Source organism: Lacerta agilis, chromosome 2, assembly GCF_009819535.1.
Source record: "Lacerta agilis isolate rLacAgi1 chromosome 2, rLacAgi1.pri, whole genome shotgun sequence".
NCBI lineage: Eukaryota > Metazoa > Chordata > Lepidosauria > Squamata > Lacertidae > Lacerta > Lacerta agilis.
Genome location: NC_046313.1, coordinates 58811317 through 58871303, shown reverse-complemented (window position 1 = coordinate 58871303; position 59987 = coordinate 58811317). Strand labels below are relative to the sequence as shown.

General features: G+C 44.7%; 1 protein-coding gene across 3 annotated transcripts; it reads left to right on the top strand.

The window, feature by feature from the left end:
* The first annotated feature begins 21440 nt into the window (after nucleotides 1–21440).
* Nucleotides 21441–34276, top strand: LOC117041445 (zinc-binding protein A33-like). Of its 3 annotated transcripts, none has more exons than XM_033140281.1 (7): nucleotides 21441–21661; nucleotides 22850–23125; nucleotides 24270–24365; nucleotides 29279–29512; nucleotides 31365–31384; nucleotides 33192–33307; nucleotides 33471–34276. In XM_033140281.1, exons 1-7 carry the CDS (start codon nucleotides 21458–21460, stop codon nucleotides 34010–34012), a joined length of 1488 nt encoding a protein of 495 aa, XP_032996172.1. In that variant the 5' UTR covers nucleotides 21441–21457; the 3' UTR covers nucleotides 34013–34276. The 3 variants fall into 3 exon arrangements, with proteins under 3 accessions (XP_032996172.1, XP_032996173.1, XP_032996174.1); XM_033140283.1 differs by lacking the exon at nucleotides 21441–21661 and adding an exon at nucleotides 21846–21934 and having other exon boundaries at nucleotides 33471–34012; XM_033140282.1 differs by lacking the exon at nucleotides 24270–24365.
* The last annotated feature ends 25711 nt before the right edge of the window (nucleotides 34277–59987 follow it).

Genomic DNA, 59987 nt, shown 5'->3' with positions numbered 1-59987 from the left:
GCCGAGGGAGCCGGCATACAGCTTCCGGGTCATGTGGCCACTTCTGGTGAACCAGAGCAGCACACAGAAACGGTGTTTACCTTCCCGCCAGAGCAGTACCTATTTATCTACTTGCACTTTGTGCTTTCGAACTTCTAGGTTGGCAGGAGCAAGGACTGAGCAACAGGAGCTCACCCCGTTGCGGGGATTCGAACTGCAGACCTTCTGATCAGCAAGCCCTAGGCTCTGTGATTTAACCCACAGTGCCACCCGCACCCCAAGGTAAGCAGCACTAAAATTATAGGGGAGGTAAGAGCCCATAATGAAAAATGTAACCATGGGCCTCCATGGTTGTGGCAATCACCCTGTAGAAGCAACTATGCCAAGAAAAACACGTTTAAAATCAGCAAGTTGAAACATTTTAAGAAGAAGAAGAAGAGTTTGGATTTGATATCCCACTTTTCACTACGTGAAGGAGTCTCAAAGCGGCTAACATTCTCCTTTCCCTTCCTCCCCCACAACAAACACACTGTGAGGTGAGTGGGGCTGAGAGACTTCAAAGAAGTGTGACTAGCCCAAGGTCACCCAGCAGCTGCTTGTGGAGGAGTGGAGACACGAACCCAGTTCACCAGATTACGAGTCTACCACTCTTAACCACTACACCACACACTGTTTTAATTCAGGGAAAGTGAGTATTTACGGTACTTCCAGTGAAGTATTGCTGGAAAGCTATATGGTTTATTTTAAAATAGGTATTGTGTTGCTATTTGTTTTCAATTGCTAACAGTTTAAAATGTTTTTATCAACATATACTTTTAATTTTCTGTTTTATTGTCTGTCACTTTGGGTATTTAACAGAGAGGGAACTATCAAGCTCCATAATAAAATACAGGCTCATTTGGTGTTCTCTGGTTCCCATGACTACTGCAGCCATTCCCAGAGTTCATTAGTGTCTGAAGCCAAGTGCTAACATAGTGTTGGCACATCAGAGCCTTTAGATTTTTCTCCTCTGATACTGAACGCAAATGTCCCTCTAATCAGCGCACTTTCTAAGGTTTGTGCTCAGCTTGCACAATGCATTTGGCAGATGTGCTTCTCAGTGATTCTAATGTTAGTATATAGCATAATCCTTATTCAGAAGTAAGTCAAATTAAGATCACTGGGACTAACTCTCAGGTAAGTTTATATATGATTGCAGCCTTTAGTTGTATGTTTGGCACCTCCCAGCATGCTTCAGATGCCTAGTCCACTTATAAAGAAATTAAAAATTGCCACATAATTCTTTTGTGTTTGTTTGCCATTAATTTCTTTTTTAAACCATGCGATTGAATGTTTGTATAGTTTGTATAGTTTTTATTCTTCTTATGTCTTGTATGAAATTAAATGAATAAAGTTGTTTTTTAAACCCAAATCTATTTTAAGTTACCAAACCACTGCAGCAATTGGAGGTAGGGTTGGGACGCTTCAAGTGGAATCCAATTATTGCAGTGCACAGTTGACCTCTACTGGAAAGTGGCAGAGTTGGTTTTCATGGAGTTTAAACTTGGACAGAAAATTGTTCAGCATTCTGTATACAACAACACCTCCACAGAAGCTTAACCTCAAATAATGTTCATTTGTACCCACCATTAATGAGTGTTTTCTGCCCCAAATTTAGTTAAGGCAAACCTTGGGCTGAAATCTTGTATCATACAACCTTGACTCAATTGCCTTGAATTCAAATGAATTCAAAGGAGCATCTCTCTGATCATCAAAAGAATAACTGGACAAACTTGTATAAACTTGTTTTAATTTTCTATTGTTACTACAAAAGAAGGGAATCTAAAATTGTAGCTGAAACCTTCCTTGTGTTTGTTTTTTAGTTCTCATTCCATCTTATACTAAGATTTGTTGTTATGGTGATAATTCCAGTAGGGATCCATCACAGCAAAGTTCTGGAGATATGATTGTCATTGTTATTATAATTACTTTGCTGAAAGAGGATACCATTATCTTTGTTCTGTATTAGATGATGCCCCATTTCTGACCTTTCATTTCTTAACATTGTCTTCAACTTGTATTGGGGATGCTAGCAATATCTTTGCTGTGGTGCACAACCTTTAAAATTAAAAACACCTCATCAACATTTTAAAAAGTAATCATGGAGGCATTCAATCTATGTTTCCATGATGAGCAAGAAAGCCTTCTGAAAGTTTAGCTAAGCCATAGTTCAGAGCAAATTAGGGTTTCAGGTTGGTTTAGATTTGTAAAAAAAAATATGAGTCAGTGGGCTGGTCATGCATCCATATTATTCTCAATGATTGCAGCATCAAATAGCAACTTGCACATATGCATGAGCCTTCCACGGTTCCAGTTTTGCAGGTGGAAATTTTCTTATAATCTGTTCATCTCAAACACAGTAATTTCCAGTGCAATCAATTAGGACATTCTGTGGGTCATCAAATACTGAGAGATGAAATGGTGAAAAATCAAGAGGTGTGAACAATTGTTTCTATCTCACTTAGAGCTGGAGACAAGCAGAAAAATAGGTTTGCCTTCAACACGCACTGTTGTGGGATGGGGAGCACAAACAGATCAACAATGAGGCGCCAAACGGAGGGATATTATGTGGATCTAATTGATTCTGGTGGAACCCACAGTGTAATAAGAATAATAAACAAATAAAACCGCATGACTTCATCTCTTTATTCTGTCTGTTCTTGTACTTTAGAAGTTTCTCCACCTGCCTTGCTCTTCTCCCAATAATGATGTGGCCATTATAATAAAGGTACTTGCTAACTTGCCAAAAGGCAGGGGGGGATTAGTGGGTTCCCATTTGTATGTATAATTATTCAGTTAGCCCTTTTAGAATTGCCGCAGTTTACATTTCAGAACTGGTTTTTTAAAAGTCTGGGCAGGGAGGAGAACCCTAGGCTACACAGGAAGCAAATTGCTAGCAATCCTATTAACAGCTCTAGGGGTGCTGGGAGTTCAGTGCCTCATCTACAGGTTTCCCTGTTGGAGGCTGGCAGTGTTTGGCACACAGCATGTATGAAATGCCCATGCTTTGTCTAATGCCAGACAAATACATGCAAAATTTGGAACAAATTAAGCGAACAGCAGAGAGGTTATCTCATATCGTACTCCCAGAAACCATTGGCTTTGCAGCCAAGATCAAAGCAGCACTAGGATTACACATGGAATGCTCACATGGATTCCAAACTGTCCACAGAAGGGCTGGTATGGTAAATCTCTCTCATTAAAATGCCAGACTACATGACAGGCCAGCTTGTGATCTTTGCAGGAAGGAGGCCAAGCCAGGCAAAAGCTCTACATCAGTAAAGTGTACCTCTCTATAACTAAACACACAGAGCAGCACCAAGGGTGGCAAGGCACACTACGAACATCGCAGAAGCTGTCACCCCAAAGGGCAGCCCCTTGCCAGCAAGTTCCCTCCCCTGCCATCAGTGCAGCTTTGGAGAAGAGGGATTCTTTTCTAAGAAACAAAACAGATAACAGAATGCATCTCCAAAGATATATGCTTTATGTGTGTTAAACCGGGGGGAGGTTGAGGCAATTTGGTATGGGGCCATTGCACAACACAGAGAGAGGTGGTTAACCTTCCTCCCCACCTCAAAACACACACCTATTCCCCTCTCTTCAAAGCCAAACATACAGCCGCCTGTACTGTGTATATGTATGTTTTCACCTTAGTGGCTAATAGCAGGCACAAAGCTTACGCAGTAGTTAGACCATGCTATGGAGGCAGGAGGGCTTAAACCTCTTCCCTGTACCTGAACCCTGCTCCAAATCAACAGAAAGAGGGAGTTGGTTTTAGCAGCAGCACCAAGTGTCAAAAATGCAGTCCTGCCTACTGGCAAGATTGGTGGGAAGGGAGAGTCATTGTGTTACATTTCTTTTTCGCTTGTCATATATTCTTGAAAAACATTTATTTATTTATTTATTTATTTATTTATTTATTTATGAAATGCAGTCCTGCATCTCCACAGTTACATCTGGCCCTTTCGAAATAATTACATGTGTTTCCACATTAAAGGTTGTGGGGTTTGTGTGTAGGAAAGGACATTGTAATGATGGCCAGGCATGGGATAAATTGAACCAAACAAGGGGAGGAGGCATTTAAATATGAGGCTGCTCCCCATATCCACACCGTTCTGGTGAGATATGCCAGCATTTGAAATACTTGATGCCTGCCAGCTAGCAGTGATGATTGATGATGGAACTTTGGATCATTTTTGTTCTTTTATAGATTTTTGCAGGAAGTCCAGGATCCAAAGTTCCATCATCAATCATTATGGAAATAGGATTTGTTTCCCTTACAGGGTAGTCGTTGATTGTGTTTTCCCTCCCTGTTTCTTTTCTTTTTCTATTATTGTTATTTTTTAAAGCCTTGCTTTCATTTGATAATAAAAAAGCATATGTACCTATCTGTTTATGGGAAATTAAATTTAAAAAGTTAAACAAGGTGGGAGCTGGCGTTGAAAACATAATTTGCAATGTGTAATTTCATCATAAGGGAGTGGGGAGTCTACAGTGAAGAGCCACACAGCAGCTCATGTAGCCTGTTTCTATGCAGAAACAAATTTTAGGGATACTTTTTAAATAAGCAAATTGTCCTAATTTGAATTTTCTTACAACCAATTTGATTTATATCCCTTAATTCGATTATTAATGATCTTCCTGAAACTCAACAGTTAATGGCCACTCATTTCTTTAGAGTAAATTTCCAGATGAACTGAAATGAAGCTGCTCCATAGCCTGCACTACTCCTCCGGTACAATACCCTGCTACATATTGTTATGCGTTTGTGGGGTGCCTGGATTCCCCTTCTAATTCATGGACCCCACCCCTTCTAATTTAGCATGTTAAAATACAAGCCAGGAGCCAGCCTGGTAATGGCTTGTTAAAGAAGAGTCATTAGGGAGACAAAGGGATTGGTTCTGTGCCAACTCAGAATTAGAAGGACAAAAACATTTGAAGTAGTTTTTAGAGTTGCAAGGAGAGCAGCTGTTTTTAGGATTGTAGTTAGGGATGTTGTGGCCTGGAAGAAAAATAGTTGGAGTTGGTTAAATGCGGCGAGCTGGGCAGTGGGACAGAGGGCCATCGCTGATTTCTGCAGGCTCCAAGACTGTGGCTATGGGAGAAGCAAGACCCCCCTGGGGTGTAAATGCTGTGAGCCGCTCCATCACAGGCTCAGGTTGTACTGTATATGTGTGTGTAAATAAACCATAGACCATAAGGATACCACAGTATCACTGTGCCTCATTGTCCAAAAGGAAACACAAACCCCTGGGTGAGTGCTCGGAACCCCTGGAATCTTGCACCGCTCAGAGAGTGGGGTAGCATGCAACAACAATATATTGTGTGAGTTTTATTTGCAGGGAAAATCGTACTGGTATGCAGGCATAAAATTCTGTGTAATGAAAAATGTGGTGAGGGAGGTGTTTTCCTCTGCCCCCTCCCCTCTTATAACTGGAAAAGTCAGGGTCATCCAATGAAATGGATTGACAGTTGATTCAGAAAAGTGCTCCTTCTTGCAAAGCATAATTGATTTATGTGTTTCACTGCCACAAGGTTTGTTGATGTTCATTAGCTTAGATGGCTTTAAAAAGAGTTTAGACAAATTCACGGAGGATGGTCCTATGCCTCTGAATATTTGTTGCTGGTGGGCAACAACCTTAGAGGACTGTTGCCTTCACACCCAGCTTCCTGGAGGCACCTGACTGGCCACTGTGCGAGAGATTACATGAATGCTTTTTTCTGATCCAGCAGAGCTCTACGTTCGTTCTTACGAATTCCGTAGCAACTACACTTCCACATGCTGCCGCTTGCCCTAATACAGGTGTGCCACAGCTGGGTAGAACTGAGCAGCCAGGCAACAGTTATGAAAGAGGCCTCTTAACAAGGCTTTAATGTTTACTTTATTCTAAGTTATACAAAGGATAAAAGGCTTTAACTGTCCACAGTGCAGCTCTGACTTGGGAATGGTGGTGTTAGGGGAGCTAAGCAAATCCATCACTCAGTCATATGCTGCTATAATAACAACAGTTTATGGAAATGGGTTAGAATTACACTGGAGTCCTCCGCATTATATACTGGCATTGCTTATTTTTATAAGGCAAAAGCAGTTCTTTTTATATTCTATGGCCTCTGTGGAGTTGAATTCCACCGCTGCTATGAGACTGTTTACACCAAAGGGCAAACAATTCTAAAGGATATTGGATGAAGCCCATTAGCATTAAGCCAAATCCTTCTAGACTGAGGTTGACACTCCATCTCTCTGTTAAGACTGCTGCTGCCAAAGACATTAGTATTTTCGGACCTCGTTTTTCAGAATCCTCAGAACCCTTTGCCCATGAAGGAAGAAGAGTGATTTCATTTTGCACGAACCAACTGGTCTAACATGGATCTACTCTGAAATTGGGAACAGATTTTAAAGCTAATATAACAAAATGCCTTACAATATGCTGTCACCCTGACAGCAATCTTCTGCTCTGTCTGTAGGACAAACAGGTAAAAGGCTACATGAATCTGACACAAAAACTGGCAAAATTCAGAATCCCATGGGAGGACATTTCATTCTCTCGGGACACTCTGCTGACCTGAAAGCCATTATTCTTTGACAAATCAAAGGGAGAGTTCAACATGAAATTGCTGAACTAGAATTTATCACCAGGAGTTTTTAGGATTCATTTGGGATGAAGACCTTTTGTCCCACTGCTAGTGGTAAATTATAACAGAAAAACTTTATTATATAACAAGAATTTACTGATCCTGTGAAGTACTACTGCTGTTGTAAATGGTCTCTGTGCTTTTCTGTGCTTATACATTTTAGCTTTACATAGAATCACGACTGAATCACAAACAGTGCCTCTTGAATTTTGCATCCTTTTAGTTCCATTATTTATATCTCTTCCTTTACACCAGGGTATATGTTCATGTATTATCTGCTGAGGGTAATACTTAATATATCTAATGAAGCAGGCTGTAGCCCAGGCATAGGCAAACTTGGCCCTCCAGATGTTTTGGGACTGCAACTCCCATCATCCCTAGCTAACAGGACCAGTGGACAGGGATGATGTAGTCTCAAAACATCTGGAGAGCTGAGTTTGCCTATGCCTGCTGTAGCCCATGATAGCTTAGGCCATAATAAACCCATTAGTCTTTAATATGCCACAATCTTTCTGCTGGTTTTGTTCTTTGGAAAGTTTGAGAGTGGTGCTTGTTTGCGTTTTTGAGTTTTTAAAATTTAATGCTCCAGCTCTGTAATGGGACTTTTCCATCTTTGGAGGATTGTAACTGAGATGGTCACTTTGCAGTAAGTTATTTACAACCTCGGCAAAAATGTGATCAAATAAATGCCCTTGGAGTGCCAAGTGTTGAGATCTATGGTGGTTCTTAGTAATAAAGATCTCTTTGTTATGCAGTTTTGGACTCACTCCTAAATAAGCTATATTGTATGGTTTGCCAGCTCAGGAAGCAAAAAGTATGGATAGAAACTGAGGTTTGCAGCCAATTCACAAATGCATGTTTTTGCTAGACAACCACGGGGCTAGTACACAGAGACTTCTTAAACTTCTTAGAGTGGACCTTCTGTGTGCTTGCCTTCTCTAGGTGGGAAATTCTGTAACAAAGGAGATAATCCTTTCTACTTCCTCCTGCTTTTGAGGAGACTCTCTCCCCACCATGCTTCCAAACTGATCAGACATGTGTCTGGGGGCTCCAGACACCCACAGCCTATTTTGAAGCCATCTTTTGTATTTTGTGTTTATGAAGTTTTCTTACCTGTACTGTATTTTCTGCCTGCATTGAAATGTAAGTAAACTTTTTTTTTGTTTATTTCGCTAAAAACATGTGGTTCATTCTCTGCAGCGGGGTGAAGAGGCAGAGGTCAACAGACCACAAATAAAAAGGATTAAAATGTGTAATTGCCTTATTCCTAGGATTTGTTGTTGTTCAGTCGTTCAGTCGTGTCCGACTCTTCGTGACCCCATGGACCAGAGCACGCCAGGCACCCCTATCCTCCACTGCCTCCTGCAGTTTAGCCAAACTCATGCCAGTCGCTTCAAGAACACTGTCCAACCATCTCATCTTCTGTCGTCCCCTTCTCCTTGTGCCCTCCATCTTTCCCAACATCAGGGTCTTCTCTAGGGAGTCTTCTCTTCTCATGAGGTGGCCAAAGTACTGGAGCCTCAACTTCAGGATCAGTCCTTCCAGTGAGCACTCAGGGCTGATTTCTTTAAGGATGGATAAGTTTGATCTTTTTGCAGTCCATGGGACTCTCAAGAGTCCTAGGATTTAGTAAGCTGCAAAACGTACAAGTGTTTTACTCTGCTAAAAAGGCTTCACAGCCTGCTTACTTTTTGCATCTCTCCCGCATACATGGGATAGGAGGTTTAAATTTTAATCTGCAGATTTAACCATCAATCCATGTCCTACAAAAACAAACCTACATGTACAGCTGGTGCACACGCCTTGTGGTGGAAGGATTAGCCAGAGGGAGAGAAAGCAATGAGGAGACAGCCCATTAAAATCACTGTTCTAGATACATACTTTATTCCCACAGCATGCTGCTGACACAAACACAATGATGTTTAATGTGTCTAATGAGCTATATAGCATCTGATGGTTTCCCCCACAGTCAGTATTCTGAAGTGTGGGGAGGTTTTGAACTGAGAGTAAACTAGAAGTAATTGCAAAATTCCAGATATTCTTTAGAAATCTCAGTTTATAATAACTTGCCACAACATTGACAAATGCATGGCTCACAGTTTCTACTCTAGTACAGGCTTGGGCCATACTTTAAAATCCTACACCCTACATTTCCAGGGTTAAATCCCTGCCAGGCCTATCCATGAGGCAGACTGAGGCAGCTGCCTTAGGCGGAAGAATCCAAGGGGGCTGTGCCCCTGCAAGCAACCACCACCACCACCACCAGAGAAGAAAGGAGAAGCAACTGTGGTGGCAAGATCTCTTGTGAGATCTCACCAGAACCACACAGAAGCTGACACTACACCTACAGGATCCTGGTAAGCAAGGCTTCAGGGGAGGGTAGCACGGAGGCTGCACCTTCCCATTTCGCTTCAGGCAGCAAAATGGGATAGGCCACCCCTGCTTGTCACACGGACTGAGTATGTACCTGAGGTGAAGCAAGTAATCTGAAAGGGCAACTGCATCCCTGTGTCTCCTCCTTTTCCTTGAAAGCACTATTGAACCATCATATATAACTTTCCCCCCACAAGCCTGTGTTAAACCTACTTAACACAGTGCTGCAAGAAAGACTTGCTGTGGTCCCCTTTCCTCTTTTTGATTCTGAAAGGGTCACAACCTTTTTGGAACATAAGCTTTTCATGTACAGTACATGCTGAAAGCAGTCGCAGTGCACAAGGATACAGGGTGATGGTGGCACCTTTCTGACAACAGTGCTACACTCACCGGGACAGGGGTGGGATGGGGTGAGGCCAGGGGAGCTCTGAGTTGGTGGTAGAGGCTGGCCCATTAGGGTGAAGGAGGCAATGGTCCTCCAATCTCAACCTGCCCTCACCTGCCAACCTTCTTACCCACAACTACTCCAGGGGGTGGCAATGCCTACCAACTTCCTTCTTCGTTTCAGTGCTGCCCTTGTAGAACTCAGCAGGGAGGAAGGTAGGACAAAAGCTAAAATCAGTTGGCAACTTGGGCTCCACCTGTCATTGGCTCTGGCTCCACCTACTGGTGGGCTCCCTGTCTTCTGTCCTACTGGTCCCGATGGGCAGCAGTCACCACTGCCCACAGGTGTGCTTACCTGGCTGGAACAGGTCTTTGGAACTGTAATAATAATGCTTCTTCTTTGCCCGGGCAGAGGATGGAGAGGCTTGCATGTAGAAACCTGTGGTTTGTGTGTGGTTGGAATGTAGCATACGGTACAAAGATAAGTCATATCTGTTGCTCCATCCACTTGCTTGCCTCTGGTTGTTCTCAGCACTGGCGTGTGTTTCTAGAAGAAAGAAAGAAAGAAAGAAAGAAAGAAAGAAAGAAAGAAAGAAAGAAAGAAAGAAAGGTGACCCATTCCTGCAATAACATATCCTATAGAAACCATGAAACCCTGTTAATGTTTAAAAAAGAATGTCAGTATTTATTTTTAATCTGTCTGCAGACAGTTCTCTTGGACAGAACGCTAGAAGGCTTGTGCTATATTGCAGGAGGCTGAGATAAATAATGTCACACAAATCACGGGATTATTCAAAGATGCAATGAGCTGAGCTCGGCTGGCTCTTCGCTCTAAAGGTGTTTATTACTCCAGACATCTCAAGAGTGAAGCATAAACTATGATGACAAAGGCACCTGCTAGCAGAATAGAACTTGCATTATTGAACAATCAATTCATTTTAAAAAGTCATTCTGGACTTGACAGGTTAAGATCCATTTAAGATATGTCAGGGTTCCCATTATTCTTGTTATCACCGATTTCCAATGACCACGTACAGGTATAGCTCACAGACAAACTCTATTAAAATGAACAGTATTTTTGCTCAGAAGTGCTTGCACAGCTTTGCTACCACCATCTTTAGAGTGCTATGTGGGAATGCTCAGCTGGTGCAGCATGAGACCCTTAATCTCAGGGTCATGGGTTCGAGCCCCACTTTGGCATTGCAGGGGGTTTGGACTAGATGACTCTCATGGTCTCTTCTAACTGTATGATTCTATGCAGCTAGAGGTACAGGGTTCCTGTACCTTTAATAGTTCAAGAGAGGACATTTCAGCTGATGCAGTTTTTTTAATAGCCATCCTGCTATTAAAGGTACAGAAGCCCTGTCCTTTTTTACATATTATATCTGAAGTATGGTGAGCATAAGTTTGTCAAATATATGTAATGCATTGCTCCTGTACCTTTAACAGCTTATGAAAACAAAACAAACAAACAAAAGCAGCTGAAGCTTCTCACACCATGCAGATACAGAGATAGGAAAAGCTTACCCTGTTGGATTTCTGCATCTCATGCAGCTGATAAACGCAAAAAAGTGATTTGCTTCCCGCACAAGTCCCATAACACTACAGCATTGGCAACCCTATTTTAAAGTATTTCAAATTCAACATGGTGTCATGCTAGAGTTCAAATTACCAACAGTAATGGCATCTGCATTTAAGGTAACTGGAAAGATTTCTTTCTTCCTCACATCATTATTTAAGGCTCATTTTCTCTTAGTTTATCTATCCATGTTTTGGGGGAGAGCTTGGTGTAGCTGTCTTCTTTATAACTTCAATATCTTAAAAACCTGTAAACTGTAATCTTTTTACCTTTCATATATAACAACACTTTGGCATAAATACATTTTAAAAATAAATTGTTTACGGTATATCTGCCCTACAACAGAGTATGGTTGCCCATCCCAACAGACTCCAACACTGGTCAAACAGCAGACCTCTTTACAAATAAAAAGCACAATATCACCCATAAGCAAAATTATTAAATCTTTCTGTACAGGCAGAAATAATAAATAAAAAGTAGGCTTCATCCTTAACATGGGGCAGGATAGGACAAGGAGTTTTTATTTGCATTTTGAACAGATCAATAAGTCACCAGCCCCATTTCTTTCCCATCAGTGCACAGACCAGAGTAATGAGATGCCCCAATGCACATTTACTGCTGGTTCCTATCCTTTTTTCCTGCTGATCAAAAGCATGTATGATCAAGCTGTTTGTATGTGACTGCATGTGTGCTACTCAATTGCATCACTTTAATTAGAGTTGGTACATAGTGGCTTCTTTTCACACTTTAGCCTTTGAATTCTCCATTCTGTCTTTGCTTTTCTCCTTTATCTACTTCAGAATGTATTTTCTTAAAGATGGGATCTATTTTAGTTTTGTATGCTTCTCCACCGTGTATGATAATGGCACAAGAATAACAAACAGGGGATTAGACCCTGAAGCACAACCACAGTACTTCCCAGCAAGAATGCAGCCTAATGATAGAAAGCAGAAATAAATAAAATGAGAACACTTAGCCCACTCATGAGTTATACAAGATTATCAGTAGGTGCTGCATATTATGGTGCAAATAAGAGCGAGGAGAGACAAGCCATGTTTAATGTGGAACACAAGCAATGTTTTGCTCACAGAAATAATTGGATTGTTTTTATTCATGGCATTCTGAGAATCCCCCATGCAATGTCCATTCCCTCTACTGCTTCCCTATTTAAATCAGTAGTGCTACCACCTACCTAGCCCAGCGCATTTGGTAAAAATGTAACATCCACAGTTCATAGTTTGGTCCAAGACAAAAGGCATTCACCAACTTTGCTGAAGCTTAGCATTAAATGTGAAAGGCAAAATAAGTCATTTAGAAGCTGCAATTCAATATGAGCTTAATTTGGAGTAAGCCTCATGGATCGTATGAAGATGTTAGGTCTGTGCAAACAGGCAGAGGATTGGGCTCCGAGAAAATTCAAGTGGGTAGGCTAAACCTGAACCACATTGTAGAAAGTTAGCATTAATTGAAGGTTGGGGACATGTTGTTATAAGTTTGTGTGGGTGCCAGGCCCCTTTAATCCCTGGATCCAGCAAATGTTAGAATTTAATGAAAAGCTTGGGGTGTTAAGATGGGTGCCAGACAATTGGAATCCTTGGATCCAGCAAGTGTTAAAAACTAAATATGGGAAGAATTACGGGAAAAGAATTGGAAATTTACAGCCTGTGAAGCGCTAAGGGAAAATTTAATCAAGATGTTTTATAGATGGTACTTAACACCTGCCAAAATAGCTAAAATGTATAAAATGTAAACGGCCTTGGTCCAGTATATCTGAAGGAGCATCTCCACCCCCATAGATCTACCTGGACACTGAGGTCCAGTGCTGAGGGCCTTCTGGTGGTTCCCTCACTGCGAGAAGCCAAGTTACAAAGAACCAGGCAGAGGGCCTTCTCAGTAGTGGCACCTGCCCTGTGGAATGCCCTCCCACCAAATGTCAAAGAGAACAACTACCAGACTTTTAGAAGACATCTGAAAGCAGCCCTGTTTAGGGAAGCTTTTAATGTTTAATAAATTATTGTATTTTAACATTCTGTTGGAAGCTGCCCAGAGTGGCTGGGGAAACCCAGCCAGATGGGCGGGGTATAAATATATTATTATTATTATTATTATTATTATTATTATTATTATTATTATTATTATTATTATTCTTCAAAAGCAAACCTGTGTTGGAGATGTGGTAAAGCAGAAGGGAGACATATACATATCTGGTGGACCTATGAAAAAATCAAAAGCTTCTGGGATATAGTATATGATGAACTTAAAAAAATGTTTAAATATAACTTTGTGAAAAATACAGAAGCTTTCCTATTAGGAATAACAGACACAGGTATAGCAAAAGAAGATCAGAAAATACTGCTTTATGCCACAGGGGCAGCGAGGACCTTAATTGCCATAAATTGGAAAAAAGAATTTGTGCCAACAAAAAAGGAACGGCAGGATAAATTATTAGATTATACTGAACTAGCCAGGTTAAGAGAGACAATTAGGGCAGTGTTTTTCAACCTTTTTTGGGCAAAGGCACACTTGTTTCATGAAAAAAATCACGAGGCACACCACCATTAGAAAATGTTAAAAAATTTAACTCTGTGCCTATATTGACTATATATAAAGTAATTTTTCAATTTTTCCCACGGCACACCAGGCAACATCTCGCGGCACACTAGTGTGCCGCGGAACAGTGGTTGAAAAACACTGAATTAGGGGACAACCCAGACAAGAATTTCAAAAAGAATGGGGAAGATGCAGAGAATACTTTACCAAACAGGGCCCCAAAATATATACCTGGACTTGTTTCGATTAATTTCTACAGGAGACTTTGCGGTTTTTAAAGTCATAACTAGGAAAAATTGTAATAATCACATATAAAAGAAACAGCATACAAGAAGTAAATAAGTAAGGAGGCCATTTATAGGATAAAGGAATCTGAAGAAGATATGAAGAAGTGTGCATGCACACGAAAGCTCATACCAAGAACAAATTTAGTTGGTCTCTAAGGTGCTACTGGAAGGAATTTTTTTGTTTTTTTATTTGTTTTGACTACGGCAGACCAACACAGCTACCTACCTACCTACCTGTAACAGGATAAATGAAGTCTTTTATTTTTATGTTTGTTTTCTTTATGTAACGGGATTGGAGTTTAATTTTGATAATTAAATTGTCAGTGGTGGTGGGTTTGTTTGTATGTATGAGTTGTTGTGGACTATGTTGTAAATAAATTAATAATAATAATAAACTAAATAAGGCAGACTAGTTTCCTGTGTTCAGGTGATTGCCTAGGTGATGGGCCATTAAGAGAGTGAAGGGCTCTGTGCCATACAGCAAATGGGTGGGACCCCTTCTCCAGCCAGAGTTTAGAGTTGAAAGGGGTGTGTGATGTCACCTAGGGGGAAAAGAAAGCTAGAAAGCAGAGAGAGAGAGAGCGCCCCATGCTGGATCTTGGCTTGAATCTAAGGCTGTGGCTAGGGGAGAAGCAGGACCTCCTTGGTGTGTTGATACTGTTAATAGGTTCAGGTTGTATATGTGTGTAAATAAACCTTAAATCATAAAACACCACATTCTCCACTGCGTGTGCCTCATTTCCAAAAAGAAACATGAACCCTGGGTAAGCGCTTGGAACCTGAGGAATCTCGCACTGCTCAGACACTGGGGTGGCATGAGCCAATATTTAGGAAGTCAAAATTATACTTTCAGCTTTTGTTGGGCAGAGAACACATCTGCCTTGCCCTCTGCATACTTTTATACAAACCCACCATCAAACCTATCCATTCTTAAAGAAATCAGCCCTGAGTGCTCACTAGAAGGGCAGATCCTGAAGTTGAGGCTCCAGTACTTTGGCCACCTCATGAGAAGAGAAGACTCCCTGGAAAAGACCCTGATGTTGGGAAAGATGGAGGGCACAAGGAGAAGGGGACGACAGAGGATGAGATGGTTGGACAGTGTTCTCGAAGCAACTGGCATGAGTTTGGCCAAAGTGCGAGAGGCAGTGAGGGATAGGCGTGCCTGGCGTGCTCTGGTCCATGGGGTCACGAAGAGTCGGACACGACTGAACGACTGAACAACAACAACCATCCTAAGCTCCCCCTCTTTTGTGAAAGGGAAGAGGATATTCTCTTTCTAGAGGTAGTACCTGTGTGTTGCAGTTATTACATTTTCTTCTGTTTAGAGTAATTGATATTTCTTGAAAAGGTGTTTTAAAATGGAGAAAATAACCCCCTCTTCATTCATCTCAGATGGTTCCTTTCCTTTGTTTATTTCATTAATGTGGAGCAGAAGCAAAAAGCGGAAGTGCATAAATGGATGACACTAATAGACCCTCTGTTACTGTTCATGTTGGGGAAGAGGATGTTAAAGAGCCCTTTTGTCTGTATCTTCACTTAAGTGGCTGAAGTGCATAAGGAAGGGCAGATCTTGCCCCCAGTTAACTTTTGCCAGCCTAACCATGTTTCCTGTGCTGCCACCTCATGGGGTGTGCAGGTACTGCACACAGCACATTATAATCATACCACAGTACGAGACACCTTAATGTTAAAGATGTTCTGCTTCCAAAATTATTCTTGGACATTTGCTTTACATATGGGGAATACAAATGAATTTTTCTGTGGTTTGTTAAGGGCTACCATGGTAGCCAAACATTTAATTTCACTATTTCACTAAACATCAACTTTAAAATGTAGACAAAGACTCTTTATTAGATATGGCAGTAAAGGGGGGAAATGTCATTTAAACAGCAAGATGATTTTAACAGTATATGACATGAATTACTTAAAACATGATTCATTTTGGTAGAGGATTATAAATCTGTGGAGAGGGTGCAGGGATAATGGTGGATAGAGCTGGGGACTATTATGGGACTATTTTCTGTTATGTTCAAAGGACAGAAAATGCTGTGCAAAAAAAAAATGGTGATACCCAAAAAACGCTTGAAGGTAGGATATGGGATGTTTGCTTGTTTTGCCTGCCTATGTCTCTCTTCTGTTTGTTTCCTGTGCACTTCTGCCAGTTTATCTCACATTTTTCCGCAGAGGAAAATGGGCACAACAGCTTTGGTCAAATCTGGGGTGCTACAAAAAAAGCAAGCCCCCTTTTCTGCTCCATGCACACTTCAGTATTTCCATGTTCCTTGTGGGTTCCAGGAGTGGAGTGCTCCAATTCAATATACTATACATACTGCGGGACATGATTACTCTATGAATGCCAACATTGCCTTGCTTAATTTGGGGAAATTAGTAAAAACCAATAAATGCCAATCTTAATGAATACAAATGCTTATTCACATAAAATGGCAGACTGTGAATGAGATGGCTTTGCTGCTCGAAGCGCCAGTACAGAAATAGAAAATAATGACATGGTTTGTTGTCATGAATGACCCAAGCTACCCAAGGCACATTTGCCTGGGCCATGTGCTTAAGCAGTTCCTACTGCAGAGATGGAGAGAGATGGGGAAAGAATGCCCTAGCTAGATGGAGTAGAGGTGGGCATTAAGGAACTAAGAAATAGGCAGTGGAGTGAAGCCTTAAAAGCATCAAAGGGAAGAACTCTTGGGCTGGATGATATACATAAGGCCTCCCATTTGACATCACCTTGCCGACAAAGGTCCGTATAGTTACAGCTATGGTTTTCCCAGTAGTGATGTATGGAAGTGAGAGCTGGACCATAAAGAAGGCTGATTGCCAAAGAATTCATACTTTTGAATTATGGTGCTGAAGGAGACTCTTGAAAGTCCCATGGACTGCAAGAAGGTCAAACCTATCCATTCTGAAGGAAATCAGCCCTGAGTGCTCACTGGAAGGACAGATCCTGAAGCTGAGGCTCCAATACTTTGGCCACCTCATGAGAAGAAAAGACTCCCTGGAAAAGACCCTGATGTTGGGAAAGATTGAGGGCACAAGGAGAAGGGGATGACAGAGGATGAGTTTGACCAAACTGTGGGAGGCAGTGGAAGAAAGGAATGCCTGGCCCTGGCGTGCTCTGGTCCATGGGGTCACAAAGAGTCTGACACGACTAAACAACTAAACAACAACAAGCATCATAGTTGCAGCGCCCCCTGTGGCACCCCCAAGGCTCCACTCCCAGTACAACCGAACTAGCTGTGATGCCCTAAATCAGGGGCCAGCAACCTTTTTCAGCCGTGGGCCGGTCCACCATCCCTCAGACCTTGTGGGGGACCGGACTATATTGGGGGGGGAGAATGAACAAATTCCTTTGCCCCACAAATAACCCAGAGATGCATTTTAAATAAAAGGACACATTCTACTCATGTAAAAACACGCTGATTCCCGGACCGTCCATGGGCCGGATTGAGAAGGCGATTGGGCCACATTGGGCACCAGTACATCACCTTGTAATTTTAAAAACAGAACATGACTATGTTCAAAAGATGTATGGGTGGGGTGGAGGGATTCCAGTTTGGGACCATGGCAAAAGCAAAAGTTAAAGCTCCCATTCTGCCCAATCCTGATCCCAATCAGGGAACCCGCAACCACAAATTACTTTTTATGTTAAAGTCATTCACACAATTATTTATTCATGTAGATTTTTTTAACCCTGCCTTTCTAATGCGTTTGCATTGCTCAGCATGGCTTACAATAATTTAAACCATGTCAATATCAAACAAAAGGCAGCAAAGGCAGCAAGTAAAACGCAACCTTCAAATAAAACATTTAAAGTATCTGCCTGGCAGGCTAAAAGCCTGCTTGAACTAAAGAAAAGAAAAGAAAAAGTATTAACCAGCTGACATAAGACAACCACGGGGGATTGGACAGTTTCATGAGACAAAGTGTTCCACAGTATTAGGAAGCCTGTTGTGTTCACTAGACACAGAGTATGACCTCTTTCTTGCTTACACCAACTGTGCTTCCACCAGATACAGATAAGAGCCTCCATGCTTGATATTAATGAGCAGGCAGGTAGGTATAAGAAGAGGTGATCCCTCAGCAATTACTGATTGCCCAAATAACATCGCATCTGTTTTAGTCAGTGGGCGACTTGCGTCAGAGAAAGCATTCTGAGCAGAACAACCGTACCATTTGTTTCAACCAAGTCATATGATTGAATGCCTAGCAGCTTGGATGCAAAACAGTCACCCCCAAAATAAGAGAACTCCCCAGGTATATGGAAATACAGACACTTGTAGATTAAAGGAACTCAGAAAAGAAGTAGAAGATGGCTTGGCAAGGGCCTATTAACTTACATATTATCTGTTTATTGAGCATTCAGTCTGGGGGATTTGCACAAAGCTTGCAACGTTAGACAAGATCAAACTTACCAGTTCCTTTTCCTACCACTTCCCTTGTTGAAAGCCATCCAATTTAGACTGCTAGTATTTTTGGATGGGACTCCATACATACCAGAAAATTCAAGCCATAATTATTGTTGATTAGGAGGTATTGTGCAACACACCTGCTTTCCCCAAAGATTTGACTTTTTGTGATAAGGATAGTAGCAGATAAAATGGCTGGAAAGTGTAGGATAACACTTTCCTTGACTTGGCGTCATCTAACCTCCCTGCAAACAAATCACAATGAATGCTCAATAAATAGCCAACGTCATCTAATCTTCCTGAAGACCAATCAGGATGAACACTGATAATAAACAGGGTCTCTGGGAATGTCCTTAGCTGGGGAAGTAAGGCTTCTTGGGCTAAGTGTCAAATCATCTTTAATTGTGCAACCTGAATGTGCCAGTATGGGACCAAATCCCACCCCAACACAGTGTCTAGAAGTACCTTTACAGGTATGTTGATGTGTCACGCTGAAGAACAGGGTGGCATTGGAAGCAGAGGACTGGCCTGCTCAAGCCCTTAACAACATCCTGGAAAAAGGAGAAGATCCCTCTCTTCACCATACTGTACTGGGATGCATTTTGTTTTTTGTTTTTTTATGAAGAATTTATTGGCATTTTCATAACAAAACACACACCCAAACCCACACCTACAAATATAAAACAAATACATATATTGCCAGGATTCTTCTTCTTGTTTGTATACATAAAGAAAAATTTCTATTTCCGAATCTTGACAGTTGACTTCCCCTGCCTTTTCACCTTCGGTTTTAAATACATAATCTACTTTTTTAACAACTTCTCTCTAAAATTTTTAACTTCAATTAAAAATTAAAAATAATGTCTTAATCGTCTTATTCTATCATAAATCTTAACAAAATATTCTCATACAATCTAAACTTATTTCTTCTGTTCTTTATCATGCTGCTATTAACATAAAATCTCAATATCTCCTTACTTATTCAGAATAAACTTACAACTAACAACCTTCACCCTCCGATTTCAGGTACCATAACAGACCATTTAAGTTTTACATTTAATATTTCACCCCACACCCCCTCTGTCCATTGACTTTCTCTGTCTATCGCCGGAACCAATCTTCCAATTATCTTCTTTTCCCAAATGTCCACAGATCCAGGCAGAGTTCACGGCAAACCTTGCATCGAGCTTCAGGGTCCACTCCTCTTTTCTCGGCTCCTCCGCTTCTTTGTACCATTCTTCTTCTTCTTGTAAATATCTTAATTCCTTGTCCCTTGCCCCCGAGCTCACACCTCGGGGTCTGGATATTGCAAATTTTACCGTTCCGGGACTGCCACCCCCAAAGAACGGATCTTTTTTCCGGAGTCGCCCAGTCATCTCAATCCATCCTTCGAACATCCCTTCTAGCTCTTTGCCCAGGTTTCCTTCCATTGTGTAGAACTTTTGGAAAGCCTCCTCTGTGGAAAGTAGATTTTTCTTATTTATTATCCCACTCAAGACTTTCAGTTTCCGATTCAGCAGTTCCAGCCTCAAGACAGTAAGCCTTTCTTCATCCGTTAGTCCAGAGTTCAAAACAAGTGCAAACACAAAGTCCAGCATGTTGGGGGAGGGGGTGAGTGTCAAATTTCAGTTCCTGTCTCTATATTCCTCCCTTTGTTTCAATTGTTTCCCACATCAGTCCAAATTTTCCATCGCCATTTTTCTGAAGCCAGAGCGTAAAGACCAAAACTTTAAACGGAGATATTTTCTACAAACTTAATCCCCAAAGGGAAATCTCAGCAGTCTCACTTTTAAAAGTTCAAACACTTTGTATCCAATACTGTAGCAGCAGTCACTTAAACTGGTTATTTTCTTTCCCCCGAAGGGAGGGAGGCAGGCTCCCTTTCCTCTTCCCCCCGGATCGTTCGAAAAATATAAAAGTCAATCCATTTCAAATACTCACGACCACCGGGTTCTTTAACTCCATTAAAGACAGGTAGAACTTAGACGCTCGTCGCGGGGGTGACCGCCGCATTTACATCCCGGTTGGGGCATGTCCCCTATAGCCCGGCTCCGTCGTCCCTTCACCCCCACTCCCCCTTTACAGGGGGAGCGAGGGAAGGGTTCGGAGCACTAATGGGCACAGCCGGGGAGCCCAGGGTGCGGGACGCTCTTCCCGCACCCCACCGGAGCCCCGCTTTGCGGTAGCGGGGCTCCAACCCCCGGGATGGACTGGGTCGCCTCGCAGCCGAGGCAACCCACGACCTCCCGCAATGGCGTCACCGCCGGAAGTCCCAGTACTGGGATGCATTTTGAAGGTGATGCGGATATGTGTTTTATAGAGTGAAACTCAACAGACTCTTCCAAGAGACCAAGCTCTTAAAAACAGCAATTCATTTTGGTAAAGGATTATGGATCTATGGAGAAGGAAAAGGCATGATGGTGGGGAGGGGTGGGGTGGATATGGAATTGTTGTTGTTGTTATTAGGTATGTACAAAAGATAGAAAATGCTGTGCTCACACACACACACACACATACGATGATGCCCAAATATGCTTGAAGGTAGGAGATGGTTGTGGATGTTTAAATCCTGCTTCTGCCTATGACTCTGCTCTGCTTCCCGTGTGTTCCCATTTATCAGAACCATCAACGCCACAGCCAGCAGCTGGCTTTTGAGTCATAACTTCCCTTTGGGGGGGGGGCGAGAATGGTGAAAAGGTATTTATTATTTTTATTACCACCACCATCAGCTGCTCAGCGACACCACCCGCACTGATGAATCACGCCACCACCAAGGTGATCTCCGGCCTAAAAACAACCAGGTAGGTGCCTTTCCCGTGTTTATAATGTATATATACAAAATCATTGTAAACAGGTCAAAACATTAGCAGGATTTTAAATACACTTGTAAGGTAACAGAACGTATAGATAACCTAGAAAAATGAAAAATTGGAGAAGTACTGATATGCACTTGAAAATAGAATTAAAAGGACCCATGAAAGGGATGGGGGGAAAGTCAGGATTCGGATTTTGTTTTATGTTGTATGTTTATATCTTTGAAAATCAATGAAAAAGATTATGAAAACAACAACAACCAGGTGCCGAAACTGCCCCTTTCCGCCTCCGGCAAGGCAGGCAACCCTGGAACAGCAGCTGACCCGCCGCCTCGCGTCCTAGTCGCGCTCTCGAGACCCGCCGACGGCCCCGGCGGAGGAGATCTCCCTCGCCGGCCAATGGAGGGCGACGCAGCCTCCCAGGGCCTGCCCCAATTGGCGGGGAGCGCCCGTCGCTCAGCCACCGCGGGGCAGGCGCGCCGTGCAGGGGAAGTGAAAGTTGGAGCGCCTGGGCCGAGAGTCCGTGGGGCGCAGGGAACCAAAGCGCAAGAGCGGGCGGCGGGTTGGGGCTCCGGCAGAGGAGAGCGGCATCCCGGTCAGGCGGTGAGTGCGGAGCCGGGGCTCGGTGGCAGGCAGCCCCAGCAGCGCAGCCCTTCCCTTCTCCCGTGGCCTGCACAGAGGGGAAGAGGGACAGGGCGGGGGAGTTGGGGGGTCTCTCTCGCTCTCCCGACTGTCTGCTTCGTGCCTTGTGTGGGACTTCCGACGTAAAGGCTCGTTTTTGCCTTGAACGAGCACCAGTTCGACAGGTGTTGCTTCCCTTGCCGTGGAGGTGTGCGTTCCACAGGCTGCATTTTTGCCTGTAGGACAGCTGCTAAGGTGGCAACCTCCTATTTATTGTTGTTGTTATTATTACATTTATAGCCCACCTGTCCTCCAAGGAGCTCATGGTCTCCTTCTCTCCATCTTCACCTCACAACAACCCTGCGAGGTGGGTTAGGCTGGGAGATAGTGACTGGCACACCCTTTGTGGCTGAATGAGGGTTAGGACCCTGGTGTCCTGGGCCCTTGTCTGACATACTAAGCTGGGGTAGCTTACAGCTTCCTTCATCTCTGACTTTTGGCCAGGTTGGCTGCGGCTGATGGGAGTTGACCAACAACGTATGGAGGGCACCCTTTCTAAGCACTACACTGCCTTTGCGTGTAGGCTAGTGGTTCCCACTAATAATTCTTATTATTCAAAAAGTGAACTGATATTCACGTGGAAGAAGTCTAAAACTTGGTCTAACTCATTCTCAAATTTCCCCCCCTTAAAAATCAAATTGCCCCCCTGTGGGGCGTGTATCCCACTTTGGGAACCATGGGAGTAGGCAGAAATGCATCTGGTGCTGCTTTTCTCCTTGGCACATCTGAATTTGTAGAGGTCGTCCTAAAGCTCTTTTATTACTGCTGTTAAAGGCCTAAAACAGGCATCCCTAAACTCAGCCCTCCAGATGTTTTGGGACTACAGCTCCCATCATCCCTAGCTAACACGACCAGTGGTCAGGGATGATGGGAATTGTAGTCCCAAAACATCTGGAGGGCCGAGTTTGGGGGTGCCTGACCCTAAAAGGAGAGCTGTTTGTTTCTGCACCTGCCACATTTTAGCGTGAGTATAACAGAACCATGCAAATAGCTGGCTTATTTGCATGTGTTGCAACCACAGGGTGTTGTGAACGTGCAGGAGAGGTTCAGACCTTGGAGCCTGTGGGTTTGTGGCAGGTAGAGTGAGGAATGCATCTTGTGTCTGTGCAGGAAATGGCCCATAGGAGCGGGGAGCAGAGCCTTCGGGAAGAGCTGACCTGTGCCATCTGCTATGATCTGTTTCGAGACCCAGTCATGCTGGAATGCATGCACCATTTTTGCAGGGAGTGCATCCAGAGCTATTGGGATAGGAGCTCAAAAGTTGCCACCTGCCCCCAATGCCGGCAAAAGTTCCCCACCAGGTCCTTCCGTCCCCAGTACCTTGTTTCTGGAGTAGTGGAGACAGTTCGGAGGTGCACCTCTGAGGAACACAAGAAAAAAATGCAGGTGAGCAGCTGGGTGGCAAGACAGTGAATATTACTTCCTTTCCTCCTGGAGTGCTTCCCTCAACGAATTGTGGGGCTTGGTATTTCTCTAAGGTGGTCAACTTAGCTACAAAACAGGATGGTCAGATATGAACAAGGCAGGGGTACCCCTTGTACAGTAGTATGGGGGTTGCTTGGGACTGTACAGAAAGATTAAAGGAAGTGTGGGACAGACTAGTTTGGACCAAGAATTCTGAACAAGTGGAAAATTCCATTTGTCACCTTCTGATTCTAACAGAATCTCCCATCAAGCAGTCTCCCCTGCAGCCTCTGAAGCAAAGACAAATAGCCCTTTGACAAAGATATTTGTGTGTCTTTAAAAACTCATCTCCCTGTTTCCAGCTCAGCCAGCAGATGGCTTGCCTGTCATTTGGCTGTGCAGAGCCCGTTGGACTTCTTCCCCTGCATAATTTGCCCTACTCCTACCCCAGCCTCTTAACTCCCTGGGAGTTTCAGTCCAATGGCTGATTGTATTCCTTCTGTAGTTATTCCTCTTTGCTGTCTTGGGTCATTGCAACACTATTGTTTGCGCTGGATTACCACATCATGTGAGGCGCTTAATCAAAGGTCACGGGTTTCATATTTTGTTGATTCTGCACAAAGGCTAAAAGGCATATATATTCTGGGAAGGTAAATTCCCAGCATAGGCCTAGTATGGGATTTTCAGGTTTGTGGATTTCAAGGTAAGTCAGTGACACCGAGCATAGTCATGCTCTCATAGCTTAATTTACTTTACAGCTGGGATTATTGGAGAGTGAGGTTTGGGATTGGCAAGTGAGTAGAAGAGGAAAGGGTAGCAGTTGATCAAGCAGTAATGGAAGAACAGGAAAGATGAGGCTGCAGAAGTCAATCCTAAAGGAGAAAAAGAACATGGCAGTTATTGTTAGGGGTAGTACCCTGGCTTTTATTTAAGAAACTCGTGGAGGTAGGACTTAACCTCATTTTGCCCTTCTGTCAACTCTATGGGGTGGAAAAGCAGGCCAGGCAAGAAGTTTCACATCTTTGCTCTGTTTATTATTACGCCATTGTGGCTCTCAAATGGATAGGCAGAGACTGTTGCACATATAATGATTAAGTGTTCTATCTATCCATCTTTTCATTCTTAGACACACCTCCAAGAGGCATTTCAGTCTTGCCAGGTGGAGTGTGAGAAGCTGATGAGGATGAAGCATGCAGCTGAAGAGAACATCTGCACCCTGCTGGTACCAGTACATTCCCCACTTTTCCTTCTGTGGTCGCTTTTGTTTCGTGTTGGCTTGCTCAGATGAGAAATGCCAAAGTTTCTAAAAGTGGAGGCTTCCCTACAGAGGAAGAGATGGGGGGCATGTATCGCTCTTTTGTATTGCCGGTGAGAAAGGGCTGGAAGAGATCATTTGTGGAGTCTTAACTAGAGAAAAGAATGGACAAAAATAGAAAACAGCTAAAAGCTGGGCCTCGGCAGGCTTATCAAATCAGCAGAGCCGCAATTGGGGCGTCTTGCTGTTTTGTGACCGCCCATCTTAATGGTCGCTTTAAATCACAGGCAAAAAGATAAAGCCGCCAAATAAATGACAGTTGCTTTGGGCTTGGTGCAAACTAATTATCTGCCCAGATAACCATTGATCTGCTGACGCACCTCAGCAGAAGAGAAGATTAATACCTCTAATTGCAGCACTTTCACAGAGGGAGCTGAGCAGTAGGGAAATTACTTGGGAGTGGTATAGAGAGAGACAGCTGAAAGCCACTAAGCTTCAGCAAAGAACCTCAAATTTTCCCCCAACCCCACGTCACCAGGCTTCACATGCCAGATTTCACTTAGTCAAATCCAACCTGTTGGGTTTTTTTTCTTGGGGAAACAAGCAAAATGCCTCTTAAATAATAGAGGGGAGAGGGAAGCTTTTGTACACCAGGGTTTATGACACAGAATTAAATAGGACAAGTTGATTTTCTATAAGCTTCTCAGGGTCATGGACAAGGAAGGCAGGATTACCCCAAGGGCCTTTGGACAACAATGCCCATCACCACTCCCACCAGTCTTTTCCAAGCATCTTCAGGCAGGGGCACCAAAGCCACCTCAGCCTCTCCAGCACCAAAGCAAGTAAGGACCGCAGTGGGAGTTACACTGACCATGCAGCTGTTCTTAAACAGCTCTTAGCCGGACAGGTGGCAGGGAGTGCCACACAGCTGCTTGGATAACGCCCACCCACTTCCACCACCACAGCTTCCAAGTCAGAAGGAAGGAAGGGTTGGCTGCTCTTCATGCTTGCCATGGGGTAGCACCTCGCTCGCCATGCCGAGTGGAATAATGGAAAGCCCTTAGGTCTAGAGCGTTGGTGTAATAGATGTCCTTCTTCACAGAGTCAGACAAGAGGCAGTGATGGCCACCAATTAGGCATTAGGCAAATTCATGGAGAGGAAAGCTGCTTGTGGCTACCAACCCTGAGGGATACGGTCTTCTTCCACTGTTGGAAGCAATATGCCTCTGAATACCAGTTGCTGGAAACCAAAGGAGGGGAGAACACTGTTGTGCTCGGGTCCTGCTCATGTGCTTTCTCAATTGGCATATGTTTGGCCACTGTGAGAACAGGGTGGTGGACTCAGTGGGCCACTGGCCTGATCCAGCAGGCACTTCTTATGTGGTGAACTTGCAGCTGGGGGTTTGCCAACTAAGCCTAGTGCCTGGCTAACATCTTGGGTTGCGTCTTCCCAGTGACTTCTGTGTATTGGCAACTTTGAGGGTTGTTGGCACCAGTGACTCTCCCCTAGTTGTGGTTTTTCATTCACAATTATTTGTTCAGCTCTAAAAGTCCAAAGGGAGCAGTGCTGAGCTAATTCAAAACAGCACCCCATAGACTCTCCAGTAAAATTGTCTGTCTGCTGCTCAGAGCAAAGAAATATGTCAGCAAGACTCCTGGCAATGAGAGCACTTAGTAGAGCATCATTAGCTGGTAGGGCAAGTCCTAGACAGGAGCCAGATGGTTCAGCAACTGCTAAAAGCAGCTGATATCCGGCCTGAGCAGGCGCTAGCTTTGGAGAGCTGCCAGCCCTTGATTAAAAAGGATCCCCATCTCGCATGTCTCATTCTTTCCTCCTTTTATGCTAGATATGTCACAATTATTGTCATATTTAAACATACTACACATTTGAAAGATAACATTCCCCCTGAAAGCATATATATTTAGGCCTCTCCTGCTCTTTCTAAGCACATTGTGCACTGTGGCCTTTTCAACAGCTGAGGAGACACAATGCAACAGTTCACTCTAAAACAATTGTCAGGGATGCCTAGAATGCCAATCTGAAAGCAGCCAGAACCTGTGATCAGAAAACACAAATTTTCAAATGAAGCAAGTTATAGTTACTGGCATACAGATGTTACACACACACACACATTGAGTTTGTTGGTTTCATTATTTTATTTTGAAGACTGACCAAATGGGCAGATAAGAGATGGTTATGTGTTCATATGTTATGCATTGAGTTTGCTTATTCTGGAAAGCTGCTGTTGCCAGTGCTCAGTGGCATGCGCACACATGCAATAATTTTGCCACCTATGATGTGGAAATGGGTTGGATACATGCTTATAGTTGCAGTTGCAACAATGTATAGTTACTGTTCCACTTAATGACCCAGTTCAGACATCCGTCTAAACTGTGTGGTGACCTTCTGACTTTCACACTCCCTTTTCTTCTCCTTTATTTGTTACTCTGTTTATATCCCACCTTTTTCTCCAAAGAGCTCAGTGGCATACAGTACATACTTCTTCCCCTCTCCATTTTATCCACACAAGAACCCTGTGAGGTAGGTTAGACTGAGATACAATGACTGGCCCAAAGTCACCCCATAGGTTTCATGGCTGAGAGGGGATTTGAACCCTGGTCTTCCAGGTCCTAGCCAATACTCTAATAACCATTGTTCCATTCTGGCTCTCTCTGTGCACATGACAGGATGAGAGTGGAAGCTTTCACTTTCACTTTTGACTGAACCACAGTTTCTTGTTATACTGTACATGAATTCAGAAACTGTGGTCTATTCCAAGGGAAAGCTTGGGTGATCATTTTAAGATAGGATATGAACAAGCATTTCCCATACATGTTTCCCCCTTTGATTCTCCATTTGTTTGAGCCAGCAGACTTTTAGATTCTTACACTGCTTGTGGAGGTAGCCAATTGACCATTGTAGGAAATGGGAAACTGGAGTGGATGGAACTTTGGCCTGATCCAGACAGGATTTTCTTATGCTCTTATATATTTGTACCAGAAGACCCCCATGGGTTTGGGGTGACGATAGTTAGTAATTTCCCAGGAGGCAAAGGCAGTGTGATTAGAGACACGAATGGATTATCCTGTACCAGCCATTCTAATTGGTAGGGATTGATGGTTGGATAAAGATACCCTACCACAAGCAGGGTTGAGGGAAAAGTGGATGAGCTATGTGTTGGCCTAACTTTTAAGAGGCATAATATTGTTTTAGTTGAGGCTGAAGTCTGTCGGCAACATCAAAAGGGTGGCCTAGTTTAGGAAGCATTACTAGGCACTATTAACAATGGCAGGTTGGAAGTAATGTGCACTTCAGAAGGAATAATTTGAAATCAAAATGAACTCTAACCACTGATAATGCATACTGATGTTCACTATGGAAACCCTCATATGTGATGTGCAGCAGAGCCTTTTTAAAAATGGCAAAACAAATAATGAGAGACATGGATAGGGGGGTATATATATTGAGGCTGTTTTGATGCCATCAGTGAAATGGCTTCACCTGGGCCTTTGTATTTCATACTGGTCATGTCATCTGAAATGCAATACTGTACTGTACAGTTGGAGGTCAAAGATGGACAATGTGAATGATTAGTACTTTGATAGTATTTCTTTGTCTCTGTAGTGAAAAGACCTGAATTGCTTGCAGGGTTTGCAGGGGAGTTGTAAATTGGAGAGAGGCCAAAGGCTGTAATAGTCAATACAAAATAACCCAGTGCTACCAAAAATACAAAAGAGGTGAGGGAGCTTCTGGTTATTCTTCTCCAGTCCAAGAATACTGGTAGGGGCACCACTCCCTTTCAGTCTGGTGGGCTCTGGATAGAACATTCCACCTTGTGAAATTGTTCTTCAGAATGATATTCTTTTTGTTCTTCGGAATTAGATGCTTTTGCACTACACAATTTACAGGTGCTCCCACTGGTGAGTTGCTGGAGGTTCTGCTTCAAATTCTAGGCCATCCTGCTGAGAAGCTGCTTTTAGGATGGGCTTTTGGAGTGCATCTGATCTCCACAAGACACCTGTGGCCAAAGCTCAGCTCAAATTGGGGTCCTTGCACTCTGCATAGCGGAGATAGGCATCAGCGGCACCATTTGACAGGAGAGGAGTGAGTATCTCAGACTCTCACTCTTGCTGCAGTATCGATAAAAAAGAGAAAGAAATAGCAGGCCTTTCTTCCACTCTTTACGCCCTTGTCTGAGACTCTGCACTTCTTATAAACCTTCCTGGAGTTCAGAAAATGCTCCTATCTCTTCTTTGAGTTCTCTGTCAAGCATGGAGAGAGAGACACGGGGTTCTTGCAGGAAGCTTTGAAGGATAGAAACAGCAGGCATCTCTGGAACTGATTACATAAGGTCAACTCCTGAGGCAATTTATCAGAAATTTCACAGGTACACTCAGCAGTTAGCAATCAGAGGAATAAGCCAAAAGAAGGAAGCTTCTAATTAAAACTGTAGCAGCTCTGAAAAAGTTTAATCCATGCCGAAAAGACCGGCAATGCAGTTGAGTTTTTAGGGTCCAAACAGTTGCCACCAGTCAGTCCTGAAAAAAGACAGGAGAACCAAAGAAAAATTGTATTGTAATGAAACGGAATCAGCAGTTTCTTGTAAACAGTTCTTGAATGATGGATGGCAATTCCAGATTACACATCTGGTATGAAAGCAGCCTAGCTTTGTGACAGCAAAAATCACTATGGAGCCAATGAACATGGATGCAAATGTTTTATGTTAGAAGGGCCATAGGCTGCTCTCCCCTTGACCAACAGTATATTGTGTTTTCTGTCCCGCAAATGTTTTGGCTTTACAATACTCCTTGAAATACACAAAAGTCTGTGGATGTGGTTGAACGTGCTGCTTTCATACATAGCCCTTTTGCTGTTTCAGACAACATCTCGTGAAGTGAACTCCAAGATCCGGGCAGAATTTGAGTATCTCCATCAGATTTTGCAAGAGGAAGAGAGAGCTGTGCTGACGGGGCTGGCCAGAGAGGAAGAACAGTGGTTGATGAAGCTGGACGGAGATGCCACACGTCTCAGTATGGCGATAACTGAGCTGAAGAAGAGCATGGAGCACATTCAGCAAAAGCTTGATGAGCTGGGGAACTCGTTGCTGCTGGAGGTGAGACTCGTCGTGCTTACAAGGCTGAGGGGGAGGAGTTTGGGCCATGGGTGTCGGAGGCAGATTTGTATTTTCTCACATGTTTTCTCAGTCATAGGCTCCACCCTCTCCACATTCCCAGACACATTGCACACTGGCAATGCTATAGTTTTCTATGGATTGATTTACCAAGCAAGGGTGTCATCTCGTACTTCATTCTATGCATTCAGGAAGTGGGGCGAGGCTTAAAAAATGCTGGAGTCGGAGCTGGAATGGACCTCAGAGGTCATCTAGTTCAACCCCTTGCTAGTGTAGGAAATCCACTGTGGCAGCATCTCTGATTGGTGACCATTTGGCTTTTGTATAAGATGCAATGAGACCTGGGAGTGGGTCATGTTATGTTTGTGAGTGTGTGTGTGGGTTTTTTTTTGGGGGGGTGCGTGTTCAAATAAGTCTTTCCATATTTTAAACTCTGGCCTGAAAATGTTTGTCTCTATCAATAATATGTTTTTCTGCCCTAGATCAGAATGAGGCCTTGTCAATGTCTGCCAGATAACATTGTCATAGAAGGCAAATAACTGTTAGCCTTTGCATTGAGATGTAAAGAGGTTTATCTGCCATTAAAAGTGTGGCCTCCCAATTCCCCCTCTCTTTTAAACAGAGGTGAGACAGTGGCTGAAACACTTCTCTCACCACAAAAAACCTCCAACATTTCAGCTTCCTATTTGCCACTTTCCACATAAAGGAAAACGTGTGCCTGCCATTTTCTTCCCCAGCCTCCCCTCTTGCCCCATGGTAAGAGGCAGCTCTTTCCATCTCCCTCTAAGATTGAACTATTGCTGGTTGCTTGGTGTGATGCTTTTCCATAGTTGGTTGCCACGGTTACTGCAGCAGGATTGTGCCGTGAATTGACCGAGTAAGCCTTTGCCAGGAGGTTTGAGGTTGCTTCTCCAGCAGGATCTGCTGGTGCATGCTGTGAAATTCATGGTCCTTAACCTCTGACAGGCATGAAGAAGCAGTTCGGGCTTGGGAGTCCAGTTCTGTCGTAAGAACTAGCTGCTCTTGGAAGTAGGGATGAAGTGCTTAGTTTCAGCAAGGTTACTGTATTGTGTGCCTTCGGACCATGCTGTGCTGTGCAGGTCTGCATGAAAATACTTGGTGTGTGTTTTTTCTAAATGTCTCAAATACTCTCCTTATCTATCTCCTTCCATCATCAGACTCCGGTGGGGTGGCTGATGGTGATACTACCTTGGCTTTTGCTTCACTGATTGTATAACTTTGAAATTTTAAATGCAAGCTGCCTTGAGGGTGCTTGTTAGAGCCAAAAGGTGGGTTATCATTTGTTTTGATAGGCAAGCACATGTATGTCCTCACTTCTCAGTCAAGATAGTGCATATTTTCAACCTCTTTGCGGGCCTGAGGTACAGTATGACTAGGGAAATGTTGTTATGTGTGTATGGCATGCTCTCCTGACAGCTGACAGTGATACTATTTAGGTTCCAAGCTTTTCAGTCTTGGTGATATGAGGAACCTGCCTTCTCTTGCAGCTCTCTTTTGCTTACAGAAGCCAGTGTTTATATACCGGTATATCAGAACTAGCCCATACCCCTTCAGAATTTGCTGCCACCTCATTCATTCATTTATTCATTATATTACATTTATACCCCAACTTTCATCCATCATGCAACTCAAGGCAACATCCCATGTGGTTCCCAGGCAGCCACTTGAAATTGCAGGGCCATAATTATGTTTTTAATTGTCTGTACTTCAGTTCAGAGGCAAGAAATGGGCAGTAGAATTTACTTGAGCAGCTGCAATAAGGATTAAGTGAGGGGTTTTGTTAATTTTCTCTTTTTTCTTTTTCTTTTTGCAGGTGGAAAATGTGTCTGTTAGGTACGTGCCTGGAAAGAAAAAAAGCAGCTTTTGTTTTCATGAGCCTCTTATTTTACCTACTCAGCTGGGGGGGGGGGAGACTGTTATCGCTGTAGCTTTTAAAGCATTGGAAAATAATTATTGGGAGAGAAGCTGTTGGGGAATATAGGAGATCTCTCCTTCTGGGCATTGTTGCATAGATGTGCTGACCTCAGGGTTCAGGATGTAAATCCAAAAGCACTGAGGTGCACCCAGGATTTAACTGCTTTCATAAGGTTCTCCCACATTACTTCAAGGAAATGCTCAGAATGGTCTTCTGGGGCCACTAGACAACAATGTTTATGTTCTAATAGCCTCAGAATACAAGTTGCCGGAAATCACAGGTGGGCTGAGTGTTGTGCTCAGGACTTGTTTGCCTGCTTCCCATGGGCATCTGGTTAGCCACTGTGGGAAAAGGAAGCTGGAATCAGGGCCTTTGGACTGATCCTGCTGGCCTCTTCTTGTGTTCGACGAGGAGGGTTGGCAAATGAGCCTAAATAAATTTTGCAGGTTATCAAGCTGAATGCACATCACCTGCCATATAATGTTGTCTGTCAGCTGCTTGAAAACCTTGCTGTTTTATTTCATTTTATTGTAGCCTGGGAAGGCAAGGGGAGGGGACAGGTTTAATGAGCCACCCAGGGGCTGTGTTTTGGTCGCCTGCCTTAATATGATTGTCGCTCTCTCAAGTTATGCAGCTGCCAAGCTTCACTAATGGCTAAACTTGGGTGAATCTCACATGCACAGCCGTTTCCCACCTCTTGGCTGAAAGATTGCCAGAGTAGTTCATTTCCCAGCTCACTTTGCTGGGGGGAAAGGAGAGCAAATATAAGATAGGTTTGAGACTGCTCTTTGGCAGTTGTCAGTGTTGAGGAGAATTAGGGCATTTGGCTCATGTTTCTATGGAGTACTGTGCAGAAATTGGTGGATACAATTTTATTATCATGCATGTTTCCATTCTGGAAGTTGGCTTCCATGGAACTTGTGGCTGACCACCTTCTGTCTCTCTAGGCAGTAGGCTACTTAGCCACTAAGGCAGAGGAGAACCAGTGGCCTGCTTATGTCAGAATCCACCCCACTCCAAGGTGGTGTACTGAAACCCCTAGGAGTTGCACCCTTTTCCAGAGATACCTCACTATTGAAATAGCTGCATAAGAGGGGTTGTCAGTAGAGATAGTGTTTTGCCCTTTGACCTAGGATCCCAGGGAGTACTCAGATTACAAGGACAGGAGAGGCACTGTTTTTAGAAAGCTAGAAGGAAAGGGGGGAAGAAGAAGAAGAAGAAGAAGAAGAAGAAGAAGAAGAAGAAGAAGAAGAAGAAGAAGAAGAAGAGGAGGAGGAGGAGGAGGAGTTTGGATTTGATATCCCGCTTTATCACTACCCAAAGGAGTCTCAAAGCGGCTAACATTCTCCTTTCCCTTCCTCCCCCACAACAAACACTCTGTGAGGTGAGTGAGGCTGAGAGACTTCAAAGAAGTGTGATTAGCCCAAGGTCACCCAGCAGCTGCATGTGGAGGAGCGGGGACGCGAACCCGGTTCCCCAAATTACGAGCCTTCCGCTCTTAACCACTACACCACACTGGCTCCCCACAATTTGGCCCCCACAATAATTTGAGGACACTCCCTGCCATTATTAAACAAATGGCACTGGCCAAGCCACAACTGCCTTATTGTCCCATCATTATGCTGGCTGAAGCACTTTCAGATTGGTTAGGATTCACTTTCTAAACTGCAGAACTTCCTTACCTGGAATCTTGTTTTGCTCAGCAGACATTTCTTTCTGCTCCAGGCCAGCAGTGCAGGTGAACGAGTTGACCGCCTTTAATGTAGAGCTCCACAAGGACCGGTATGACGGACCCCTGCAGTTTATATTTTGGAGAAGGATGCTGAAATCAATCTGCACAGGTGAGTTTTCGTCCGTCCATCCCCCGCCCCATTGCAACAGAGCATACTGGGGATATGGGAGCAGAACAGAGTTCATAGACTCGTTTGGCAAAACCCTACCCAGTTTCTAGAATTATCATTAATTTGATTAATAGCTGAATCCTGGTATATTCTCTTCCTACAGCTCCTGCTCCTCTGACCTTGGACCCTGAATCGGCTCACCCTAACCTTGTCCTCTCCAAAGACCTGACGGCAGTGACAGAGAGGAAGACACCCCAGTCTGTGCCCAGAAGCACCAGCCGTTTCCTGCAGTGTGTGAACGTGCTGGCGAAGGAGTCCTTTGAGAGTGGAAGACATTACTGGGAGGTGTGGGTGGGCACCAAGACCAAGTGGGACCTGGGAGTGGCAGCGGACTCAGTGGACCGGGCAGCAAGAGTCAAGCTATGCCCCAAGAATGGCTACTGGGCTATACGGCTGCGGGAGAAGTCCCGTTATTGGGCTGCAGCTGCTCCCTGGGTGTGCCTGAATCCTGGGCACTTGGTGAGAAAAGTAGGTGTCCTGCTGGACTGCAGGGCAAGGAAGGTGGCCTTTTATAATGCCGAGGACATGTCCCTTCTCTTCACCTTCCACCAGGCCAGGGCACGCAGGTTCTACCCTTTCTTCAGCACTTGTTTCGGCGATGGTGAGAATGCAGAGCCCATGAGGATCTGCCACCTGAACCTCTAGGAACATCCTGAGGTCTGATTCCATTCAGCAAGACTTGGTGGGTCCCTCTTGTTTCCTGGGGACGCCTAAGTTCTACCCTGTGTGTCTCCCCGCTGTGATGAACAGGTTAAGGGAAACTGACTGGTTTTGCAAAGAGATTAACAAAAAACAAAACAACCCACTCTTCTATTTCATAGGATGAACACCACCTCTTAGAATGCATAAAACAATATCAACATGATGGAATATATTAGAATAGATATTAAAGCAGATGATTAAGAAGAATTCGTTCCTGGTTCTTCCCCCCCCCCCTAATTATAATTACGCCCCCTTCTCCAGGTTAATGCCTTCTTCTGTTTGGTGCACTTAAAGGGCCTTGTGCTTTGTGGATGGTGCTGCCTGGTCATTTCTGCCAGCTGTATAAGATAGGAATACAGCCCAAAGCACTAGGGGTCAGTAACACACACAACCACAACCATTGGACATTTTGGCCTGCATTCTGACTTAGGCACCTACACAAAGCTGGAGCCAAAAGTGATAATGACAGAGACAAGGTTGGTTGGTTGGTTAGTTGGTTGCATTCATAGCCTGCCTTTTCTCCAAGGAGCTCAATGTGACATATATGGTTCCCTCCCCCCCTCGTTTAATCTCCACATCAACTCTGCGAGGTAACGTAGGCTGAAAGACAGTAACTTGCCCAAGGTCATCCAGTGAGCTTCATGGCCAAGTGGGGATTTGAACCCTGGTCTCCCAGGTCCTATTCCAACACTCTTAACCACTACACCACACTTAAACTACCCCCAGGCTCTGCAACACATACACTCATGCAATAATACAGCACAACATAATCGTTCATACTAGTTGTGGAGGAAATTAGATTGTCAAAATAAGACTGGGCACAGTGAAGTGCTGAATAAAGCAGTGCAACCTAACAGTGGCAACAAGAATGGCAGGTTGCAGGAGAGAGGATTGGAATCTGCACCTTCATGGACTAAGTCCGTATTGGCATAGCTATGCTATGCTACATGGACAAACCATTGGATGATAGAATTGCATTGGCGCATTGCAGCACAGTAGTTCAGAGTAGCAGAGATGCGTAAGAGGCCTTTGTGCCAGTTTTGGCCTGTACCAGGACGCCACAATTTGTTTTCATTATATTTCGCATCCTCTTGCCGTACTGCTTTTTAAAAATAATAATAAATGCTTGCTTCTGCCCATTCTTCCACAGAGTTTTCAGTTTCACAAGCTGTCATTGTTTTTGCAGCAGTGCACAAAATGCTCAATCAATCAGTCTTTTATCCAGTGTTGACACTAAAGAATTTATTCATACGAAGAGTGGAATTTCCTTTTGCAAGGGTGTTTTTTCAGAGGGTATAAGCCAGGAGTTCCTGTTCTTGGTGCAGGGCCACATTTTGCCAGCAGGGGGCTCTGCATGCTAACAGAAGGTGCTGAGTGATGGCGTTGATGCTCAGCTCTTGCTGCATGCCTTTCATATTTGGCATTGAATTCTTAGCCAGTTGTTTGCAAGATTGTTCTAGCATGCAACAGCCTGCCTTTATCAGAAGCCATATAGAAAGGGTTAACAAAGTTATTTGCTTGTCAAGATTAGCTATTTCAAAGTATAGCAGGCTGAATTGTCCTCCTTCTGCCTGCTACTAATATAGTCAAATTTTACAGTAACAGCAATTTTACAAATCTGCCTTTCAAATTTTACAGTAACTTCTGTTGCGGTCCCCAGACTTACTTGGTCATAAAAGATCCAAAATTCTGCCAGTGGGTTTTAGAATTCTTTACTAAATCTGACAGTAGTAGTTTTAAAAATAAATAAATTGACAGTGTACAATTAAATTAATGCAGTTGAAAAACTGTTTAGTTTTTAATATAGATATATGTATATATAAATATAGTTTTAATTCTATTAATTTTTACTTGTTCTTAAATTTATTTTTTCTGTTTTTAGCTGTTCTTATATTAAGCTGCCTTGAGTCCCAGGGAGGGGGGAGGGGGGTATAAATAACAGCAGCAGCAGCAGCAGCAATCCTGCAAAACTGGGTGGACCAGCTGGTCAACTGATAGAACACAATAACTTAAGTATTTAAATGAATATTTTCCCGTCTAATGTCCAGTTTTACACTCTGTATTAAACCATTTTTTTGGTCTTATCACAATACACACTAAATCATCTTAGCAGCCTTCACAGTTCAACCTGTGAATCGGAAATTAAAATAACATCATTAGCACAATAAAAGGATAACTATCCTATTGCAGCCTACTTTCACAGTACAAAAATGATTGCTTTTTGAGAAGGGCGCTACATCCTTTAAAATCAATTTTAAACGTACATCCCAAGCAACTGAAAGGCTGTTTGAAAACTGGTCATTTAACCCGGTAAAGTTGTTCAGAATTCATCCTTATGAAGGAGCTTAATAGTTTTAAATAAATACCTACTGATTGCATCTTTCTCCAAAAAGCATCAGGGAGGGATAGAGTCAAGGGCTGCTTTCAAGTCATTGAGAGCTGTGAATCTGCTTCTCTGTGCTTGCCAACGTATTTGTTGATAATGCGCTTCAGCAACAAGCATTGATCTATAGTTGAATAGTCTTGACTCTTCCACTCTGAGAGATTCGGTGCCTGTCTCATGTAACACATGCACATGAAGCCATTGCACAACTGCACGAGGGAGGCTGAGAGGTCACACTCGATGTGACTGAACCCCTTTTAAATGAAGGCAGTGGCAATTTGAAACAGGGACCAAAACTGGTGCTAGGCCTTTCCCCTACCAACTTGTGTCCATCCAGATATCCCATCATCTTTGACCATTGGCCATGCTGGCTGGAGCAGATGGGAGCTGGAATCTAACCTGTGGGTTAACCACCAAGGGGACACACATTGTTGGGGGCATATTGCTAGTCTTTGAGCCTGGCCAGGACAAATGTGAATGGATAGGGGGTGGGGGAAGGCAGTAGATGCAAGAAGAGATCAGCTAGCTGCTCCCACCCTTTCCCTGATTTAAATTGCTTCCACCCCTGCAATGTGGTTCAACTGAGTTTTGAAAACGCAAGATCCCATTTAGATCTGCCCCACGGCCTTCCTATTGCAGCTTTAGTGACTAGTGCACAACTATACTGCACAGGGGTTAGAGGCACAATGTGCTTATTCAGGCTCCATTGCTTCTCCTTGACCTGCTAGAGCTATTCTCCACAACTTTTGACTTTTGGGGTTTTTTAAATATAAAAAATAACTGTTCTCAAAATGAAAGATGAGAGTCCCATTCGTTTGAGGAATGTAACAAATGGCGCCTGATTCTGCTATTTGTTTAGATTCCTAAGACTGAGGTTGGAGTGACAGGTTTGGACTCTTTTCAGAGCTGCTTTTATTACTTGGAGGAAACGGGGGGGGGGGGGGGTTTGGGGATCACCTCCTGGCTAAGAAACCCTCGTCTGTCAGCAGCCTTTCTAATGGGTGAGATTATACGGAGCCTTTCTGTAGCTCAAGGCTTTCAACAAGCCTGGTGGATCCAGGCCCACTGGGCAAAACAAACATATCCATTGGCAGAACCCAGCAGCTTTGAGGGGTGAGACACTGGTTGAAGATACTGTACTTGATGGATTGGTCACAGTTATCTAATCTTAACAGCAGCCAGGGATTGCCAGTGTCCTATTATTTTACCCTGGCACTGAATGAAGCAGATCTCTTCGTTTCCCAGAAGCTCATCAATCTGGTTTAAAAGTGTTACAGGAAAGCTCAAAGGCTTTGTGAGAAGGCTCCTTCCTACTTTCCCAGTGCATAGATGCAACCTAATAAGAAATGTACATTCACATCCAGAACATGTCCTCATTAAAACTCAAAATTTTAATAAAGCATGCCAAATGTATGTGAAGTCAATGAATGTAAGCTTGATTACAAAGTGAAGAAGAAGAGGAGGAGGAGGAGGAGGAAAAAGAAGAGTTTGGAGTTGATATCCCGCTTTATCACTACCCGAAGGAGTCTGAAAGCAGCTAACATTCTCCTTTTCCCTCCTTCCCCCACAACAAACACTCTGTGAGCTGAGTGGGGCTGAGAGACTTGAAAGAAGTGTGACTAGCCCAAGGTCACCCAGCAGCTTCATGTGGAGGAGCGGAGACGCGAACCCAGTTCACCAGATTACGAGTCTACCGCTCTTAACCACTACACCACACTGGCAGTAAGTGGGATAGACAAAAGTGTGGTGGAGGTATTGATCCAACCAACCAACATTGATCCATCCAACTTCCTTCAGGGAAATTCAGAGGACAGTTTCAAAATTCAGATGTGCTACACCTCTTCTATTTCTAAGGACAGCATAGGAAACAATTAGAGGTAGCACATCTGAATTTTGAATTACTTTTCGCTGAATCCCTATAGCATCTGAAACATATTAGGTCAATAACCCCCCCCCCTTTTTTTTTGGTTGGCCCCATTGCTTTTGCATTTGTTTGTTGTTGTTGTTTAGTCATGTCCTACTCTTCGTGAGCCCATAGACCAGAACACGGCAGGCACTCCTGTCTTCCACTGCTTCCTGCAGTTTGGTCAGACTACTTGCTTTATTTTGAGGGCAGGTTCCCGTTTTTGTTGGGGCTTTGATCACTTGATGTGCTTGTTTTTGCAGAGTTTGGAATATTTTAGTAATGACTTGGAGCATGTAAGGAAGCAGGATAAATGCATTCCTGCAGCAAACAAAAAGTACTAAGCTTTTCTCATTTCTGAGGTTCTACAAATGGTAGGAGCTTGTTCCATTTTAAGTGGAAGCTGAGAAACAGGGCACTATGGTTCATCTTGTGGGGAGCATTGTTCTCTCATACACATCCACACCTGCAGATGTCTATGCATCTCCTTGCATGTACATCATGGTATCTGGCCTTGGCTCAGTCTGCCTCTGACAAATCATGTAATCCATATCTAAATTTTCTAACAATACCTAAGTACAGAAGAGTTTGTTGGCATATTTTAATATTTTGCCCTCCAAGATCCTAGATGACAGATTTACCCAAGTTCCCTTCAATGGCAGATACTATCCTTGTAACCATTTAGAGTTTGAAACACTCTTAGGTCTTCTACTGAAGCTTCTGTCAATGTTAGAGAACCCATAACGGGTGGAGGAATGCATAATTTATCTCCTTAGGAGACAGTTTCCTGGTTGAGACCCTTAGAGACCCTTTCGAGTGTCTTCCTTGAGGGGGTCTAATAAATCCAGTGCTTTTTTTCCCTAAGAAAATGTTTAGGGGTACTCTCATTTTCCTACTCATATTGAAATACTGCCCCTCAACGAGGCCAAACTTCGATTCACAAAATGTTTAGGGATATACATACCCCTGCCTACCCCCAGAAAAAAGCACTATGACCAAACAGGTGGCATTCATCATTTGAATGTTGTAATTAATTTCCCTCATACCTGCTATGATTGTGAGTTCGCAACTTTTCACTATTAATAATTAATCATTGGTTCTACTGAGGCTGTGATTGTACACTACTTTTTCTTTTGTACTTTATTTAATGGTTGATCAAGCATAATAAATATTTGATTGATTCAATTGATTTACCTAACCCATTCTTATGGAGCAAAGCAACTTACGAGTTGACAGAGATGCTGACTTTGTGTATAGCAAACCAGATTGGGTGCGGGAGAATATGGAAGAATGTGTGTTGCAGATACTGTATTATTTGAAGGTTGGGGGGGGGGTTCTTTGAGGTGCATCCACGTGACTGCTACCCACGTTATTGGTTGGGCACTGTAGAATATAGTCAAAAATTAAGGAAGAATGCTTGGGAAAGGCATAGAACCCTTTCCCCAGAAAGTGCTTAGGCTGAATGGAAAACTCACTGCTTGTGCTGGTCCTGTGAACATCACCATAAAACTGAGTGAATGTATCCATGTACCAATACAGACTAAATTCCCTTTAAAAAAAAACTTATTGAAAAATTTAAAAACAAATACCAAACATAAAGTGTTGTCTTCCGAGACCAATACATGTACAGATGTTAAGTATTGTATGCAATCATCCACATGGCATCAAAACAAACTTGGAAAATCCTTGTGCATTACTGAGCAAGTTTGCATATACAGGGTAGACTTCAGTCTGAAGTATTAAGATAATTTATGCTGTAAGTGGCTGCTGTAAAACAGAAGGGAGATTACTGTGCTGTTCTTAATAAATGATATAAATTGAGACAATAGTCAAGCCCTTCTTTTTTTTGTTATTCCTCTTATCACCCCTCGATAGTGAGTTAAGCATTTTGTAAGTGCCATATTCCACACATACTGGGTCTGAGATGTGGGTTACAGACAGTGGAGAGAAGGCACACTGCAACAGCACCTCCCAGCCACAAAATAAACAACCCACAGATCTTAAGAGATAAGAACAAGAACCATAGCAGCTTGGCAAAAGGAGCCAAGCTTCTCTTTTCCTGCTCCTGATTCATTTCATTACATTTATGTCCCACCTTACTGAATGGAACCCAAAGTAGTGCATATGTGATTGCATGTCGATATCCCGATCCCCCCCGTGAAATAACGACACAAGACACCGTAAAGTAAGGTTGAATGGAGAATAAAAGGCCACAACTTTATTGGTTCCGGTTGTTGAGCGGTATTGGCATTAGGCATTGGATCTAACTAAACTATATCTGACTCCAGCACGTCGTGCTGGCAGTCCAGGAAGGGTTAACCACTGTTGGGGTGAGCCCTTGCTGCTGCACATCAGCTAAGGACACACCCCGTGATCACCGATCCGGGGCGTGCCTTAGGCCCTCACCACCCACGGCTTCGGACACGGACACGCCCCCCGGACTCCTTTACGAAGTACCCTTCAGCGCTTGGGGGGAGGTGCTGGCCCGTCCTCCCCCCCCACATCCTGACCTTCCTGACCTTATCCAATGCCTAACCGCCAAACCGAAGTTGTGACGAGTTGCTACGAGGTAGGCGAAAAAACCACAAGGCGGAGCCAATTTGCCAGGTGGAAAAATTCCTACCTGGCCCCTCAACGGCGACCAATCGTGATCCATAGCAAGGTCAATCAAACCTAACCTAAAAAAGGGGAGGGTGGGAAGGGAAAGCTGTAGAGTTGGGGAGCCCAGAAGAAAGAGGGCGAGCTCTGGCTGCGTGCCCACTTAAGTGCTGTGGGCACGCCCTAGCCGGCTGAGCCGGTTGGCCAGCCAGCTGGGCACCGCACCCAGAGCTCACCCAATGGTGGCAGGGGATGCAGGCATCCCCTGTGCACGTGGCGGGCTCGTGATGCACTGCAACCCCCCCTCCTTTCTAAGGGCGGAAGGGGCTTTGCATGTCGATATCCCGATCCCCCCCGTGAAATAACGACACAAGACACCGTAAAGTAAGGTTGAATGGAGAATAAAAGGCCACAACTTTATTGGTTCCGGTTGTTGAGCGGTATTGGCATTAGGCATTGGATCTAACTAAACTATATCTGACTCCAGCACGTCGTGCTGGCAGTCCAGGAAGGGTTAACCACTGTTGGGGTGAGCCCTTGCTGCTGCACATCAGCTAAGGACACACCCCGTGATCACCGATCCGGGGCGTGCCTTAGGCCCTCACCACCCACGGCTTCGGACACGGACACGCCCCCCGGACTCCTTTACGAAGTACCCTTCAGCGCTTGGGGGGAGGTGCTGGCCCGTCCTCCCCCCCCACATCCTGACCTTCCTGACCTTATCCAATGCCTAACCGCCAATCGAGCCAAAACATTTGGCTCGCCGCCAATACCCTCACCTCCGAAACCAATATCTAATTTCTCTGTAACCATTGTCTTAAATCTAATATAACGTCCGCTAGCCACACATCGTTTCCTGTGTCAGAAAGGTGTACACCATCATTCCTGTACAAAGCAGTCTCATTGAACTTTATAGCGGGGTGAGCGATGACCCGGCCCCCCATTGCAACCACGCGGCGGGCCACCGCCTTCTCCAGCAGCTTTCTGGCTCTGTTCACCGCAACCGGGGAACTGCAATCGCGCCAAACGCTCCGCTCCAGCAGCGAGGACCAGAAAATGGTCAAATACGGGAAAGCAGCCAAGAGTCCATCAAAGTCCGAGAATATTTGCCATTGTAAGTCCACGCCTTTCCGGTATGCCAAATCATTTTCGCCCAATTGCACCACCAAGGCGTCGGGTGGGCCGTGCGCTGCCGCTCTAGCTTGCACTGTAGGGAGGAACTCGTCCCACCGCATCCCCCTCCTGGTCAGCCAAGAGATGTCCACGTGTGCAGGGAGGCCGAGGTTACGACCCAAACCGCGGTGGAAGGCCCGGTCCCTGGCCCAGTACATGATGCTGTGACCCACTAGCCAAATTCGCACGCGACGGCTTCCTGGAAGAGATGACAAGAGGGGTACTGAGAAAACTGCGCTAGCAAGTGAATATGGGGTAGGCTGAGCTTGTGCGTTGAATGAGTGGGTAGAGGGTCACTTGGTGTTACGTAAATAACCCTTGTATGCTTTAGACTTCCAACGACCCAAGTCTTTTATCCTCTCCACTGATAAACCCATGTGCATGGCTGTCGTAGCTGCACCGATACGAAAGGAGTGTGCTGCGAACTTTGCTGGGGGAAGACCACAGGCTGCGACTGCCTTGCGCATCACCCTTGTAAACTGCAGGCGCGTTAGTGGTGTACCATCGTGATGTATAAGAAGTGGGCCCGGAGAAGGTGGTCTGAGCTGCAGGAAGCGGCGGGTGTCCTTCACTGGGCACGGGCCCTTTAGACCCGTGGCTTGTAGGCGCATCCAGGCTCCGGACCCCTTCTGATCCGTTTTTGAATGCCGAATTAAGATCAAAATTTCGGAAGGAGTTATTCTCAGGTCCTCAAGCCTGATACCCCGATTAGTTTGGTCCTCCCACACAACCTCGCCAATTCTGAGAGCTCCGAAGAAGGCAATGGAATAGGCCGCAGAGAATAACCGAGCCTCAAATTTTGACCAGCAAATTTTTCTTAACTGCGAATGTATTTTTGCCAATATATCAAATGTGATGGGCTGCCTGTCGTCTAACTTTGATGGCTGCAGCCTGCGCCAGCCCTCAAGAGCCTTCCTTACCACAAAGTCGGCGCAAGGGTCAATAGAGAAAAGTGTTTTACTAAAGAATGAAATAGCCGCCGATTGGATATTTAGAGTTCTGGCGGCTCGACCCGACCTCCACAAGTGCGAGAGGTATTGCAAAACCTCCCGCTTGTTTGGGGGTGCGACAGGGCCTATGCCTGACGCCTTGACTCGGAAATTAATAAAATCAGCCCATGCTTTTTTATATGACTTTAGCGTGGAGGGGGCGACTGAAGCCGATACTCCCTGGAGGATGTCACACTCCCAAGGCTCCAGAGGTATTCCGGGAAAGGTTCCGGTAATTGCTGCGCCTCCGGTGCCAATAAGCGGAAGCGGTCCATCTGCAAACGAGATAAAGCGTCCGCGATATCATTATTTAACCCTGGGATAAACCTGGCGCAGAATCGGATGTTTAATTTCAAGCAGGTAAGAACAAAGGAGCGCAGCAGCGCTGAAACCCTAGGAGAGCGTGACGATTGCCTAGAGAGAACACCCACAACAGCCTGGTTGTCGGTCCAGAAGCACACTTGGTGGTCCTTAAGTTCACTGGCCCACAGATGAACTGCCACTACAATTGGGAAAAACTCCAGGAAAGTGAGATCGCGTGTGATCGGTTTGCCCTTCCATTGCGATGGCCAGGGTTGGGCGCACCATTTTCCTCGGAAGTAAACCCCGAACCCCAAAGAACCAGCCGCGTCAGATTGTACTTGGAAGTCGGACCTTAACCTGATTGTGTCTTGCCACAGGGAAACCCCATTAAAACCATCTAGGAATTGCAGCCAGTTTTGGAGATCAGCCTTCACCCCTTTATTAAGGCGTACCCTGTGATGGGGTTTTTTGAGGCCGGCGGATAGCCTGGCCAGTCTTGCGCAAAAGGGGCGCCCTGGGGAAACCACTCGGCAGGCAAAATTCAAGTGACCTAATAGGGATTGTATTTGCTTGAGGGTGACTTTCCTCAGTGGTAGGATTTCCTGTATTAACTTTGTTAGGGCTGTAAGTTTTTCTTGGGGCAATCGGGATGTCTGGGCGATGGTGTCCAGCTCTATCCCTAGGTAAGTAATGGTGGAGACCGGGCCCTCGGTCTTTTCTTTGGCTAAAGGGACGCCCAATTCCTCGGATAGTGACGCGAAAGCTCTTAAAAGGTAGGCGCAATCCCCGCTATTGGCGCTAGACATGAACAAAAAGTCATCCAGGTAATGAGTGACCCCCTCTAGACCGGTCCTGTAGCGCAGAGCCCATTCCAGGAAGGTGCTAAAGGCCTCAAAGGCTGAACAGGATACTGAACAACCCATTGGCATGGCTTTGTCAACAAAATATGCTTCTTTGAACTTAAAGCCCAGCCACTTGAAGTCCTGAGGGTGAACCGGTAAAAGGCGAAAGGCGGACTCTATGTCGCATTTTGCCAACAAGGCCCCTTTTCCAAATCCGCGAATTAGCTTAATGGCTTGGTCAAAAGAAGCATACTTTACTGAGCACAACTCATGGGGAATTCCATCGTTGACTGAGAGGCCCTTTGGGTGTGATAGATTGTGTATTAGGCGGTACTCTCCTGGTGTTTTCTTTGGAACTATGCCCAGGGGAGATATGTGTAAGTCGTGCATGGGTGGGGTGTAGAATGGACCAGCTATTCTATGCGCTAAAATCTCTTTATTAATTTTCTTTAGCGCGACGTCGGGCATTTCCCTAACAGACTTTTGATTTGGTGGGTTCCGAGAGGTTGGGGGCTGTACAACTGGGATCCTAAAGCCTTGAGAAAACCCTTCCCATAAATACCTGGCTGCTTCTTTATTGGGATAATTTAAGAGGAGTGATTTTAAGGGGGTGAGTTTTATGGGGGAAAAGGCGAGGTCTAAGGAGATGTTACTAGCGATTGGCACCTGAAGCCTGGGATGGTCCAGAAGCACTTCTGGTACCTGCGTGGCCGCCGCCCCTTCCCCCCCGAAAGGACTGTTTCCCTTTAAAGCAAGAGGTGGAGGGGTGATTGCCCCAGCACCTGTCGCATTGGTGAGCAAATTTACAGATGGGTCTTTTACACCACCCTTTGTTATATTCCCAGCATACTTGAAGATGGGTTTCCTTTTTATATTCCGGTTTCGCTGACTTATAAGGGTCTGGCTGTTTCTTTTCCATGTAAGGACCTACATGTTCATTCCAGTAATTCTGGTCGACTAGGTCCCAACGCGTGGTAGCCAGGAGTGAGGCATTCCTGCGAAATGCCTCGTCGTAAGTTAGAGCTGCCGATTCCCCCGCCTTAGCCCGCGCTTTCCTTATATGGGACAAATAAGCTAGGAGGTGCATAGCCCTCTTAGGGTAAGCAGCCACGACCACGCCCATGAATATCTGGAACCCATCTAACCAGTTCTCAAACGTCCTCTCCACCCTGGGCTCCCTGTATTTTCGCCTCCCGTAGGTCCGCTTCCTTTCCCCTTTTGCCGTAACCTTAACTGGGGGAAGGAGGGTGAAGATATCAACATAATCACCATTCAATATTTTTGTCCTTTTTTTACTGGTTAAGTGATTGCCCAGAATCACGTCAGATGATACGAAGGTGGAAGTCTTAACTTCCGGTACCAAGGACCCCCCCTTCCACTCTAGAGTGCCATTGAAAGTTTTTCTATGGGAATTGGCCCTCCTTTCGTGAGCCCACAAAGGAAGGCCAACCAGATCTTCCCCCTCCCCCCAATAGCCCTCCATGGACGCGTCGCTATCCGAGTCGGAAGACGTACCTGACTCATCCTCGGATTCTAAGTGCTTACACTTTTTTGCCTTTTTGTGAGCACTCTTCTTAGATCTCTTCCTCCCCTTCCCATCCTGACCTTGATCCAGCTGGGCCGAGGTCGCTGCCTCCTGAGTGGATGCTGAGGTTGAAGGCACCGACTGGGCGGTCGTTGCCGAGGCCCCCGGAATGGGAACAGCTGCGGATGCCACTTGACCAGTATGAGTAGCCATTGTGGAAGCTGAAGAACCTTGGCGGGGCTCTGTTGTGGAAGCATGCTCCCGCTCCTCCTCTTCAGAAGATGTTTCGGACAGGACCCCCTCCTGAGCGCCCGTCTCGCTGGGTTGGGTTTCACGAAAGCAGCTAGGAATACCTGGGGAAGACTGAACTACAACCGAGTTAGATTGGTTAGATGTAAAGACAGTTGCAGAGGCTTGCGACCGAGTTGTTACTCCCTGAGATTGCGTGCTGGCTGAATCTGAGGTGCCACAAAGAGAGGCAGAAGTCCCGGGGCGCTCCTCGTCATCCGCTGCTGTATCCGGAATGCAGTCTGGTGTGCTCTGAGTGGGTAGCACCGGTATGGTGGCATTTGGCTTAATCTGCTGGTATAAACTATTAAAACCGGCCAGTAAATTTTCAAGCACCTGTGGAGAGATAGTGACAAGCGCGCCACCCTGTGGCTGTGCTGACGCAGCCTTCTGCTTAGAAACAGTGTTTTGCTTACCTGCAGAGGCTTTGGCAGCCTTTGGCTTACTTGAAGGGTTTTTGGCAGCCTTCTGCTTGCCTGAAGGGGTTTTGGCTGGCTTCTGCTGATTCTCCTTTGGGGCCATTATGCCTACTGAAATTGTTATGCTCCTAATCCTTGTGTGCCTATTTATTTAATTAATTATATGTATTTATTATTTATTTTACTTTATTTAAGCTACTAGTATTAATATGTAAGCCTGAATTAACGCTGTTTAGTGTTGTTTAATTTAGGATTCCAATTATCTACCTGCGAATCTTAATTTTTTTTTAATAAGTTAACTGAAAACTAAAGGAAAGCCTGGCAATAAGAACCGGGGACAGCCCCAGCAGCGAAACTAATTAAGTAATTGAGAGTTGACAGCCTGTTGCCTAGAGCACCTGGCGGTATGCAATAAGAGAGGGTATTAATTAGGCTGCACAGCCTTAATAAGCACCGCAAACTGCGAAAACCTAACCCAAAGCAGTTCCCAAGAGACCAGAACAAAGGATAAGTTGCTGGCAATTATAATGAAACAACCCGGCGAGCTATGACTTCCTCACCAGGCCGCAGCAATCTGCTAGCGCACGATGCACAATGTAGACTATAAACCGTGGGGAAGGTAATAACTGTAAGCTAGATGCGGAATGAATCTAAAATTAAGGCGAAATAAATGCCGCTATATATACTCCAAATAGGTGAGGTTAGGCACAAGGAGCCAAGCCAAGCAGCCTAAGCACTGTCCAACAAACAAAATTAGATGCCACCCAAAATGAGTCTGAAATTAAAGCGAAATAAATGCCGATATATATATACACCAAATAGGTGAGGTCAGGCACAAGGAGCTAAGAGCACCCAAGCACTGCCCACAAACAAAATGGATGCCACCCAAGCCACGTGGTCTGAGCCAAGATGGCCGCCGACCAGCTGGCACCGAAAGACTGTCCCTTAAACAAAATGGATGCTGCCGAAACCACGTGGTCTGATCCAAGATGGCTGCCACCCAGCTGGTCCCCTGAAACACGTGGGACCCGAGACAACAATAATACTAACACCAAATGCCCGACAAACACCGAAGCAAGACAATGAGCGGAAAAAATGGCTGCCGCGATAACAGCCTCGTGCTTCCTTCAATACAATTCCCCCCCCACTGAACAGCAACTAAGCTCTGACCACAAAAGGCAAGTACGATTAAGGGAAGCAGGAGGAACGCTAGGGCTGCGTGAAGCTAAGGAGTTAGGAGCGAAGGCTCAAAGCAGAGGCGGAGCTGCAGTGCCACCGGCCCGCGAAACAGCTGACGAGCGGTGCGGGGAAGGCAAGGGGTTGGGGAGAGGAGTTGGAGCCGCTTATTGCAGGGAAAAAAGGAACAGCTAACGAGCTGAGGAGGGCGGAAGCGCTCTGCGAGCAGAGAGTTATACGTTACCCAGCCGGGGTTAGGGGCGCTCCGCTGTGTTGTTTAAAGGAGCCTGCGGCCGCGCTGTGCTGAAAGGGGGAATCCCCGAAAAAGCTCTCCACTGTTGAAGCCGAATTGAGGAGCAGGTTCGAAAGGGTCGGAGGCGGCAGGTCGTGCCTGAAAGGGAATCCCAGAAGACGGCCGCTCCTCAGTTGGGGAAGCCCTGATGACGCTCTAGCGCGAGGACGCTAGCGTAGGAGGGAATCCCCAGCGCCCCAGCCAATCGGCAGCGAAACAAACAACCACGTGGCCGGGCGATGCGGAAGCCGGAGCGGCGCGGCGGCGACGATCCCGCGAGCGGTGGCAAGGCCTGCGAGGAGAAACCCCCCCAAGCAAAACCCAGCGATTTCTTCTCAAAAAGGGAGAATTTTCCCCCCTTCCTGATTGCAACGCTTGCGGCAGCGGCAAGCAGGCGAGGCCAAAACGATTGGATCAGCTGTGAGGCGGCAACGCTCCGGAACAGCTGAGCAGCGGAACAAAAGGGGGGGTGGAGAGCGAGCGCCGGCGACAGCGAGACGCAAGCCGCGTGGCTGCCGGCTGCTGGCTTCTGCGCTGGCCGAGCCCCTTGGAGGATCCGAAGCAAACCTAAAAAAGAATGTGGCGTTTAAAAACGCCTTTGGAAGCGATTTCAGCCGTGATTTCAGCGCGATAAGGTAAGATTCGGAGGCCAGAGGGCAACCGAGCGGTTCCAGCAATGAAGCTCCGGCAGCGGCAGCAGCAGCAGCGACGATCCAACGATTCTTGATCCGTAGAGAAGCTGTAGAGTTGGGGAGCCCAGAAGAAAGAGGGCGAGCTCTGGCTGCGTGCCCACTTAAGTGCTGTGGGCACGCCCTAGCCGGCTGAGCCGGTTGGCCAGCCAGCTGGGCACCGCACCCAGAGCTCACCCAATGGTGGCAGGGGATGCAGGCATCCCCTGTGCACGTGGCGGGCTCGTGATGCACTGCAACCCCCCCTCCTTTCTAAGGGCGGAAGGGGCTTTCTCAGGCAGCCACCCATCCATGCACTGACACACACACACACACACACACACACACACACAGCCTGCTTAGCTTTGATGCTTTCAAACCATATCCCCTTAGAGGAAGTAAAAAGAGTGGGCCATTATCCCATGGTTGCTGATTCAAAACATCCTACATAGAGGAGCTGATCTAACCTGTGTTAGCTTAAGTATACGTGTCACATTCAGCTCGCCAAATGGCCAAAGTCTCCCATTCCCCTGCAGTGACCATGCAATAGGCCACCATCTGTTTTCTCCAAGGTATGCGTCTGCTGTGTATGATTTGTACAAGTCAGAAAGGGAGCTGCTTTTGGACAGAAGGAATACTCTCGGTGGGAGAGTCTCTGCTGGGTGTTTATTTGATTTTTCATTCTCTCGGGCTGTTATGCTAGTGTGTCATCTTCCAAGAATCAGCTTCTTTTCTGTTAAACAACAGCTCTGAGTCTTGGCCTGTTCCTTCCAGAGTCTCAAGCCATTTGTAGCTCCACCACCCAGCATTGCCTGTGCGGGACCCAGGGAGTTTATGCAACCCATTTTCGTCTGTGGATGTCCTGGAACAGAGCTAGCTCCCTTACAGCCTGCTGGCCACAGATGAAATGAAAACGGAATAACTAAGGGGTTGTTTGTTTGAGATCTCCTGTGGGGAAAGGAAAAATAAAGTTCCTGGGGATGTTTTGTCCATGTGCAGCCTATAAGAAAAGGTGAAGACTGCTTAATTCAATGAAGAAGCTGGCTGACCCACACATATGCGGCAGCAAGACTAAATCTAATCTCTCTGGAACAAGAAAAGAAATTCCTTTTTTCCTTTCTTTCCTGGCTGTACCAACACAACAGTGATATAGGGTTAGCCTGGGTGATTTGGTTCTGGCTGTTGCAGATGCAAGAGCTTGTTGAGAACTGTGAGCTGCTGCTGTTGCAGGCATTTTGTTAACAGCAATAACATGACTATGATGCACATTTGTATAAATTTACCTTTACAAAAGACGTTACAAAACAATATTAACTTCTGTTTTTTAGAAGCCAGATAATTTCAATCTCTGCTTTAAAAGGAGGCAGGATCGTAAATGGCTGGCCCAAGGCATTGTACTGCCTGTGACAGAATAACAAATGCCAACTGCCCCACTCCCCAAATCAAGCTGCAAAATTCTCAAGGCTGACCAGATTATTTTGCCGCCTCCCATAATCTCAAAATCACCTGCTCATCACAATCTCCATAGTGATATTTTGTTGCTGCCCTGATCCATCTCCTAACCTGAGCACTTCTGACAAAAGAAACAAAATGTACCCATTTACCTGGATAGTTACCTGCTCTGCTCCCGCACCTTTCTTCCTTTTCTTTTCTTTTCTTTTCTCTCTCCCCCCCCCCCGTTGTTCTTTTTTGGCTTCCATCACTCAGCTAACCAGGCACTCTATGGTAGCCTCACATATTTATGGAGGGCAATTGGGCACTGCAACACATCGGCTCACCATGGGAAGGAAATAACGCTAAGCACATGTTTTGATGACGAATAAATGAGGGGCAGGTTTAGAAAATTTCCTTTTCTTACTGAACTTACTGAACTTACATGATTCTGGAAGAGTGTTCTGTACTTGAATGATGAATTGTGGTGTTGGGAGAGCATTAAACAGTTTTGTGGTGTTTTTTTAAAAGGGGGGGGGACATAATTTTATGCAAATTCCCTGTGCAATGGACTTGGAAGGACTTGTTCCAGTTCCCAGCATGCACTTTGTCTTTGCTCCATGGGATATGCCCTTGACCCATCTGCCTCCCATACAAGGAAGAGACTTGTATTGGGAGAGAATGCTCTTTGGGTCAGGAGGGGAGGAAGCACATTGAAGCCCCTGCTGGGGTCACTGTGAGGAAATGGGTTGCTGACAAGCATTTTTTTAAAAAAACAAAACAAAACCCTGCCAACATGTCAAAATATCCATATATTAATCTGTTTACCCCAGGTGATACCATAATTGGGACCCTGTATCCCCTTTCAGAGCTGGCAATGTGGTTGAAACAAATTGATTGTGCTGTGGGTGGATTGTGTGTTTCACATGCTGTATGTGCAGATGAAATTCTGGCTTTTGTCTGTTAGAGGATGTATGGGGCAATTGTATAATCTAATAAAATTTACAGAAACAAGCACCATTCATGAACTTTTATGTGTCACCTAGTCCTACACTGAAACACATTTTAAAAATAACCCAAAGCTTTCCTGTTTTTCCGTGATGTGCGCTTACTCCCCACCCCCACCCCCACCCTGCTCCCTGTTAAGAATGAGAATTGCTTTGGGTATCATGTAAATCCTTTTACTCTCCAAGCTCAGGATTGCAATGCAGCTCTGTGGGTTCATATGCTTAAGTTAGAAATGACAACCTAAAAATCAGTTTACCACACGCCTTTGTGTTGCGGTGCAAGAAGGACAGGAAGCTTCTCCTATGTTTGATCTTGCTGTGACAGCAGTGGTGCATCACTACATACACATGTATCATACAATCCATAGTCTGATAGGTGGATTTTGCACACACACCCAGGACTGTGCCATCAGCAGGGACCGATTTTTCCAACCCCCAGGTATGCCTCTGCCCATCAGTCTCAGCCAGCACAGTGATGGAAATTGCATTCCAAAACATCTGAAGGGCACCAGGTTGGTGAAGGATGCTTTATAACTGCCTTTTTAAAGGACTGAGGGCAAACATAATTTATCAGGAGACCTCCTTGGGGAGACAGCCTAGAAATATGTAGTGTGGCCTACCAGACCCTCTGTAGCAAAACATTTCTGTGATTCTAGACAGGGCAGTACTGGGGTTTGAAAGATTTTTCTTTTCACTTTGTAAGACTCATGTACAGTATCATTATAAAACTGGAAAATGCTTTAGTATGTTTCATCAACTCTTCTCCTTACAAAATAAATAAAGGTGGTAATTTTTGCCAAAAATATTTTAAATATTTTTTCTTCTCTTTATTTGTATGTAGGCAAACAAAGTGTGGGCATTTGTACTATACTCTCTCTCTCTCTCTCTCTCTCTCTCTCTCTATATATATATATATATATATATATCCTATTTCTTCCCCCTTATCTCTGAGTTGTTTTGCTACCCTGATTTCAGTATTAAGCTGCCTCACTTTTCCTAATTAGCTACTTCGAAAAGCCTGAAAAGCCTGAAAGATAACAAAAATATTGTGCATCGTCTCATGTCTCAGATGTAGTCTGAAAGCACATGAAGCTCATTGCTGAAGCGAAACAGGTCTAGTTCGTGAGTGGATAGAAGGCTGCCTGGAAGCCACTTGGGTTCCATGGTGGAAGAAGGGCAGTATATAAATGTAAGAAAATAAATAAATCTCAACTCTCAAAATAGCAAGTAACTAATATGCACTTTCAATCCTTTACCTTATGTTGTTAACTGGTCATACTGGGCTTGTCAGGGGCAGTATTTTTCAGATTACATTATAACAACGAAGAGTTCCTGTTGTTCACCAATAGCCATTTGTGTAAATAAAGTCCTAATCGCTTCCCACCATTAGGTGGCAGTGTGGTAAAGCTGGGTATTGAGACCTTGGCGATTTCTTGCATGGCGTGCGATTCAGCCATTTTGCATATAACAGATTGTACTGCCAGGTGACATCTTGTCCCTGTCCTTCAGGTTGGACACAATTTGCCCCTCCCCACAGATGTTACTCAGTTGCCAAGAGAGCAGATAAATACGTGGAACTGAAGCCAAGTTCTCATGATCCCCCACCCTTTGCTTTCCACTGCAATCAACGCTCTTTTCAATGGAATGACTCTTTAATTCCTTTGGTGTTTTACTATATCCCAGTGCCATCTCTCGGTCTGTTTATCTCTCTGTCACACTTTTGTTACCTCTCTTTCCCAATACGAATGTTTGCATTAATTCTCACTCTTTACAGCCCAGTAAAGAACTCACTGTAGCACCAGACTACGTGGGGGCAGGGCAGTCTCCACATACAAAGATTCATATTGGTGCCACAAACAGAGCAACGAAGGCATTTCAGTCTTCAGCCTCAACATCAGCTCAAAGAGACAGGAAGTATAAAAAAAGTGATGTGAAAGATCTTCCTCCTGAGACCCTGGAGAGCCACCACCTGTCAGAGTAGATGGTTCTGGAATAGATAGACATGGTAACCTTGTTTACAGGTAATGCTAAGCCAAACCATGGCTTAGCACAGACAAGCACATGTGTGCTCTCCTGGAGAGAGGAGATTGCAACCACTTTGCTCCACTTCTGGTCAGGTTGCTGCTGTGCTACTCTGAGCTAAGCCGTGGTTTGGTTTAGCACAGGGGTCAGCAAACTTTTTCAGCAGGGGGCTGGCCCACTGTCCCTCAGACCTTGTGGGGGACCGGACTATATTTTGAAGAGAAAAAAAAGAACGAATTCCTATGCCCCACAAATAACCCAGAGATGCATTTTAAATAAAAGCACACATTCTACTCATGTGAAAATACGCTGATTCCTGGACCGTCCGCGGGCCGGATTTAGAAGGCGATTGGGCTGGATCCAGTCCCCAGGCCTTAGTTTGCCTACCCATGGCTTAGCATGTCATTAGAACCTGGGTTTATGGTTTAGCTCTCCCAGACAAACCATAAATAGCAAACTGTAATGCAAACATTGGTTACAGGTCATGGTTTGAAGAGAGCTAAACCATGAAACTGAGTTCTGATGATACTCTAAGCCATAGGAGCCAACTCCTAGGAGTCTTTGCCCCCCAATAAATATTTGAGGGGGGCCCCACTGTGTCATGTGATTGATTATGTGGGACAGGGCTTACCTGCCCCCCACTCCAATCTTTTATTCAAGTTGGAACCCCTGCTCTAAGCCAAACCATGGCTTAGCTCAGTTCAGCACAGCAGCTGAAAAACCGGAGGAGCAAAGCAGTCAGTCTCCTCTGGCAGGCCCTAGTAGTTGATGAGACATGGGAGGAGTCAGAGGAAATAGGAAAGAGGAGAAAAGAATATGCTGAGAATGTGCCTGGATGTTACAATGAATATCTCCTTTGAAATAAGTTATATCTATTCTTAAGTAGTTATGAATGACTGGGCTGAAAGGCCAGAGCTACATTTGGTGCCTTCCCCAATCCTGCTTTCTATGAATGCCGCCCAGGTCTTTGTCTCATTTATGACTAGTGTCAAGACATTGCTCACCCTGGCCCAGGAGCCTGTGGCAGTAGCCAAGACTATAGCTGATCTAATACATGAGAAATGAGAACAAGAATGGCCCAACATGAAATCCAGTACATTTCCCTCTTGCTAAATGAGAAAAGAAGCTTGTATAGAGAAGTCTGCTGGTTCATCTGGGCATAAATAACTTTTTGTGAAGTGAAAGAAGTTGAGCCTTGCGTTTGCTAAGTTCTGTAGACGTACAGTCGCCTCTCCACTGTTTGTGAAATTCATATTGTTTCTTTGATCATGGTGTCTGTTGAGTAGCTGTTTTTGTTTTTGTGCAAGAAACATCCCAAGAGACTCAGGTGACCTTTGTACTGTTCTTTAATGGAACTTGTTAGAGCAGTTCCCTGCTGACAGGCATCCTTCCAGACTCCACTGTCATCTCGACTGGCACGACTGAAGCCCCTCACCAGCAGTGACATGCGGAATGAATATAGGTGTTGAAGCAATGTGTTTTCTCGTCTCCAAAGGCTTGCTTGACTAATGGCCTGGAAAGGGAATGAATAGCAAAGCGATTAAAATGTACACAGGAGGACCTCTCAAGGCTAGGAGAATGGGTAATAAAACGCAATGCTTAACAAGTGCAAAATTATGTACAAAAAAAACCCCTCGACAGGCTTAACTGTCCTTAACAGAATTCTGGGTTCTGAAGTAGGTCTTGTCATGGAAGAGAGATTATTATTTAATTGTGGACAGCTCCCTGAAGACTTGATGCAATGGGTTGCAGCTGTCAAATAAGCAGACGGGGCATTGGGAGAAAATATCACAACGCAAAGTGTCTGCCTCAAGTACTGTAAAGATATGACAGACTAGAAATGTGTCATGTGTAAACCACATTGGACCAAAGAATATTTGCTATATGCGGCAGTGGCTTTCAGTTTAGAAGTTAGATGGGGGAGGGGGGGGATACTACAGAAAAGGGATGAGGAATCTATGGCCTTCCAGATGTTGTGGAACTATAGTTCCCATCAGCGTGGATAATGCTCAGGGGTGATGGATGCTGTAGTGCAGCAACATCTGGTGGGCACCTGGTTGGGGAAGGCTGATCTAGAAAGTGACAGGTTTTCTATCCATTCCATAGATGCATAAAAAATTGATGAAGAAAAATACAGCAAACAGAATTTATCTTGCAATGTTAGGGAATGCAATGACGTTATCATAACCCAGATTCAAAAAGATGAACAGGAAACATTTTTCTCATTGCGCACTGTTATTCTTTATGGCTGAGTTGAATGAGAATTTTAGTAGCTTTAAAATAGCCGTAGTAGAGGTCTTTATTGCCAACAGTATCTGTACTGGATTTGAAACTAGTTTTTTATATGCAGTTGTTTTATATACATTTTTTTATTGTATTGCGAAATCACTTTGAGATGCCTCAAAGGAAGCTGTTCATAAACGAAATAAATAACAGCAGTAATATTGGTTCCATGGGGATAATAGTAATCTGCGAGAGATGTGAGCATAAGTATAAAACTATTGTATGCAATAGGTGCAATCCTGTTCCTGCTGAATTCAGTAAAACAAGAATTCACTAAAACAAACATACATTAAAAAAAAATACTGGCACCTGTGCAAACAGGTGCAGAACTAAGGCTGTATATTGTCTCCCTGCTTATTTAACTTATATGCAGAATTCATCATGCGAAAGGCTGGACTGGATGAATCCCCAACCGGAATTAAGATTGCCGGAAGAAATATCAACAACCTCAGATATGCTGATGATACAACCTTGATGGCAGAAAGTGAGGAGGAATTAAAGAACCTTTTAATGAGGGTGAAAGAGGAGAGCGCAAAATATGGTCTGAAGTAAAACATCAAAAAAACTAAGATCATGGCCACTGGTCCCATCACCTCCTGGCAAATAGAAGGGGAAGAAGTGGAGGCAGTGAGAGATTTTACTTTATTGGGATCCATGATCACTGCAGATGGTGACAGCAGTCACGAAATTAGAAGACGCCTGCTTCTTGGGAGAAAAGCAATGACAAACCTAGACAGCATCTTAAAAAGCAGAGACATCACCTTGCCGACAAAGGTATATTTAAAGCTATGGTTTTCCCAGTAGTGATGTATGGAAGTGAGAGCTGGACCATAAAGAAGACTGATCACCGAAGAATTGATGCTTTTGAATTATGGTGCTGGAGGAGACTCTTGAGAGTCCCATGGACTGCAAGAAGATCAAACCTATCCATTCTGAAGGAAATCAGGCCTGAGTGCTCACTGGAAGGACAGATCCTGAAGCTGAGGCTCCAATACTTTGGCCACCTCAGGAGAAGAGAAGACTCCCTGGAAAAGACCCTGATGTTGGGAAAGATTGAAGGCACAAGAAGAAGGGGACAACAGAGGACGAGATGGTTGGACAGTGTTCTCGAAGCTACCAACATGTCTGACCAAACTGCGTGAGGCAGTGGAAGACAGGAGTGCCTGGCGTGCTCTGGTCCATGGGGTCACGAAGAGTCAGACACGACTAAATGACTAAACAACAACAACAACAAAAGTGCAGGAGTTCCCGGCGTGCACAGCGGGAGGATGGCGGACTTTAACATCTTTGCTATCTATCACGAGTTAATTTGGCGGCTGCGATGGGAGTAAGCAGCCTCCCACCTCCCCGGGACGACGGGGAGGGCTGCCTTTGCCCGCGGTACTCCTTAACCCGCTTTTGGTCCTTCGGGACCGGTGGGGGAGTCTGGGCACATAGGGCTCGTTTTCAGATGCAGCTCCTGGAGCCGGCCCCGTTCGTGCACGCTCCCTTTAATTGGATATATAAATTTGTTTAAAGATTTTGGGCATGTCTCGGACAAAGGAGTGGGAAGAATGTTGCTAACTGCAGCCCTGAGTGATTAAGAATGAAGATTGGAAGAAGACGCGGACTTTACATTGGTATGTGAAGGAGGGAAAAGAAGGGGGGTAAGCTCTGGAATCTCCGTTTGTTTTGCCTTAATATCTACTTAACACGGGCGAAACCCCCCCCTAGAAAATCCACTTTCACAGGCAAATGGCAAGTGGACTTTAAAGACAGAATGGAAATTAGAATGGAAATTACAAAAATAAACTGTGTGGAGGTGAAACTTGATCTGGACTTGACTCAACAGAAATGGAGGATCCTCGGCTGGCTGTGACGCAACTAGAATTAACTGCCGAGTGCTGATGATAGCCTGTGGAGCTGTACACCACTTCAAAGGGAGAAGCCGGATTTGATGGACAATTGATAGTGGAATTTACGAGGGTCTGGCCCTCCCGGAAAGGAGTGGGGACGGCTCGCAGGGGAAGAAATTGGTGTGTCGCAGTTTGATTTACAAGTTTGATTTATGAGAGACTTTCAAGATGGCGTCAGCCGAAATGCGATATTGGGAGAGGATGGCTTTTTCCACACAGAGACATTATTTACTATAAGAGTGTCTGCTTGCTGGCATTTATCAGAGGCTGTGAAAATATTGACTTTATGAAGCAACTGGAAAAGATCATAAGAAAGCGCTCCGGAGTCCGAGACATGGGGAATTCACAAGTTAAAAATTTGGCATAATTGGAATTGTTATAATTGGAATTGTATAATTAATTTGGCATTGTAATTTGTTTGGTAATTGGAAATATATATTGGAAAATCAATAAATATGTTTTTTAAAAAAAAAACAACAACAAAAGTGCATAGATTGTATGAAGGGTTTTTGAAAGAAACAAAATGCAGCAGAAATTTTAATAGTTGCAGAAAACAGTTCCCATGTCTCTCAGACTCACCTGACATTCATACCGGTGGCATACATTGGAAGGTAAAGGGATGCAGCTGGCACTGTGGTCTAAACCACTGAGCCTCTTGGGCTTACCGATCAGAAGCTTGGTGGTTTGAATCTGCACAATGGGGTGAGCTCCCGTTGTTCTGTCCCAGCTCCTGCCTACCTAGCAGTTCAAAAGCACGCCAGTGCAAGTAGATAAATAGGTACTGCTGTGGCAGGAAGGTAAAGGGCATTTCCATGTGCTCTGGTTTCTGTCACTGTGTTCTGTTGCACCAGAAGTGGTTTAGTCATGCTGGCCACATGACCCAGAAAGCTGTCTGTGGACAAACGCCAGCTCCCTTGGCCTGAAAGCGAGATGAGCGCTGCAACCCCATAGTCACCTTTGACTGGACTTAACCGTCCAGGGGTCCTTTACTTTTTATATATATAGGAAGTGATTCTGAACTCAATTCACATAGCCACTATATATGAGTGCCTAGTGTTAGGACTGTACTCCTTCAATGTACAGTGTCATATGGTACTCCAAAGCCACTTCCGCCCTTAGAGGGCAGTCACGACCTTGGCAGTGAGCCCTTTAGGCTCGAGTCTGTAGGAGTGAAGAGGGGAGGTTGCGCCATCACCTGCCCCGCATTTGAAGAGTATTCCGTTAAAGGATTCCGAGGGGCATGGCCCTGTCCAAAGCCTAGGGAGGTTAGGGGCAAAGGCACACCCCCTATCGGTGACCCCAGGGGGAGTACCTAGTTGATGTGCATCAGCAGGACTCCCTCTGCTGGTGGTTATCCCTTCCCAGACTTCCAGCACATGGGCTGGAGTCAGATATAGTCGGTTAGATTCAATGCCTATGCCAATACCGCTCATCACCTGTACCCAATAAAGTTGTGGCCTTTTCTGCCCATTAACCTTATATATTGTGTCATGTGTCATTTTATTTTCCGGGGGGGGGGGGGGCGTCGGTACATTGCCATGCAACTCCCATCTGCTCCAACTAGCCTGGCCAGTCTGGTCAGGAATGACAGGAGTTGCAGTCTGACCTCGGGAGGGCTCCAGGTGGGTAATACAGAATTGCTATGGACAATGATAAAAGTTACTATAATTTTGCCTCTAGGAAAATCCATGAAGTCAAGTGATTAGTGAATAAACTTCTTAGCCACTATTATATAACATGATAAACATAAACCATCTTTTACTCATTTGTCAGGTGATTTTCTGTTTTGTCTGTGCTTTTTTGCTATTTCAATAATCTGCTCTTGTTTATATAAGTTATTGTGTGATTTATGGTTTTATCATTAAGCCACTTTGAGTGTATCTGTGGAGGGAAGTGAGAGTTAAAGAACCACAGTGTGCTTGTGTTGCTTAAAACCCTTGTTTCTGCCTTTGAATCTGAACAGTCTTTTACTTCTTGTGTAATAGAAGTGGAAAACCTGCTGTAGGCTGTAGCTGGACCCCAGCTCCAGTAATACCCACAAGTCATCACTTTCATCACTATCTGGGGTTTTCAGAAAGAGGGAATTGATGTGTATTTGAATTGGTTTAGGGAAGACATTGAGAACACAAGCTACTCGTACTATTTGGAAAAACTGAGCATGTGGTTCTCAGCCCGGTGTCATTTTCAATGTCCACGAGGTCATATCATTGATAAAAAATTGTGTAGCCAAACCACCCGCCTACTCTCACTTACACTCTATGAAAGACACACATTGTAAGGAAAGGGTTGGCGTCCCAATTGTTCAGGCATGTTGTAGCTTAAATTTGGAAATGATGACACTGCATCCATTTATACAAAGCCAGAACTCAACTTTTTACAAGCTGATAATTGAACAATATTTGTGTGCGGCTTTTTGCCTTTGATTTGAAATGTTTACCTTTTTCTTTTTGGTATTTGCTCCCTCTTCTGTTTAAAAAATAGATAGATGGTGTTATTCAACTAACTCAGAGTAAACCCACTGAAATTCCTGGCCGTGACTAACTTAGGTACAAATTTAGTTGAATACACACATCCCCCACCATTTTCTTCTCATACAACTTACATTAGTTATTTGGTACAATGTTTGAGGTGCCTCACACAAGACTCTGTCCTGCAAAAAGCTCGGTTTTGAGCTGGTCTTCACTGTAGGTTGCCCAGTCAAGTCAGGAGCACTGTAGCCTT

What these genes read in the sequence shown, in the direction of transcription:
- LOC117041445 (XM_033140281.1), top strand. Translation starts at nt 21,458, where the DNA reads ATGGAGGGCGACGCAGCCTCCCAGGGCCTGCCCCAATTGGCGGGGAGC. An exon ending in AACACAAGAAAAAAATGCAG is followed by an intron (nt 23,126 to 24,269) that starts GTGAGCAGCTGG and finishes TTTCATTCTTAG; the next exon opens with ACACACCTCCAAGAGGCATT. An exon ending in GCTGAAATCAATCTGCACAG is followed by an intron (nt 33,308 to 33,470) that starts GTGAGTTTTCGT and finishes CTCTTCCTACAG; the next exon opens with CTCCTGCTCCTCTGACCTTG.